General features: G+C 42.8%; 1 protein-coding gene and 1 pseudogene across 1 annotated transcript; both read left to right on the top strand.

Moving 5' to 3' along the window:
* Positions 1–1307, top strand: part of LOC133020966 (uncharacterized) — a 3790-nt pseudogene extending 2483 nt beyond the window's left edge.
* A 33333-nt stretch (positions 1308–34640) lies between these two features.
* On the top strand, positions 34641–66779 carry cdh5 (cadherin 5). The gene is made up of 15 exons (XM_061087272.1): positions 34641–35199; positions 45404–45622; positions 45836–46115; positions 46806–46928; positions 47062–47229; positions 47355–47536; positions 49573–49686; positions 50391–50533; positions 50620–50753; positions 51846–51955; positions 52190–52292; positions 56293–56423; positions 56527–56641; positions 61427–61559; positions 62390–66779. Exons 2-15 carry the CDS (start codon positions 45404–45406, stop codon positions 62763–62765), a joined length of 2331 nt encoding a protein of 776 aa, XP_060943255.1. The 5' UTR covers positions 34641–35199; the 3' UTR covers positions 62766–66779.
* Positions 66780–72089: the final 5310 nt, after the last annotated feature.

Here is a 72089-nt window from a genome sequence, read left to right as displayed (position 1 = left end):
GGGCATACGCGTGGCCACTTATCTGGACGACTGGCTGCTGCTGGCGCGCTCAGAGCAAGAGGCGGCGTTGCATACAGGCATTGTGCTGGCACACCTAGCCAATCTGGAGTTTGTGGTGAACAGGGAAAAGAGCGTGTTGACACCGAGGTAGGACATTGCCTTTCTGGGTCTCACGTTAAATTCACTGACCTACACGGCTCGCTTATCAGCCGAGACAGTAAACACTTTCAGGTCCACTCTCTCTCATTTTGCCGTAACACGTCGGGTCACGTACGGACTGTGTCTCCGGTTACTGGGACTGATGGCCTCTACCATATTGGTGGTGAGGCTGGGCAGGCTGTACATGAGAGATTTCCAGCGCTGGGTGGCTTCTCTCAGACTGGATCCCGTGCGCCACAGACGCCGCAGTGTCACGGTTTGCGTGTCCTGCGTCAGCGCGCTGCGACCATGGCAACGGCCGTCTCTGTTGACAGTGGGTGTGCGCATGGGCGCGGTATCTGACAGAAAGGTGGTGACGACAGTAGCCAGCCTGTCAGGCTGGGGCGGTGTGTTCGAGGGCAGATCCGCGAATGGGATGTGGAGCACAGATCTCAAACATGCCCATATCAATTATCTGGAGTTGATGGCAGTGTTTCTGACGCTGAAACATTTTCTGCCGTTCCTCCGGGGACATCATGTGTTAGTGAGGACGGACAATACGACCACAGTGGCGTATATCAATCGCCAGGGGGGGTCTACGTTCTCTACAGTTACACACTCTTGCACGCAGACTGATATTATGGGGCGAGGTGCATCTCCTCTCAGTGAGAGCGACCCACGTTCCCGGAATTCAGAATGTGGGTGCGGACCTCTTGTCCAGAGGAAATCCTCTCTACGCGGAGTGGAAGCTTCACCCGTCTGTAGTAGAGCAGATTTGGTCACTTTTCGGCCGCGCAACAGTGGATCTGTTTGCGTCGAGGGCGAACACACAGTGCCCACTGTTCTTCTCCCTGCACGACCGGAGCGCACCGCTGGGGCTGGATGCGTTCGCTCAAGAGTGGCCGCGCGTCCCGCTTTACGGGTTTCCGCCTCTGGCTTTGATTCCCCCGACACTGCTCAGGGTGCGGGAGAATCGTCTGTCACTGATTTTGATCGCTCCTCACTGGCCGTCCATGCACTGGCTGGCGGAAGTGAGGCAGCTACTCCATGGTCACCCGTGGCCTCTCCCGCTGCGCAGGGACCTGTTCTCCCAGGCGCGCGGGCAGATATTTCACCCTCATCCAGAGCGCCTTGCCCTGTGGGCTTGGCCCGTGAGTGGTTTAATCTGAGCCTGACTGGGTTATCACAGAGTGTTGTTAACACGATTCAGAATGCCAGAGCATCATCCACTAGGTCTCTCTATGACTGTAAGTGGAGATTGTTTGAGGATTGGTGAGCTTCGGCACAGGAAATCCCTTTTCAGTGTCCAGTTGGTACAATCCTGTCCTTCCTGCAGGACTTGATTGATCAAAAGAGGGCATTTTCTACTGTCAAAGTTTACTTGGCAGCTATTTCCGCTTGCCATGTTGGATTTGATGGAAAACCAGTGGGCCAACACCCCCTGGTTTGTCGTTTTATGAAGGGTGCACGGAGGTTGCTGCCCATCTCTAAAACTATGTCGCCATCTTGGGATCTAGCAGTGGTGCTTGGTGCCCTCTCTAGTCATCCTTTTGAACCACTGGATAACGTCGACATGAAGACGTTATCCCTGAAGGTGGCTCTGTTATTGGCTTTGGCTACAGCTAAACGAGTGAGTGATATTCACGCTTTATCTGTACATCCGGCATGTATGCGGTTCACCCCGGGGAACCTTGGGGTGACACTGAGGCCGAATCCTGCTTTTGTTCCTAAGGTTGTTAAACCATGCTCCCCAGTGGAACTGGCAGCTTTTCAGCCTCCTCCCTATGGTTCTGCGGAACAGCAGCGGTTACACATGCTGTGCCCTGTCCGTGCCTTACACACTTATGTGGAAAGGACAAGGAACTTTAGGAAAGGGGATCAGTTGTTTGTGTCCTGGGCTAAGCCCCACTGGGGCAAACCTATCTCCAAACAAAGACTTTCTCACTGGATAGTGGATGCCATTGCATTGGCCTACTCCAGCTCGGGCCTTCAGGTTCCGACTGGTTTACGGGCTCATTCCACTAGAGGTCTCGTGACCTCTTGGGCCCTGTTCAAGGGAGTCTCTATCCAAGACATCTGCGCTGCAGCTAGCTGGTCTTCTCCCCTCACATTTGCGAGGTACTACAGGTTGGATGTCACATCCCCTGGCCTGACCCACGCTGTCTTGAGCGTGGGCTCTAATGTGAATCTCACTCCTAAGTGAGGGGGGGGGGCTGGTGGTCAGTCACCGAGATAAGCTTGTCTGGCAAAAAGGGAGTCTCCATATCCCATAGTGAGACATCGAAACGAATGCTAAGAAAGAGAACTTTAGGTTACTTTCGTAACCCCGGTTCTCTGAGTAGCATGAGTGAGATGTCTCACCAGACCGCCCTTCTTGCTGCTGGGGTGAAGCGAGAAGAGGTGTTCTTGTTTTGAATGATGTGTGACGCCGCGTCCACCGTATTTAAGGTGCGGCACCTTGACGCGGACGTCACGACTGCCAGCCTATCAGGGCTGGCGAATTGTTATAAGTGCTTCTGTGAATACGCGCGAGGGGCGTGTCCCATAGTGAGACATCTCACTCATGCTACTCAGAGAACCGGGGTTACGAAAGTAACCTAAAGTTTCATGTGCATGAAGGGATTAAATTAAATTATTATCACATGTTTAAAGATAACAGCGTATTCCAGCTCTAAAGGTTTACATGACGAAGCATCACATACAGTTCATGTCACACTATAAGAATCGTACAGTAAAGAGCAAAGACTGTAAATCAAGATGAATGAAGACAAAATATTCAAATATACAAAGGTCATTTGGAGGCGGAGTCTGTAGAGTAATGATGGCGGTGTTGAGCCGTTTTTCACGTCATCAAATAACTAATTAAAATTAAATTTACCTAAAACCTGAACACTTAAACTGACATACATAAAATAACAGTAACCATCTTTGAGAAGATATTTAACAAGAACTTGACTTTTTAGTCAACATGTCAGGAGGCGGGGTCTATGGCATAAACTGCAGCCGGCCACTAGCGGGTGTTTGAGATTATTTAGCTTTTGACATTCTCCATTTGAAAAGTGAAGAAGCTGCACTTCCCATAAACAATTGCAAACCTTGTTGCAGTGATTTTTACCCTTTTGGCTAATTTTCCTCATCTCAATCTCTTTTCTTGGTTGTGGTAAAAAATGTCCATGGTAACAGCGAGCTCCACCAATCACAGCTCTATCTCCATTACACTTGAGGATTGTGGGTAGTGTAGTTCTTCCCCTTGACGTTGTGAATATAAAACACACTTGATCTAACGCAGACTTGTGGCTTCTACGGGATCACGTGACACTGTTTCACCAGCTTGTAGCTTGTGAGCCGTCTACCTCGGATGGTAAAAATATTATTATTGTTGTTAAAGTCAACACTGTTGAGTTTGACATGGTGGTGGGTTTGTTTGAGGATTCCCTGAGAGTGAGAGGATGTGTTTGTTCTCTCCAGCACATGGTTCATGTTGTCTTGTCATGATATATGAGTGGAGCGGATCTGGATGTTTCTGCAGCAGCGTCATGGCACCGAGCCCTGGATGAAATTAAGTTTTCTAGGGTGGGATGATTTTTGTCATTTAAAATTACAATCTCCCAAATTGTCTGGATGTGTGTAAAGCACACACACACACACACACACGCACACACACACACACACACACACACACACACACACACTGAAGAAAAGGGGTGGCAATCAGAAATTTGGGGTGGTCCCCTTTTCACATTTAAAATTTTTTCAAAGATTTAAAGAATGATTCAAAATAGGAAATTCAACCAAGACATCATGTAATATTAATAACAATATTAATTTAATTATTATTTTATACACGAGCCACGCACAGACTAATTAATTAATTTTAATGACACAGGAGTCGTCCATTAAAAATATGTAACAAAGCAAGTTCAACTCGCCTGGATGTTCCCCACAACTTCTTTTTGTTGTGAATCCAGCCAGACCCGACATCCTGCTGCGTCACACTGTCTAAATATCTGAATGTAAACGAAAGTGAAACACAAATTGAACGTTTATAGGGGCCGCTTCCTAAATGTTCTCAGAAAAACTCACACACTGTTCACTGACGGACACTCAGGTACGTGAACACTCACTTTGTTTCTCCTACAAATCTGTTTTTACTGTAAATATCTTGGGAAGGAAGGAAGGAAATCTGCATTATCTCCGAATTTGTTTTACAGCCAGCGGTAAAAGATGAAGATCTTCATCCGTGTTCGTCTGATGGAAAGTTTGTTCTGAAACCTTCAGTGGAAGAAACAGATTCATGTGTTCAGGCCTAAACCTGCAAAAATCTAAACTCTGTAAAAACCATGGACCTGTTTTATCAGCCGGTTAATAATCGAACCTACGTCATGTACCACGGGACCACCAGGGCGTGTTCCAGAGGCATCCTGATCTCCGGTTTCCGAAGGTCCTCGGGGGGGATGCTCGGCCGTGGTGTCTACCTCAGCAGAGACCTGCAGAAAGCTAGCCGTTATCCCATTGATTGCTCTGTGGGTAACAAGGTCGTCATTAAGGTCAAGGTACGGGTTGGAAAAGTGATCGCCATCAATCGCAAGAATCACCCGCTTCGGGAGACCTGGCACGACCAGGGGTATGACACCGCCTGGGTGCCCCCCAACTGTGGGATGGTGAAGAGCAATCTGGAGGAGGATTTTGTCTGGGATCCGGCTCTAATCCAGATCATTAAAATCATCAACCCGACTTGAACAGCTGAGCACAGCCAGATGTTACCAGTTTATTTTTAGTTTAAAAATATTTTCATACAATTATCAAATCTGCTATTGGATAAAAAATATTTTCATACAATTATCAAATCTGCTAAATAAACCTGAGAAGCTCATTGTTGAAAACCAAGTGTCCTGTTAATTTCATCTCTGAAACTCCGTCACAGTTTCTGTAGACCATGTTTTTATTTTTTCCAGACGAGGTCGAGCTGGAGCCGAATCCAGAAACGCTCCAACACATGAACCTCCAGAAATCATGATGCGTCACGTTTGGACTTTGGGTTAGAATAAATACATAAGATATGATATGTCAGTGATGTTAAAGAGGTCCTTGTTTCCATTATGCTAAGCTAACAGACGACGGACAGCAGCATTATATTTACACGTAGACTCCAGAAAGTTATGCCAATGTGCTGCCTGAAACCTGCATTCTCTGTCTGACCAGCAGAGGGCAACACAAAGAAGTCGGTTTCTAAAGAGGTCTACGAGGTTTCATATCAACTGATTTAGATTTTAAAAACACTGATTAATTATTCACATTTCTGATTTCTCTAGAAAAAGAAAGCACTTTAGTTCTCACCAGCTTTATGAGTATTTCTCCTTCAAGTACACACACAGGTCTGTGGAGTATACATGATGATATAGTTACATTTTAAATTGTGCGTTTTAATCAGTAAAAGTATTTGATCTTAAGAACCAGCTGCTTTCTCTTTTCTTCTCGGTCTATCCTCTTTCGGTTCAGAGGGTCGAGAAAGAACATGAAGAGCAGGTAACAGAAGTTCAGAGCAAAACCAGTCAGAGCGAAAGTAAAACAGCAGGCAAGACAAAAAAAGTGTATACATTGGCATGAGTCACACACACACACACACACACACACACACACACACACACACACACACACACACACACACACACACACCCTCAGCTAACCGAGACCATCCCTGTGCTTTGACACCTGAGAACTTTACACTGATCCTGTTTATGTGAATGAGATTAGAGATCAACTGGGTCACTGCAGCTGAGAAGACTTATTGAATTGTTTTTTTATCAAATTAAAAACATGTTCACCATATGTGCACCGGTCTGGATCACACACATACAGACACACACACACACACACACACACACACACACACACACACACACACACACACACACACACACACACACACACACACACACACACACACACACACACACACACACACACACACACACACACACACACTCTCACCATTCTCAGTCTCTCTCTGTCGCAGAAAGTCTTGATAACTCGTCATGACTCACTCCGATCATCAAGCTGTGTAATTATCAGCCTGCGGTGGTTTTTGTCTAATCTGACGCGTCGCATCACAGCACGTGCACAGATGCACATTCACACTTGTACACACTAAAACATACACATCACCCACCCCACCACACACATTCTCTCTTTCTCACACATTTAATCACACATGTATCTCTACCAGGGAAACTAGGACTTATGCTATAAGTCCTCGACACAACGTACACCCTAATAAGTTAGTGGCACTTGTTCCAAGACATGAACTCCAGATATTCTCCTGAAATGTCAGAGTCGGATGCTTTGGACGTTTTCCTGAGTTTTTTCCTGGCTACACCGTGGAAGAAACTCTAGAGAACACTCAAGCCCGTGTGAGAAGACAGCAGGACAATGTCCCGAGAATTCCCGATGAGCACGGAACTGGAAGAACACAAATATCTCAGGAGGAAGAGGGGACCCGACGCAGATGAAGATAACTCAGAAAAATCAATAAGATTCAAAAACCTCTGGTGATAAGGACACAGAGCTGGGGTCGATGTGGAGGTAAGACATTGTGTCCTCCATCCTTCTCCTCCTCCTCCTCCTCCTCCTCCTCCTCCTCCTCCTCCTCCTCCTCCTCCTCCTCCTCCTCCTCCTCCTCCTCCTCCTCCTCCTCCTCCTCCCACCCCGAACCCGAACCCGAACCCGGAGAATCTCCTGCTGTCTTCTTCATGTGTGGAAGACAAACTCCAGTAAATGTCCAGAAACAGTTGTCAGAATACGTGGATGCAGACATACAAGCAAAACCAGGACTACACAAAAAAGTCCTTACAGTTTTTTCCTATCGTTTTCGGTCATGTACCCATACTATGGTCACTTTTCCCTATCACTTAACACAGTGGGCTTTAGAGACACACACCTCTGCATATCTGTTAACCTTTGGTGCAAAATGCACTACAACAACCACACCACAAACAATGCTGCCATAACTTAACACATGTTTCCTCTCAGAACACTATGACCTAAAAAACAGTAACATCTTGAAGCATTGCCAATTGCATATATAAAATGTTGCTGTGTCCTCCAGTTTGGCATAGATTTCCTGTAGTGTTGCATTGAAAAAAAGAGAAAAAACACAGACAAACACTTCTTTGGACTACAGTTATAAAGTTTGTAATATTACAGTATGACAATCCAAGCCAAGTATCTGCTGACAGTGTTCATATGTCGGTTTACCTCCCACAAAAGATGTCACAATTGAGTGTGGTAAATGTACTGTAATTGTAAATACAGTAAATACTGTAAGTGTTTTATGAGAAACTGAGAATAACAATTTTCAGTTTTTGTAATGCAAATTACATACAGTAATTACGTAATATATGATCCAGAAACAAATCACAAACACAACAGTTTTTTTCACTGTGCTTTACTTGTTGGAGATTTTGTCACAGTGCAAGTGTTACACAAAACAGAAAATACATTACAAAGTCAAAAAATGTGTTCTAACAAAAAATGCAATGCACAAAACCTGCACATACTGTATATTACAGTAGCCCAACAGTGGCGCAGAATTGGGCTAATCCCTCCTATCCTCCGCATTTGGCAACAAATGCCAAAGAAGGCCCTTTTTCAACGAGGCACAAATTACATGTAAAACACCTGAGTAGGTCTTTAGCTGAGTAGGTCATTAGCTGAAATGACCACCAGGTGTTTTGCATTGCTTATCCTCTGTGTTTTGTACAGATCATTGTATGTAGTGTTGCTTTTACGTAAAAAAAGTAATTCAGTGCCAATTCACCAAGAACTATGGTGCACAGGGGGAAAAAAATCTAAATTACTGTAAAATAAAATAAATAAACTATAAACTCAATATTTTTTCTTATTCAAACATGTAACTTCATTTGTCTGTCCAAATGCAGCATCTTTCCATCTACAGTGATCTAAATTACTGATAAGTTAGGTTTTGAACAGAAAGTTCACTGTTTTGAACAGAGTATCTAAACATTGGTAAAATATGCTGTAGTTCCACAGCGTTTTGCCAGTAGTGAACATTGACTGGGGCAGGTATCGATGAAATTTGGAAGAAGGCGTCATTGCCAGCATTTGTATCTTAGCATAGGGGCAAGTAACCACAGTTTGGTTCACATGGTCTACTGGTATGCTCACTGTGTGAAGTGTTTAGGGAATGTGAACATGGTTTAGGTAAATTGCCTAAAACGATAGGAAAAAACTGTAATCCTAACAGAGTCACACTCGTTACTGAAAATTGTTTCTTGCAAGTCACACAACTTTGTGTAAACACAACACCACAACCACGAAGAACCACTTTAATTAAAATGAATGAAAGTGTGCTTATTGACTCTGGGTTTGAACTGAGGTGAAGACAGTCGCTCTGCGTCTCTGCAGCTCCTGTCTCAGCTCTGATCAGAGGCTGGAGACAGACGAGTGGATGTGGAGCTTGGAGGATTTGTGTGTGTGTGTTTGTGTGTGTGTGTGTTTGTGTCACTCTAAGTGTGTGAGGAAGTGTTTTTTATCTCTTTTTTTGATGTGGAATAATGAGATTAACTGTGTGTTGATAATCCTCTCCTCTTCTTCTTGATGTACACACACACACACACACACACACACACACACACACACACACACACACACACACACACACACACACACACACACAAACACCTAAAACTTGAAATCAGTATTTAAGAGAGATAAAAAAACAGAATAATTTGTGTCAGTGAGTATTTTACTCTATCAAACTTCTCTTACTTTCTTCTTGATTAACACTTTTACTCACTTCATGCTTTTGTCAAACTCTGTTGTAGGAGGCGACGTCCAGTTTAAATAAACACTGAGGTTCTCTGCTCCCACACAACTGACTTAAGATAGATCGGTGTAGGAAGGGTGTGTGTGTGTGTGTGTGTGTGTGTGTGTGTGTGTGTGTGTGTGTGTGTGTGTGTGTGTGTGTGTGTGTGTGTGTGTGTGTGTGTGTTTGTGTGTGTGTGCGTGTGTGTGTGTGTGTGTGTGTGTGTGTGTGTGTGAGGCCAGAGTCAGATCTTAATTGCCCCCTGGTGGCTTGCTGCAGGCCTTCACCTCCTCCACGCTAACAGGACGTGGGCAAAATTAAAAAGTCAAAATCCACATCATTTCATTTTAATGTAGTTATTCTACCACTGGTGTGTGTTTAAATGTTTCTGATAAGTTTGTGTTAAGGGTTTGGGCGAGTGTCTTTATCTACGTGAGTTTTTAGACTAAATAAACACAAAACAAACGCTGTCATCCTGCACCAGTGACTTCATTTGGAGCCTGTGCCAATCAAGGGAGTCTCAGACGTGGATAACGAGAGGAAGGGAAAACACAACGATCTCCTTCACACAGTAGATGACCCATTTTCTGAGGGAATCGAGCTGAAGGGCCTCGTTCCAAAACACTTCTAAAATCCACTTTGTACATAAACTGTTTTCAGATTTTTTTCAAATGTTCAAACAAAAACACAAAGTGAAGCGTTTCCCAGTCTGTCAGAAACTCCAGCGATGGTTTATGATGGGTGTTGTGGTCCGGGCGGTAATTAGGTTGGAATCTCTGTGTCATTTAGCATCAGTATGATCCACTTACATGTGTCTGTGTCTGGTTTACAGTATAATCAGGCACTGAGCCGCGACGTCATACATGTAAACTGAGATGAAAGCAGCGTATTTATTCGAATCTGGCCAAAACATACGAGTGTTTGGAACATAATGAGCGTGTATGGATGAGTGGCGGATAAGTGGATTATGTTGTATGAGTGGTTTTGATACTTTCTCCCCCATGACAGCTCGTCACCGGTGGAATCCAGTGTGACCACAGAGAACTGATCCCAGCCTCCAGTTCCAGAGGAGGAAGAAAAACCCACAAACTCCTTACATCCACCTTTGGGCATTCCAGAGGTTTCACATTTACAGTGGAGCATCATTTTTTAGATTCAGGGTTTTATTCCAACTTGTGTACATTTAGTTCAATCTACACGTCAGCAGTTACTGGTTAGACAACGCTGCTGATGATCGGATGGTTTATTTCTTTAATACGAGCTCAGAGGAAAAGATTAGAGTCAGATTACTTTGGTGGGAGTTGACTCGCTGACTCATTTTAGGTCGTTTCTCTTTAAAGCTGTCGTCTGATTCAGTCACAGAATAAAAGTCAAACTCTCCTCAGTTCAAAGGAAGAACAAAGTCACAGCGTGTTTTGAGTTCTGTTTTTTTTGTCAAGTGATTTTTAATCCGTGTCCCAGGCTGTAAAACGCTCAAAGAGCAGGATTGAATACAAAATGAGAAGAGGCTCCGATTTTAAAGTTTAAAGGTAGTATCAAAAACATTCTGAAGTTTAAAGTAGGCTAATGCACATTGCTTAACACTAAACTCAACTGAGCTGGGGACACTGACGAGTCATTAGATCAACAGATTGATTTTTTAACGTCTATGATTCACCACATTGTCTCTGTGACTCTTCAGAGAATTAACAACTTTAAATATTTTGAAATAAACTTTTCTAGAAAGAGGCCGTGCAGCCCCTTTGCAGGAAGTAGATTATAGTTTGTTTTTTACCATTTGTGAAAAATATCTCATCAGTGCATGAATGGATTTATGTCAAACCTTATAGATACTAGAAAGTACATATCCATATGATTAACTTGTGGAGCTCATAGGTTAAAGCTCAAAGTCACACTCAACAAAAATGGAAGATTAGAGACACCAGCAACCATTTGTCATCATATGGTATAAATAATCTCATGATGATGCATCTGATTCATTTCATCGTTGTGTTTAAAGAAACACAATCATGTGTCTAATAACCATTCATCAGAGTGAAGCAGCCAGGAGCACGAGGCCGTGCGCTCGGCAGCTTCTGCTTTAAGTGAGGACACGTTTCCTCTTCCAGGTTGAAGCTGTCGTCTGGAAGCGAGAGCAAAGACTGTGACTTTTAAAGGATTCTTTCCTGGCGGAGAAACGCCTGTTGTGATGGCGTCTGACTGTCAGCAAGCAAAGACTCACTTGATGCTTGTGTTCACATGAAAACAGAAACTTTTCAGTGATGGTTTACTTATATCTAAAAAAACTTGACTTTAATATTAAACAGCAGCAGATGGCGTCTCTTGTCTGCCGGGAAACGAGTCTTGATATCTCCGACTGCGCCGACACCAACAGGAGCGGCGTGGAAGGAGCAGGGAACGAGGAGATCTGCACGAGAGAGAGAAGTCCTGGGTGTTCTCTGTGTGACACTTTCACACTCTGCTGTTTGTGTTTAAAGCGAAGCAGCCGGGGAAGGAACGGTTTCAATCAGGAAACACGCACGGCTGTGAGAGAGCGGGCCGGTCGTGCACGGCCACATGTTTTCAATGTAAGCGAATGTTGTTTAGCTGTAATCTGAGGTGTGTTTAATTTCCTGGAGCTGTCACTCTTTCTGCGATGACCTCACCCTGACTGTATGTGTGTGTGTGTGTGTGTGTGTGTGTGTGTGTGTGTGTGTGTGTAGGCACCTCCATGACCATAGGGCTCAAGTGGCCTCAGAGACCCCAGCTCCATGAAATCACACACACATATGTGCCTTGAAATTGAATGATCATGTGAAACATAGAGTAGTGTGTGTGTGTGTGTGTGTGTGTGTGTGTGTGTGTGGGTGTGTGTGTGTGTGTGTGTGTGTGTGTGCGTACACACACATGCACGTACAAACACACAACTCTGATCCAGGCCCCGGCGGCAGAATGTATTCTCCTGGGCTGGAGAGAGTCAGGGTGTGAGCCTTGCATCGCACTTTATTTAAAAGGTCAATGACATTCTCCTCATATAGTTTTACAATTCAAACTGCACGTCTGTGTGTGTTTCACCAAAAGCTGATTGTGTTTGTTTTCTGTGCAAATCAAACACAATTTCACATCTTGACCATCATCAGCTTTATTTTCTCTATCTTCTCTCGTCTCTGCTAAATATGTGTAACACACGTTTATATCAATGTCCGTCAGTGGGATTATTCCACTTGGAGAGAAGGGTATGTGCACATGTGTGTGTTTTTCCTGATGCTATATTTTGTCTGGCTGTGTCTCAGCACAGCTGGAACAACAGTGAGAGTGTGTGAGTGTGTGAATGTGTGTGTGCAGGCAGAGAGGAATGTGTTTCTCATGTTCTTGTCAATGACGTGTGTGTGTGTGTTTTATTATTCCTCTTCTTTTTACTTCTTATCTGCTGCTCACTGCTCAATGTTTCACTTTAAGACAAGTTTTTTATCAGGGATTAAACATCCAAATGCATTTTTTCAAATGTTAGGTGATTATTAATTCAACCGATAACTGAGTTAATGTGAGAATTAACTTCAGTGGCGTTTAAAAGTTTTATTAAAGAGTCAAAACATAACTTTGATTAAATCTTTTGGTTTTCACTGAAAATGAAAGTGCACAGCAGTTTCTAGAGCTGCCATTAGTCAACTGAAGAATGAGTCAAGTCACTTCCTCCTCTTGAACAACGTGGCACAGTGCTACAGTGGCACAGTGGCACAAATCCCAGTCTTTCTGGGCAGAGTTTGTCTGTCTGGGTTTGGCCACAGTCTAGAGACGTGCAGGTTAACTGCAGACTCCAGATTGCCTGCAGCTCTTAATCAGAGTGTGAATGGTTCTTTGTCACTCCGCCTCTCGCCCAGGGTCAGCTGATCCAGGGTCAGCTGACCAGCAGCGGTGATGGACGGGTGAAGGGTTTGCTTGACATGTTCAGCTGATTAGGTCAATGGAACTTTCAACCCTCGCACCTTATTCTCAACTAATCGTCCAACATGACAGGTCTTTACTTTCACAGGACTTGATTTGGCCTGCTAACAACACACACACACACACACACACACACACACACACACACACACACACACACACACACACACACACACACACACACAACACACACAGTGGGCAGGGGTCCAGCAAAAGACTCAAATGGTGCTAACTACATCCAGATCCTCTTAATGATGCTAATGTCATTATTGCTATGGAAGATTAATGAGAACTATCTATAGCTCATTAATCCGTATTGAGTGGGACTGCAGATTAATTTCTTAATCATAATCAAATACGACTGCTGCCCCCGGGCCACTGACTAAAGCCTCATCCCTCTGGGTGTGTGTCTTTGTGTGTGTGTGTCTCTGTGTGTGTGTGTGTGTGTGTGTGTGTGTGTATCCCCCTCTTGCCTCTCGGCCTCTCACTTTTCTGTCTCCCCTCTCATCATGGCTGACTGATCATCTCCTGCGTGCGATTAGCTTTTAGCCTCTCGGCCAGAGACACCGGGCCGGGCGCTGGAATCTAGTCCTCTGCCAGAGTGACCCAGTAGGTGAACTGGTTGTCAGGGTTTAATAAACTCTGCCTTCTGGCCCGGCGGCTCTGATAGCTCTGTTTTATTTATCGCTAACCTGTATTTGATTGACTGATCAGCAGCAGCACGCCGGCTCTGATTCACCACCGTCTCCACCTCATAGTTTCCATCTCTCTGGATCCTGGAGCTGTTCGGTGTTGGATGAGCAGAGGCGTCCTCCTCTCTGATCTCGCTCCCTGGGCGTCACAAGGCATAAATTGTCGGTGCCTCTCCAAAGTTTTTACGAATCGATGTTGAAGTCAAATCGGTTTTATGACAGCTGTGGTCAAGGTTTGAGGAAGTTGGGTTTAGAGAATGTTGTAGATCAGGGTTTGGAGGTTTGGGAACTGACGACCCTCATTTACTGATATTTATTTTCATTACAGCGGATAAATAAATGAATTACGTGCTTTGAAACGTGAGTGTTAATAATCATCTGTTGTATAATTACACACGGATGTGAAGCGTCAGCATCATGAGATCTTTGCCTCACACATGGAAATATCCTCCAGATGTTTGGGTCCATTTGAGGAAAATCATATATTCATATTGCACAAGGTTGATATGGTAATGTTAATCCTTTAACTCTTTAAATAAAGCTGTTAAAATTAAACATTTAAACTTTGTTTACTGTGAAATGCTCTTCTTTGAAAACTCATTAGGGCCCGAGCATCGAATGGTGAGAGGCCCTATTGAATCTGTAAGGATTATTATTGTCACTATCCTAAATTTGCTTTTTGAGGGCTTTCCAATGCTCAAAAAGTTGCTAAACTTTGCAGTTTATTAGAACGTGGTGAAAATGACAGTATTCTGGAGTATTTGGAAATGGGCGTGGCAAAATGGCTCAACAGCGCCCCCTGGAACCCAGCCGCTAGGTTTCCACATAACCGATTTTCACCAAAATCGGGCGAGAGGTGTATCGTGACTAATGATGAAAAAAAGCCTCTTAGAGCATTATGAAAAACGCAACAGGAAGCCCGCCATTTTCTATTTAGTGGCCATTTTGACCATATTCACCATTTTTACTTTGACATACTTGTCCCAGGGCTTTCATCAGATCAACTTCAAATTCAGATGTGTGTCATCACAACAAGATGGAGATAAAAAATGATTTAGGGATTTGTCCTTCGTCACACCGTGTAACCGTGGCGTGGCGTCAAAGTTCATCAACTCGCCGCGAAACACGAAATTGCTGTAACTTCAGTGTTCATGGTTCCATCTCACTCAAACTACATGTGTGTGTTAACATCCCCCCCCTGAAGATATTCATATGGTTTTAAGAAATGGGCGTGGCAAAAAAACTGACTAGCGCCCCCTAAAGGGCAGCCCCGACACTACGATTGGCCGACATGTACAAAAATTGAGTATGGCATGTGTCTTTTCATAACAAACAAATAAGTCTCTTGGATCGATATGTTAGACCAAACAGGAAGCCCGCCATTTTGGATTCAGTGGCCATTTTGACCATATTCCACATTTTTACTTTGACATACTTGTCCCAGGGCTTTCATCAGTTCAACTTTAAATTCAGATGAGTGTCATCACAACAAGATGGAGATAAAAAATGATTTAGGGATTGTTTTTTCGTCACACCGTGTGACCGTGGCGTGGCGTCAAAGTTCATCAACTCGCCGTGAAACACGAAATGCTGTTACTTCAGTGTTCATGGTTCTATCTCACTCAAACTACATGTGTGTATCAACAGCCCCCCCCCTGAAGATATTCATATGGTTTTAAGGCCGTGTGACCGTGGCGTTGAAGTTTGATTTAACGCCATCAAAACACGAGGTTCTGTATCTCTGACATATATTGTCCAATCAAGTCCAAACTAGACATGTAAGACTAGAGTCCCGACCTGATGACATCTACACAGAAATCATGACTTTAAATCACAGCGCCCCCTGGTAGCTACAGGAAGTGAAGCGTTTATTGTCCAATTGAGTCCAAACTAGACATGTAAGACTAGAGTCCCAGCCTGATGACCTCTACACAGAAATTATGACTTTAAATCACAGCCCCCCCTGGTGGCTACAGGAAGTGAAGCTTTTATCCTTGCCACAGAGAGGAAAACGCATCCAACGCAGAGACGTGCGCCTGGTCATCGACCGCTCTCTCCCCCAACCGCAACAGGCTTCAACGTGCAGGTGCTCGGGCCCGCAAGTGCTACAACGTAGCCCTAGTTATTAATTGTTTTGCAGAAGTGGAAAATGCAAACTGGCGCAAAAAAAACCCACTGAGCACAATTGAACCTATTTCAATCAGTTTCAATTATTGTAAAATGTGCATATCGTGTGATAAAGACTCGATTTGAACAAAAATAAGATCTGGAAGTCGTGGCCACGCCCCCTGAAATTCCTCTCACTCTTGTAATTTTTTGAATCCCTCGTCTACAGATGATGAAAAACAGGAAGCAGGTCTTTTGTCTCATGCAGCACTTTATTTTAATCCCATTCGTTTAGATTTGTGTGTGTGTCTGTGTTTGTCTGTGTGTGTCTGTGTGTGTGTGTGTGTGTGTGTGTGTGCGTGTGTGTGTGTGTGCTTGTGTGTGTGTGTGTGGACAACAGCACTGGCTTAACCCTATCACAATCAATTTTCACTTGCTTCCTGGGAAACGATGCTTATGCTGGAGGGATGGGGGGGAGACAGATGAGGGGGTGAGGATGGAGTCCAAATCCAGAGAGAGAGGGGGGGGGGGGAGGATTTCCAGGCTCGCTCTAGAGAATCTGATTGGTGTTTGTATTAACAAGCTTAAACCAATCCCTCAACTCCCCCCCCCCTCCCCCCCTTCTCTTCTGGTGGCGAGGGCAGATCATCTTCTTGCGCTTTAAACACACACTTTGCTCAGATTAAATCACACACACACACACACACATACACACACACACCCTCCAGATGCTGTTGTCGCCCGGGGTAATGCTGCTGTCGGACCCCCTGTGGTTTCTTCTCAGCGACTGGACGTCACTGTTTTCTACCTGCAGGGTTTTCTGACTGGAATGGTGACACTCGATTATCACACAGAGACATTGATATCAAAACACAAAATAAACCTTTCAACTCTTTTCTGGGAGAATTAATAAACCAAATCCAGGAAGTACACAAGGTCATCTGAGGCCAACAAGCGTTAAAACTGTTCTTACTAAACCACAAACGAGGAAAGGATCTATTTTCATCTTCTAAACACATAAAGTGCACAAATGCTTTTAGTGCAAGAACAAATCTACTTTGTTTGACTGCAGGAAATAAAAATATTGCTGCACCAGGCAAATTTTTTCTCAAGGCTCGGTTTCCTCATCAATCACGGTTGTGTTTTTGTGCTCTCCTGCTTTTCCTCTAAGAGCTACATGCCCCCGGTGGATTTGTATTGTAACTACACTTCACCTGCTTATGTTTATGCACATCTTTCTTTGCAACACAGGATTAAAACAACAGTGAAAAGCTGCAGCATCAAGGTCTGACCACGCTTTTGTTGTTTAAAGCCGTATATCCATTAATGTATTCGTGTCAAAGCTGCTAACATGGAGGAGGCGGGGATTATGGCCAATACTGCAGCGATCGAGGAGCTTCACTTTTGTGTCGTCCATCTTTATTCACAGTCTTTGCTTATTAATCACTTTCTGCTGCTGCAAGATATCGATGCACAACTGACCACACCTGGTTTTATGACCTCACGCCCATGTGTGGCTCTGATGGGTGTGAGGTCATTTCCTGTTTCTTTCTAAATCTTCTCTAAATCTGGCAAAGACAGTTGTTTTGCACTTGGTGCCGCGTTGAGCTGTTTTCCCAAGAACCCTGAGTCATGCTGGCAGCGCTGCACAATCTTCCTGTCAGTAGTTGTGAGCACTTTATGGATTTAACGACTCTCTATGTTTCTATTTGCTGTGGGAAAGTGAAACATGAGTGGGGATGGGTGCTGCAGCGGTGACCTTTGACCTGTGCCAATCACTCGCTAAATGTCCTCAGGGAGACATGAAGCTCCTCCCCGGCCCAAACGTCAAAACAACACCAAAAAGAAAGAAAATGAAATATGCAGCAGTAAAGTTTACAGCTCTGTTTTCATTTTCACTTTGCCTGGAATTCTTATGAATCATATAAACGGAAGAATACATTTATTAAAACACCAAAAATACACAAACAATACAAACTAATGTTTATATGAGTAAAAGTCAGAACTGTTAAAATTGAGTTCCATTTTGAAAACAGATCTTTTCCATCTTCACGTGAACCTTTCATCTTCCACTTCTGGAATCCATCAAGTTATGACGAGCACACGTGAACACAAGTCGACCTTTCACTTCTCACACCTCCAGCTCTTTGGACTTCGCCTTTTGAAGCAGATTGCACGCCGCCCGTTTGGCCACTGTTGTGTTGTCATGACAAACGCCTGCTGCCGGTGAAGTGAATCCCTGGTTCTTGTTTCTGTTGTGCAGATGTTGTGAGGAGGAGTAGGAGGAGGAAGAGGAGGAGAAGGAAGGAGGAGGAAGGATTGCTCTGGAACTTTAGTGACCTCTTTTCAATGGTTGTGCAACAGGGAGATTTTATGCATTTCTCTTGAGCTATTTTCAGTCATGAATTCCAAAGTATTTTTACAGTTTGGACTTTCTCAGATGTTGTTTTTCACACATGAACACGGCAGCAGGAGATTCTCCACCGTGGACAACCTCCTGCTGGGTTCCCGAATCGGCTGCTTCGGACTCTCTGTGGAGCTTTTGTGGGATTTGCTGGACAAACTCCGGAGGCTCTCACTCAGACATTAGGGATCCAAAGCCTCTCCAGACAAAGTCCGCAGGTTCTCAGGAGTTTAGTGCCTGAAAGCAGCTTTATTTTCTCTGTCAGAAAGAATAAGTCCCGTATTCTACCCTGGATAACGATTCTTAAAACCCTTCACTCTCTCGATTGTGTATCACGACAGATTAAGAATGTAAACTGGCCCGAACACACAAAAAGCCAACTCAACCAACTTTTACCAACAACAGCTACAACCCCGTGTTTAATTTGTTTTTGTGCATCGACCTCACCAGTGGATTGTTTTGGTGGCTAAAAGGCAAAGCCTCCATAAAGTTACAAGTATTAACGGTGGGCGAGAGAGTAAAAATAACAGGGAGATGGAGGTGAGGATTTGTGTAAATGGGGAGAGAGAGAAAGAGGATTTGTAGCATGTCAGAGCTGCGTGACCCCTCTCAGAAGAATTCCACATAATGGAGTCTCCACCCTGAGCATCAGGAGAGAGGAGAGGAGCCTCCTCTGTGTGGGCTGCATGATTTATTATCATTTTTGGTGAATCACTGAAATACTTATCTATGTTTGCAACGAGATGATCTTCTGATATCAGTGCAGCTGACCTGCAAACCACAGAGGAATAAAGAGAACACGGGCTTATAAATACAACTGAAAGAACAAACCTCAGTAACACAGTCAGACGCTGTTTCGGCTGTAAAGTATCAGGACGTGTGCCAGAAGAGTTGATTAAGAAAATGTCATTTTATTTAATTTTCTTGGCTTTTGACAGCGAGAAAAAGGTGCAGCACCGTGGTGCAGCTAATCATATCATTAAATGGCTCGGTTCCATTACTCTGTGCCAGGGAGTCGTGCACAGTGAGAAGTGAAGAACGAGAGCCGGCACCAAAATGAGCCGCCATTAATGTTATTAGTCACAGCTGTGTTTGAAAGTTTAAACGCCTGCTGTGAGGAAAAAGGTCCATTTATGACACAAACTCATGTGGTAACTCTGACAGTAATTATGAAGGAAAATAAATCATAAAAATGTGGAAAAAAACCTGGTGAACAGAGACTTTTCTTTCTGCCAGAATGTTAAAATAAAAAGCAGGATTGTTCTCTGGATCATTTCTCACTCAGACACATAAAGAGTCTGACTCTGCAGAACATTTACCATTACCTTCCTTCTTAACACTCTGATGTAAATTTCACATCATCTTGTTGTCAAAACACTACACACAATGTTCAGTTGTTGCACACACTTCTCAAGTAAAATCTCAAAGCATCAACCTACAACACACAAATACTCAAATCTCTAAACATCCAGGTCTGTTGAGCAATTTGCAATCAGGACTGCAGCATAAAAGTGCCTTCAGCCTCTGTTTTGTTTGATGAACAATGGAATAGAATAGAATACAGTGTACTCACAGTATTTATATTTTGCAGGACTGAAAGAGAACCACACCGTGGAGGAAGAACACGCATTTTCACAGGCGAACAGGAGACTGAAATTGTAGATATGGTTCATGAGAACAACGCTATCACACTCAGACAAATAAAATTCTTCATAGGAATGCCATGCGGATGAAACAAGTGAACAGGGTCCCATTCAAACGGAACACAGACCGAATCAAGGAGTTACGGCGAGAGTTTGTGCTTGTTAGTACCAAACATTCAGCACTGACACATGCATGTATTTTACCTGTAATCCAATATTTTTCTACAGTGTCTCACTGTAGCCCACTGTGTTGACCTCTCTGTGTCCATACTGTAACTTGCATTCTCATGCTGTCTGTGTCAGTACTGTACTGTTCTCTGTGTGTACTGAAATAAACCTTTTTTTTCTGCATATTTGTGTGCTGTTTTATGTTTGACTATGAAAAAAGTAGGCCTACACTAAGACAGTTTACAAAAGGAGAAATGGCTAATTCTCCAGGGTCATGTCATTCATATGGTGTGTTCCATTTCGATGATTGTGTTTTCAATTTTGCACTTCAGTGTGCTGTAAATGCTTGGAAGTGTGCAAGCAAATGCTTAGTTGTGTGTACTCAATAAATGGTATGTGTGTGTCATTTGAAAATATGGCTGTGTGTACCAAATGAAAACACGAGTTCTATTTTGTGAACAGTGAAGAGATTTGATGGCAAAGAGCCATCTTGCAAAGGGAGTGTCAGGTTTAACATTTTGTGTGTGAGGTTTTGAGTTTTCTGTGTGCATTTTTGAGAAAGCCGTTATTGTTTTGAAAAACGTGTGTTAACAATTGTGAAAAACTTTAATAAGAATCCCACTTATTCTTAAATTATAGTCTCCTTTTTTTTAATTCTGTTTCATTCAGTTGTATTAAATTCCTTGTTCTCAGTTCTTTCCGCTGATTATTGTGTGGGAACACAGGGACTGGAAGGAAAACTCAGCGTTTCGGGTTAGTTTTCTCTGAGGTTCACTGAATAAAGAAGAGAAACTGCAAGTGATGGGAATCAGAGAGTGAGAGAGACAGAGAGAGAGAGAGAGAGAGAGAGAGAGAGAGAGAGAGAGAGAGAGAGAGAGAGAGAGAGAGAGAGAGAGAGAGAGAGAGAGAGAGAGAGAGTGAGAGTAACGAGGGGGGAAATAAAAGTCACAAGGGCACTCACTGAAAGAGAAGGAGAAAGATAGAGAAAGTATCAGAGATAAGAAATTAGCTTTTTTTATTCAGCCAGCACATTTCAATTTTTTTTTTTTTTTTTTTTAATCTTAACTCAATTTCAGTTTTAGGGGCATTTTTTAAATGGTAATTTTAATTTAATCATCAAATTATTATACGACTGAATCATATCTCGGTAATTCAATTCTAAATTTATAATAATAAGGCTAAGTTAATATTTTTTCTTGATTTAAATTATAATTCCGTGCTACTTTCCCCACTAATGGAAAATAGCAGCGGCTCCTACACACTGTAAAGATTCAGATTTCTGGCCGAACAGGTGAAGTGAGGATGAACACGAGACTTCTCACTGATGAAGACTGTGATGAAACGATGAAGGTAGATCGCCCAGACAACCTGGACGTGCATAGACAGGAAGGGGACGGGAAACACGAGGAGAACAGCTCCAGTAAATGTGATCATGTGACACCTCAGCAATGTGACGTGAGTCGCACGCAAAGAAGAGTTCAGATCACAGACTGTCGGTGGAGTTGTATGCAGCTGTGAGGAATTCTGCTGCTGTCGAGGTTCAGGCCGACTTCCTCCTATTGAAACAGTAGCAGTTTCACACACACACAGACAAACACACACACATAAAGACACACACACAGATCTAAACCTTGTAACCTCTCTCTTCCTGTTGAGGATGGAAACCTCTGACCAGTCCGCAGCTGGATGAGAGTCATTTAAACCTCGTTATAAAAACTGTGCAGTGATGCAGCTGCTTCACTACAGATCAGAGGACGTTCGGCTTCACTTCTTTTTTAATCACCTGCATCAGGAAAGTTATGTTTCCATCTGTTTGTCAGCAGGATTGTGCGAAAAACTACAGAAAAGATTTCCACGATATTTGGTGGAAGGATGGAAGAACCCTTTTTTCAGATTCTTTCACATTGTGAGATTCTTTGGACATTTGCACTGATTTCCAAGAGATGAATTAATGGAAATAAAAACATATTTAGGGGAATGATATCGATGAGAGTTTGCAGTTTGCTATTCTGGTGACGTGTTTAGATTAAGACAAAGTTAAAGACATATAAGAGTTGCACTGGGTTGATTTTTGGTGTCTATTCATTGACCGATTTAAACACTTCTTAGTAAAATTGTAAACGCTTTCCTCCAAAAATATATCAAAATCCAATTCCACATTCCCCTGAACACATGTGATCCTCAGGGAATGAACCCCTTGAAAACGGGGAGCTGGACAATGGGAATGCAAACTCACTAAAACATGCACATGTCGACAAACACACACACATACACACGCGTACACAGATTAGAGGAAACTTGAAGGAAGTGAAGGATGGTTGCCAGGGAAACCAGGGGAAAGACTGGAGAGAGCTGATTAAGGATTGGCTAGACTACACAAACACACACACACACACACACACACACACACACACACAGTAGAGGAAATGCTTTAATGGATGTGACTTTTGATGTCATTTCCCTCCATGGAAATCTCACGTCATGTGTTAAAGATAGCCGACAGTGTGAGCGCTGTGTGGCTCAACATGCAGTGAAGTGTTCAGGTCTGCGTCAGCTCAGTGACCAGCTTCCTTCAGAGCGAGCAACAACAATCAAGTTACCTCACTCCTGTGTGTGTGTGTGTGTGTGTGTGTGTGTGTGTGTGTGTGTGTGTGTGTGTGTGTGTGTGTGTGTGTGTGTGTGTGTGTGTGTGTGTGTGTGTGTGTGTGTGTGTGTGTGTGTGTGTTGATGATGAGCTATTTCAAAAATTCCCCAAACTGGTGATTAAGCACATTAAATAAACTTTCACCTCAATCTTGTTTGGTTCGGACCTTCAGATTTTCAGTTTCAGAACCAAAATATCAGTTGTGAAAGGTTCCTCAGACCAACAGACCAAATATAGTCACACCAAAAGAGGAGGTCTGTGTCCGGATCAAACTGAACCATGGTTCCGATCATTTGCACTCTAGATGTTTTGGGAATTTCTGACCCATTGCAGGAAGTTGAGACATCACTGAATAATAGAAGATGAGAGGGGCACTGACGAGATAACGTTTGAATGATGAGGAAATTCAAAGGGCAGATTGCCTTGATACTACTCGATGCTTTTAAGCTTCCCAGAGGATGAACCATTTCAGTTTTGTTGAGTTTTTTTGTTAATACTACCCCCAGGTCAAAACATCAGATATGAAAACGTATGTTCTGAGGAGGCAGAATACCATGCAATTTGAAGTTGAGGCCGGACAACCAGTTTCAGTGCAGTTTGCAATTAGACTGATGCTTAATTTTCTATTCAACAAAAAATGGTATCAAGAAAATACTAAATACTTTACATAAAAAAAGAAATATTGCCACACCACCATAAATAAGTGTAAGTTACAATCTGACAATACCTGGCTGCATAGAAAACTGTAAGATGAATAATCAGAACGGTGCTGGAAGGTGAATCCTGTCCCCCTTCGACCTCCAGCATTAATTTGAGGTGGAGCAGTATTTAGTCGTTACACCTGCATTTCAATTGGGTTTATATATATGCATGTTTGTGTAGAAAGTGGTTCACTGCAGCCGGAGGGAGAGAAACACATTTACATGTTGTGTTCCAGCCATTCTTATCTCTCTCTTTAGCTCCGTGTGCTTTTGTTGATTCGTGTGCGGCAGGCACTTCAATAAATATTTCTTTTCCGCTCTTTGCAAACACAAAACTTCCACATTTCTTTGTTTTCTTCCGAGCTTCCTCCCTCACATGGATTTGTCGATAGTCACCCTGAAATGAGGATTGTGGTTGCATGTTAGGATGAGCCTGTGTGTGCACTTGCATGTGGTTGTGTGTTTGGCAGAAGGCAACAGGGGCAGTAAGAGCAGAGTGGGCTTTTATGATGAAACTCAGTGGCAATTTGAAGTCTCCCATCCTTGAACTATAGAGAAAGAGGGGGAAAAAGGAGAGAAGGAAAGGGGGGAATAGGTGAACTGAGAGAAGGAGAGGTAAACAAGAGGAAAGAGGTAAAGAAAGATAAAGTAACGAGAGAGCAAGGTGGAAAACGAGAGAGACAATTAACGGCTTTCGTGATACAGTAAACGGAGAAAACATGAAAGCATCGCCTCGGTCTATTTATTAAAAAACGCAGTGTGTGTGTGTTTGTGTCTCTGATTGCACTGTTGCATTTCTTGCACGCGTTTCATGTGTGTTTGTGTCTGTCAGTCTGTGTAATTACTCTCATTCCTCCCCACACAACAGCCATAGCTGCGGGTTTTGCCAAGTTGACATTCGAGCGCGTCTGATAAACAACCCCCGTCAGACTTGTTTGGCTTTGGCTGCTTCCAGGGAGGGCGTTCGAATCCCGAGCAGGAGGAGAGAGAAACACCAGTGGAGAAGAAAAGAAAGAGGAGGAGAAGACACCGGGGAGATGGTCCTGCTCGGAGTCTGGGCGCCGGTTAGCACCGCCTGGCAAGGAGTGAGGAGACGTTGCATCATCAGAGCCGAGAGAGAGAGAGAGAGAGAGAGAGAGAGAGAGAGAGAGAGAGAGAGAGAGAGAGAGAGAGAGAGAGAGAGAGAGAGAGAGAGAGAGAGAGAGAGAGAGAGAGAGAGAGACATCACCTACTGGAAACATCAAACCAGTTTAACCTTGATGCTCGCTCCATCATTGCCGTACGAGCGGGTGTCAACGGGAATCACACGGTGCCGTGGCCTTGGAAGTGAAATCATTTATATTTTTTTTTACCTTTCAACACATTCAGCAGGTATTTGAATCTGGGGGGGGGGGGGGGGGGGAGCCGGCGATGCCAAGAACATCTTATGGTTCCTAGACAAACAATGTTCCTGGGCCTTAAAACAACCTACACATATAAAAAAAATAACAATGCTGGCAAATCAAGCAGAGATACATTGAAGAAAATAACAAGAATAAATATATATAGACGCACAATGAATGTAGCATGAAGCATTCCTGTAAAGATGCTCCACTTCCAAACCAGAAGAATTGTGTATGTGTGGCGGGAATAACAAAAGCAAGAGAGTGCGGCGCATGTTTATTTCTCCCTTTGAGCCCGAGGCTGTTTAAACTGAACACATTTTCTCTTGCGCTGCGAGTTCATTTGAATTCAGTCATTTGAAAAGATAAAGTCTTTCTCTGTCACTTTTTCCTATTTTTTTTCTTCTTCTGCTTGAAATCTGGAGCTCATTCTTTTCACCTTGTTTGCTGAGCGTTGCCCCAAAAATTCAAACAAGGGCAGGGGGGGGGGGGGGGGAGCAGTTTCACGCTCCTGCATTTTAATGCTCGCTGCTGCAGTGTGAGTTGGTTTTCTATTGCCTCATGTTAGAAGTCGAGCGTCGCTCCCTCTGCCTGTAAACAAAGAGTTGAGCTGCTCTGATAACTGCGCCTGTGAGATGCTGTGCTACATAAAATATAAGATATCTGTATTTTCCTACGATTTAAACAATAAACAGATAAACTTATTGTTAAGAAATGTGAACATCATGGATGGACAGGATTGGAGTTGTTAATAAACAACCCTAACCTAATAAACGAGCATTTCATATCATTTCTTTAGGTATACAGATATCAATTTAACAAGTTGTTCACGTCAATATTAATTTCAGTAAATGTTCAGATAACATATTTCTTTTCATCTTGCAAATATCCACTTGCGTTGGTGATGTTTTGAAATCAGAACTTAACTCAGAACTTCATCAAACCTCAACCTTCATGTAGTATGAACCGATGTGTCTTTGTTGTCTAACACTGAGCACAGGCTCACTGGTGGTGAACTCTTATTGTCTCTGGTGTCGATTTGCAAACTGGTTTACTAGAAGTTTGAAGGAATTTCTGGGAGTCTTGGTTCCATGAAGTCATCGGGCAGTTTCCTCCCAGTATCTAATCTGCTGGCTGAGCTCAGTGGTTGGAGGGAAGTGAGCGATCGCACGCTGGTCACTGCTCGCTCCACTCGGACAAACACCAACACCGAGCAACAACATGGCTTCCTGGTGAAGCTCCTCATTGGCAGGTAAAGACTGACGACATTGTGCGTACATCAGCAGGAAGCACATGTTTGTCTACTTCCTGTTTGGAAGCCTCGTAAGAAGAAGGACGCAACTGCTCAGAGAAAAGATAAACTGGACCTTCCGGGACACAGTCTCTTCTTACCTCCCTGGTAAGAGGGACAATTACAGATTGGGTTCAATAGGTTATTTATTTTTCTCACAAAAATCACGTTGCATTAAGATATTTTTGAATATATCTCTCTGTGTCGCTTTGTGAACTGGACCCAAAATGCAAACAGAGACAAAACGGTTTAATTTATAAAAGGTTTTAATCTAATTTGTGATAGAGACAAATCAACCAACCAACCAACAAACAAACAAACAAACAAACAAACAAACAAACAAACAAACAAACAAACCAATCAACCAACCATCCAACCAACCAACCAACCAACCAACCAACAAACAAACCAACAAATCAACAAACATAAACATAACTGAAACAACTAGAAAGAAAGGCTGAAGATCATTTGATTAAACCCACGAATGAATAATAAACATGAAACGCCGTTCTCCTCTCGACCTCTTTCCTAAGCAGCTGTTTGTGGCCTACATGTTGTCGGTCCCTATGTTTCTGTGAGTATCTTATCTTGTCCCTGTCTCTCTGTGCACGTTCTGTGGTTTGGTAAAACCAATGTCCATTCGGATTTGCCTCCGTGTGCGAGAGCCTCTCCAGCCCGGCTCTCTCCTCCAGTTTGATGTGAATGAGCAGTGACTGTGTTAAAAGCATTAACATTTTCAAACCCCGAATTGCTAATCAGGATGTTGTTGGGGAGGAGAGGCATTCGGGAGAACGCTGCATTATTAAGCTTCCACTAGTTAGCTGCCTCACAGACACACACACACACACACACACACACACACGCACACACACACACACACACTCACACACACAGACACACACACACACACACACACAAACACACACACACACTAGTAAATGTGTTTTCACACTTTCGGATTCATGAAATACAGAGATGAGATTCCGGCAGAGGACATTAAATCACAAAATTTCTCCATAATGAGGGAGAAAGACACACACACACACACACACACACACACACACACACACACACACACACACACACACACTCACACATTTCTTTTTTTACAATGTGCAAGAGCAAACACTTCTCTGGCTAAGATCTAAGATGCGCACACATCCACGCCCAAAGACACACAGAGACACCCTCAGACGTCTCGTCATTGATTCAACCTCTGATAGGTTTTTCGGCCACAGAGCGGGGGGGCTGATGAAAGACAGACGCAATAAGAGACAGACAGACAGGCAGGTGGGGGGAGAGACAAGGCCGTGGAACAGGACAAGAGGGAGGAGAGTCCGCTTGGGAGAAATTTGTAGGGTCGTTATCTTCGTATTTTAATGGGGGTGTTGCATATAAATCGTCTGTAAATGTGTCTGTGTGTGTCTGTGTGTGAAGGAGAGATTTTACTCTCTCCTCTAAGCACCCATCCCTCCCTTCTTTACCTCCATGTTTCTCTCAAGCGCTCGACACCTACTCCACTCCTCTCTTATCACCTGCCACTTAAATAGCATTCATCTGTCAAACTGAAAGAGAAGCAGCTTTTTGGATGAATGATACATGGTGAAGAAATGCGAGGAGTTGCGGTGACGGGTGGCGTCTTGCATCAGGTATGGGAGAGATGGTTGATGTGTTCCAGTATCGCTTTAAGAAGACATCCATGAGTATTTATCAGAAGGTTCAACAGAAATCAAAACCCTTCACCGCAGCTTTTAATCTGATAAAACAGAGGTTTACTATTCTGGAAAGTTATCAATTATCAGAGGTAAACAGGGAAAATTATCAAAGACTGGGTCACAGGGGCAGCAGGGTTATTCCAGACGTCCACAGTTTCCAGCCCCTCCTGGGAGATCCTGAGTTCTGGGTCTTTGTCTAGGTCCAGGACGAACTATCCATCCATCCATCTATCTATCCCTCCATTATCTACACTGCCTCTTCCTTTGAGGGTCGCAGTTTGAGCAGGAGTCCGTCCCTGTTCACATTGGGTGAAAGGTGGGGTTCATCCTCAGGCCTCCAGGTCACCAGTCCATACCAGGACCAAGCCACAGAGATTCTAACCACGTACTAACCACCACAAAATGTCTACTACGATAAGAATATGACGTTGTGACATTTTACATCCAAAAAGTGAAAGTTCAGCTTAACCTGCAGAAAACTCTTCTCAGGTCATTATTCTACAGTCGGGAGCACAAGGGGAGATTGGAACCACATTTGTTTACTGGTTGTCGGTGACATGATCTGTTTTTTTAAATGCTGGCTTACTTTCCCACCTTCACAATATCTGTCAAAGACCCTCATTCTGACATGGATAAGGTTTTCACTGATAGACACTGATCTTTAGTGTTGAACATCTGGACACATCTGTGGGACCGACACCACATGCAGGGCTAAATGCTGGTTAACAAGACGACCCTGTCACATGGGTTAAGGAGGTGGTGACTACATGTTCATCCAGTTGGTAAAACAAGCAGTGAAGTGGTCCTTTGTTTGCCTGCTGCATTTCAGAGAATCCTGGTGGAACAATGGAAAAATGGGCCGAGAAAGAACCCATAACATTCCGGTGTGGATCCAGACAAAAGGAACAGATTTCCCTGAGAATAATTCATGCATCCTCAACGTGTAGCTGAGGAATGTAATGTGGCTCTGTTGCTAAAAGGCTTATTTAGATTTAAAGGGCTCTTTCAAATAAACATGATTATTAAGGAAGTAAAATCAATTACATATTTCATACTGTAAATGCAAACACTAATATTATTAGTATTAAATCTGCTGCTCCTTTGTCTCCTCTCTCTCCTCTCGCTCCTCCTCTTCATCCCCTCAACCCTTTATCTGTCTCTCTTTCTCTTTCTCTCTGTCTGTGTCACCCTCAGGCGGTATTTCACATTACCATTTACATCACTCACAGCAGCTCCAGTTACATGCACCTCATACCTTTCTGCAGACACACACACACACACACACACGTTTATCACAGCACGCACGCACGCACACACACACACACACACACACACAGACACACACACAGACACAGACACACACACAGGGACACAGGGCATGTAGCGCTCAGTCATGCATGATGACAGATTCTAATAGCTGTTGCTTGTCGACGCACACAGTCAGACAAATACAGTGAAGCAGCGCATGTGGTCGCATACACACAGTAACGCACACATAGATCATGGTGGCATGCAGCAGTTCGTACACACACACACACACACACACACACACACACAGACACACACAAGCTCATCCAGAGCCAAGTAATGTTGACAGCGACCCTGCTATTTTTAAAGGGCACACTTCACAAGATATCATCTCCTCGTCATTTGTCCTCCGGGATCTTTGTCGATTTACCCCCCCACCCCACCCCCCCCACACACACACACACACACAAAATGATAGTACACACACATGTAGAGAAGCATTGTGTTGTCATAGAAGGTACTGACACACACACACACACACATGCACACAGTGGGGAATAACGTCCCATCTCCAGATCTGTGTTTTATAACAAATTCAAGCTGATGAAACTAAAAATGACGTTTTCCAACCGAGGTCACGGGAAAGTTTTCCCTTTGTTTGCCGTGACTCAATTTTCACAACATTTTCCCAGCATAAAGTTTCTCTGCTCTGAATGTGTCAAAAAATCCAACTTCTAAAATCAAACAGGATTGTTGGAAGAAGACAAAACGACGACCACTGCGCCACATCAGCCACCAGCGGAAACAGCGGGTTTGTGTGAGGAGCCACGTGGGGACCAGCGCCACACATCCTGGAAAGCCACTGCTAATTATTCTAACTTCCATTTCCCAAGTGAAACACAAATTAAACACCAAAACCAGTCCTCCCATTATGCTTGAACAAAAAAAAACCCTGGTGTATTCAGTTATAAATGGAACGCTGAGTCAGTCGCTTCCTTTAAATCAAAGCTTAAAAACCTATTTGTATCATTTTGCATTTGCCCTGATTTCACCAATTAATTCTAGTTTTTATCATTGTAATTCTTTCATGACTAACTTGTTGTGATGTAGTTTTACTGGTTTGTTTTTTTATGTGTGAAGCACTTTTTTTCAACTTTGTTCTGAGGAGTGCTGTATAAATAAAAACGATCATTATTATATTATTCTCTTTTAATTAAATAAAATGAAAAATATGCAGAGCACAAAAAAAGCGAGGAGAGTTACAGAATCACAGGACGGCCTCTAATTACACGCGTGACGCTGCATATTCCAGTGAAGTTTATTTAATGATCCCAGAATGCTTGACCCAGATGCAACAGCTGCTGCGACTGACGGTGAAACTAAACAAATACAGATTCTCCCTGGAGACCAACAGAGCTTCTGATGCAGCAACAGCAGCAGAGAGAGGAAAGTCTGTAAAAATCCACTCTGATCACGATGCTGAAAGTCACTGACTGACATTTACATAAAGCCTGACTAAATGGCCTTTACGCGGCGGTTAGGCGATAAACAAACGTGTTGTAGTGCGACTAACGAGTCGTGACTGAACGCGAGCGCTGCATTTATTTAGCGATCGGCTCTCGCGGTAATAAGCATTGATTTCCCGGGCATGAGATGGGCGTGCGGCATTTTAATGTAAAACCGCTTTTATCCATTTATCTAAGATTTTAGCACAGCGAGAGCAATTTGTGACAAAACACTTTTAATTCGGATGAAATGTTTTTTTAAATCTTTGCAGCTTCAAGGTGAAATCGAGCACAAACCCTTTTATCAAGCTCGTAATATCAGGACAAACCTGCAACCTTCATCTTTTCAAATAAAAATATATCTTTTGCATTTATCTCTTTTCATTTAAACGCTATTAAACTGTTAAACTTTCCCTTTCATAACTTTATTAGGGATTCATTCCGGTTCCCTTTCATGCGTGAAGTGGTGTCGACATGTTGCTTTGTGTGACTTTGTATCAAGGACACGAGGAGGATTCTGGAGCCGCTTCTCATCATTTGAGGAGAAACCTCTCGGTCCTTCAGCCTCTCACACTTCACTGGTCTCTTGTTCTTGTGGGCCAGCTCTGTTCACCACTCAGAATCCAACACCTCATGATGCAAGCACGGCTGCAACCTGCAATCACGCACTCGAACAGATGAGACTGAGGGTTTGATCAAATCCAGCTAAAGCAGCATTTCAATACAAGGAAAACTGGATAAAGCCTGTAAAGAACTTTGAGAGGAAACAGGGTTTTAGTATCTTCAGTGCTAGTTTTCATTTCTCAGCTGTTTCCGTCTTTAGTCCTAAACCTTTGCAGGGCTTCCAGTGGTGAACTGGTTCCTTCTATTAGTTAATCTACCCTGTCAAAAATAGAAACGGGCGAAAGTATTGTAGCTGTAAATGATGAAAGTGAATCCTTTAGGCAGATATATAAATCATAAAAAAGAAATCTGTCATGTTAGACGTTTGCCTCTCTCCCTCTCTCTCGCTCTTCCTCTCCGTCTCTCTCTGTCTCTGTCCTCCTCTTCTTGATGTTGCACTCCCGGCGGCCGTCTTCCAGTCAAACCACCAGTGGGGGAATATCACCCGTTTCCCCAGCATGTCATGTCTGGAGCGAAGATGCAATTTTTAGTGCCAAAGTGTCTTTTAGGAAAGTAGGCCAAGAGCGTCAAGATCTTTTTATTTTTATTTTTTGGGGAAGACAGGATGACAGAGAGACGCAGAGGGGTAAAGAAAGAGAGACGTGCAAACAAGAGAGTTTCCATCACATTTGTGACGATGCGTTTGTTTGTTCGACCATCACTCGCGAACAAGACAGCCGACATGATGAAAAACGTTCTATTTTTATTCCCAATATCTTCTTCCTCTGTTTTAAAAACACACAAACTTCACTGTCTCTGCTCAATTCAACAATAATTTATTCATTTTAAGATTTATAGACAAACCGTTAATAATATCCACGAAGCAGTTTACGTTAGGTGACACCAAATATACAGCCCAGTTATTTATAAAATACTAAAGAGTTACAACACCTAGAGAAGTTCTCTTCACTGGTGGGAAATAAAACAAAGGGTAAAAAAGAAAGTTTAGCATGATGTTGTTAAAATATGACAACCAATAATTCACACGAGACAATAAAACAGAATCCGAATCTAAATCTGTGAGATTGACAGATCCTGTGAGATGTTAAAAGACCTCTGAGTAGAAGTTTCCAGCAGCAGGAGAGTAAATCACGACACGTTGATCGTTCTTCTTCCATCTTTTCCGGAGATGGTTGTCAGGTGGACTTGAAGTCGTGTTACATGTGCTCGCTCTGGTTTTTTATTTGCCAGCTGGAGCGCTGTCTGCTACCCCCCCGCTGCGCTGGGCACGGTGCTAACGTCACTGAGGCTCTGGAGGGGGTCAAAGTGGGCGACTGGGTGAACACAGCATGGGACATGGGAGAGTCCAGTTTCCTCCCTAAAGTCAACACTGGTTTCTTTTTACCATGAAACACTTCTTTCCCTCTAACTTGACGAGTTTTCTTTTAAACAAACAGAACGTTACTCACCCGAGATCAACCTGCACATTCCTGAGGTCTTAGAAACGTGTGTGAATTCCTTATATGAAGCCGTGTTGTCTACATCCATGTTCTCCAGTGGTTTTCCTTGTCATTGTTTTTATTTACTTGCACCCTGTGATGTTTGTTGGTGTCACCGCTGCCAACTGTTGATGGGTCGACTCTGCAGGATGTGAATTGTGCCGCCAGCATGAATGTGCATCCAAAAACAAACAGGGACCAAACCTGTAAACTACGTCACGTAAGTTATGGACCCATCTCGCCATCTTGCGGCGCTGGGATTTCAAAACTTTATCAGTTTCATATTGATGTCAAGCTGAAGTGTATTTATAGCCTGTACTTGAAAGATGGACGTCATGACAGCTCCCCAAAAGTGAATCCATATCACGTTGAGCACCCCCTGGTGGCTGGATGCATTATACGTCATAACCCTGTCCATACGTGTAGTTTTAGGAAGTTCTAATAGTTCTGATGAATGAGATTTTAATTAGTTGGGTTATGAAAATGGCCTAACCCTGAATCGAGATTGGTCGAGAGCGCGTCTCAGTGGCTCCTCCCACAATCACATCGACTCTGGTTTCTAGTGACGTCACCAGCAGATGTACAATCGTGTCAATCCGCTCCTCCTCCCTTTCGGGCTTTGAATGTGTCTGCCTAAATAACTCCAGTATCACAACATGTGTAGCGTTCGGAACAGGAAACAATTACATGTTTGTGTGTTTGTTGAGCAAACTCGAAGCAGCAAGGAGGTTTATCTACAAACACATAGAGACTAAACGAGGTAAAGGTCTAGAGTTACATTCAAGTCACTTTAAAGACCAAAGTGACTTTGTTGACTAAGTTTTTAAGGGTTCTGATCAAACCAGGAGAGAGAAAGCTGTGGTTCTGACAAATCACTGCACTGGGAGAGAAAGAGAGAGAGAGAGAGAGAGAGAGAGAGAGAGAGAGAGAGAGAGAGAGAGAGAGAGAGAGAGAGAGAGAGAGAGAGAGAGAGAGAGAGAGAGAGAGAGAGAGAGAGAGAGAGAGAGAGAGAGAGAGAGAGAGAGAGATATTATAGCTTCCATACACTGCTACTAGGGGACTTAAAGTAAATGTTGATTTTTATATTTTTATATTTTCAAGCCAAATTTATGACAATATCGCTCCGAGCCTTAATGAAAATACTGAATGTAGAGCTGAGCTGAAACTGCAAATAACAAGAGAGCGAGTAAATAGAGGAGAGTGAGAAGAGAGAGAGAGAGAGAGAACGAGGGAGGGAGAGAGGGAGTGGTGGAAGTGTAAAAAAGAGGGAGAGAGGGAGAGAGGACTGCTGTTGCCACAGGAGAGGTTTTCATGTAAAAACACACAAGTCGGCTTTCCTGTCCAATCCAGCAAATTACCAATGACCGACTCCCCCCTGGAGGAGGGGGGTGAGATAGAGTGTGTGTGTGTGTGTGTGTGTGTGTGTGTGTGTGTGTGTGTGTGTGTGTGTGTGTGTGTGTGTGTGTGTGTGTGTGTGTGTGCAAGGCGCCCCCTCTCATCTCATTTACCGGCTTAGACAAGATCTTTCTGTCAGATACACACACACACACACACACACACACACACACACACACACACACACACACACACACACACACACTTGCCAAAGTCAGCCCCCTGAAATATTTACTCGCCTCATGTGGGGAAATCTCTGAGGATTATCCCCAATAACCTGTTTAACTTAATCCTTATCTCACACACATGAATAATAAATCTCTCCCCCTACTCTCTCTGTCGCTGTTCCCTCTCTCTCTCCGAGAAGGACGGAGAAGTAACGCCTCTCTCACCTCACTCTCCATCACCCTCCCTCCCTTCTTCCCCTCTCTCACACACTCATTCCATCTGCTTCATGAACATGAGCCGGCTGCTTTCTCTGCCTCTCCGAGCGTCTTTGAGCTGTTGTGACATATGTGCTCCCTCCCTGCTTCCCTCTCTCTCTCTCCCTCTCCGGTCTCTCTCCACCGAACCCCACCACACCTCCTCATACACCGTCTCTCTCTCTTCTGTGTTTCATTCGGCCGGGGCAGGAAAAGGAGCGGTAGCAGGAGAGCAAAGACGGCTGATATCGATAACAGGAAGGGGAAGTGGGCAGTGACCTGAGTGAGAGAGGGCTGTGGTCACGCAGCTGCGGCTCAACACTTGTTGTCCAACCACTGGATGAGTCAAAACATCGGAGGTGAGAGTACGAAGAGCAAGAGAGACTCGGAAAAAACCTGTTGGACTCTCTCACCTGAGGGAAAAACCTCGACCGCCCGAGGAGGGATACAGACATTTCTGGGTAAAACTCAACAGTTGAAAGGATTAGAGTTTAACCTCTATACTGAAGGATTAGAGCACTACCTGCTTCTGTTCCCACGTTTCATCGACTCCAAGAGTCTGTCGTTCTGGGATATTCAAGAGGCAACATCTGATTCCCACCTCATCTCCGACTTTATCACCTGAACAAAGGATTTTCTACAGAAACCTTAGCGGAGAGAGAACTCCCTGCTCGTTCACCTGCTGTGGTCAAATCAACATCTGAGGAAGAGAAGAGGGAAGTACGGGCGTCAGTCGGTGGTTTGACCCCCTGCTGTGGTCACCACCACAAGCCACTAATTCACCCCTGAGCCTGCCAAGTACAGTTTGACTGAGCGAGGGAACACCTGCTGGGATTCGGGCTTCGTACCAAAGCAAAGGTCCGATTCCTCTGCTGGGTTCGGACTCTTCTCCGTGGTAAGTTTTCTGTTTCTCTTTGCCGTAGAGACACCGAGTGCACAGGTGTTTTATGGGTAGATAACGAGGATGTTCAGCCACACGTATCACATCGTTCCTGCTGACTGCCAAAGACGTAACCCAGATCTGTTTAGAAACCCCCCAGGCCGGTCTCCCAGTCCCTCCGGGGCTGAGACGCTCATGAGAACCGGTCAAACCGTCTCGGAGAAATAACCTGAGATGATGGTGAAAAACCCTTAAAGGACAAGCTGTCACTTTTCACATATGTTATGCCGATGATGTCGGACAGCTCGGTGTAGATTTGACTGCTGTAATTGAGAGCTGCTGCCCCCCCCCAGAGGCCGGACTGTCATTCCTGAAGACAGACGGCTGCGGCCAGTAGGACGATACGGTTTGATCTCTGGACAGGAGTGGGAGAAAAAAAAATTAAGGGGTTTTCAGCCGTCTATTTCAAGAGGTTTCCATATTATTGTGGTTGTCAAATAGATGTCAAGTTGAACCTTTTTATTACTGATGATGCCCATTTAATATTTCCTGAGTGATTTACAATTTAGAATAAGATTCTTTCCGAGGCTTTTCCGCTTGTGCTCGTGTTTGTCATGATGTCGAGCGCGCGCATTTCAGAACAGTCTTCTCAGCGGAGGTGGATTTTCTCTGTGGATCTTGATCCGTGGCCCCGAGGGACAGAGGTGATTTGATTTGGTTGTTACGTCGAAAAGCCGTTGATGCAACTAAACCCAGTGGTCTAATTCCTGGAGAGGGAACTGTCAGGGAAAATCCTCTGGGTGCCATCTGGGAGACTTCACCCTCCCCCTTCCTCCCTCCCTCCCTCCCTCTCTCCCTCCTTGTCTCACACACACACGCACACACACACACACACACGCACAGACACACACACACGATAACAGCCGCTCGTTCATTCAGATACATGTCAGAGTGGTTGACAAGCTGTCCAGCTGGGGCGATGGTAGCTCGGCTGAAGTCGCTGATTACTACTGAAAGACCCAGTTACCATTGTATTTTCACTGGGTGACCTGTATTCTGCTTTTCTACCACAACTTTAACTCAATATATATTTGACCAAATTTACATTTTTCCACATCTGTCTGTTAAAAATCAGTTTTCACAATCAGATCTCTGGGGATCTCTGGATCAACAAAGCTGAATGAGATGATACATTAAATGACGAAGATGAAACACTTAAGGGGGAATGTATTGATTGCTGTAAACCAGTCAATTGGACAATCTGAACGTTTATTCATTAACGAGAAACAATCAGCACGTCCTGCAGTTGCAGTGTGTCTCTGTAAAAGGAGGCCTCAACAAAGGAGGCTGGATTTTCAAGTTATTTTAACAGTACGTCCATGTGATCAGTCATTTTTATAGAGGAAATAAAATGTATGTTTACCATATTTAGGTCTTTTTTCTTTTACAATTTGAAGCCATTTAGTTGGAAATTTTGCCTTTTGCACAGATGGGCTCTGTCAGCTGAGCCAAAACCAAAACCAATGAGGATAACAAGCTTTAAATGATTTTCAGATGACTGTGGATCATTACTGTCGCTTCCAGAGCAGCCCGACATCATTCATACCCGGCTCGCTGTAATAAAATCTGATTTGTCTGATTGTGAAGGAAAATAGAATAAACTGAAAAGCGCTTGATCACCAATCAGAGCGTGATCTCACTCTGGGACATGACAGAGTGTCAGCGAGGACACCGAGTGTGTGTCTGTGTGTGAGTGTGTGTGTGTGTGTGTGTGTGAGTGTGTGTGTGACAGATTGTTAGAAGCTGCTCTGTGATTAAACCTGTTTTAATCTCGACCATGCTATTCGGCCGCCTCACGACTCTGAGGCCGTGGAATCACTTCCTACGTACACAAATAAAACAAACTGTGAATTGAGGGTAAGTAGAGTTAAAAAGTAAAGTCTGCTAAATTGTTTCAGAGACACCATGTCGGGAGAGATTTAAAGATCGTGCCAGGCTCACAGGGGCTGATCACCAGAGTCATGATCCTGCTCCTGTTGCACGTCGTGAAAGTTACGAGGACAAATTACACATCTGAACCTGGGATTGGTTCGATCCACAGAATCCTCTCATTTAAACAGGTTCCGCCTCAGGGGACATCTGAGCAAATGTCACGTCAGTCAGGCTGTTCCATTATGCAGAAGGCTTGTGCTCAAAATTATCGGAGAGGAAAAAGGTCATGTTATCATGAAGTTTAACAGGGTTCTTCCTCAGGGGACCTTAACTTCACACCCGTCCAGCTCGTTGGGATCTCCAAACAAAGTTGACAGTGTTTGAGACTTGACATTTGACATTTTCGTCTGAGAGTGGAGGAGTTTTAGTTGAAAGAAAGAAGAGAGAGTCCAAAGAGTTCATCCTCCGGGGAGCATGCATGAGTTGGGATTTTAGATTTGGATGATTTTAGGATATTTTAGCCTCATCATCGTGTGCTTTGTTTTTAACATAACCAACAAGACCTGTAAGGATTGTCCTCTGTAAAAAGTGAATATGAAGATCAGTTATCTGCACGTTTTCACCCATGTCCGTTTATCTGTTGATTGGTTTGTTTTTAAGCAAAACTGCAAAAGAAAACTATTGTGCGGATTATAACGAAAATTAGCACAAGGATGAACCCATTGCATTTTGTGCGGATCCAGATAAAAGTGGATCAAGTACTTGTCTTCCTTTCTTTAACATTATTCCCATGTTATTTCCCATGGAAAATCAGGCATATTAAGTGAAGTGATTTCTATAAATTGGTGCAGCTTATTGGATCTATGCTTTCTACTCGCTGTCATTCTAGTTCCAATTAAGATAATCTTCTTCCAACCACAGTCTCACCAACTGACACATCATCTTTGAGTTTGTGCTAAAAGAAAGTAAAAGTACACCTTGTCATCAAGATATAAGACCAAGGAGTTGCCATGTTACTCCCTGTGAGGCTGATCTACCGCCACAGTTTATATCACTTTCTTTCTAAAGAATATTTTCATCAGTCAGTTAATGATTGAAGCCATTTCTTTGGCTCTGACACATAAAGACGACGTCTCTTATCTTTATTTAGTTTGTTATTACTATTTTAATCACTGAAACACTGGAGGTGTCGTTCTGGAACTAGATTCATCCTGTAATCACGAATTCACTTTATTCCGTTGCTGGGGACGAGATGTGAGTCACGGTCCGACCCTCATTGGGATCTCGTTATTGAAATAAATAGTCCTGTCCTTTGTTTAAATAATTAAAGAAAGAAGAGGACGCGTTCACCATGAGACGTCAGGATGTGATGCACGACATCCAGACACTCGGACACAGAGGGAATGAAGGAGAGACGGATTTCGTCACAGGGGGAATTTTCACTGATGTCTTTACAACTCGCAACAAAGACTTTTTGGGCAAACTTCACTGACCCTTCAGCAACTGCCAGGATTATGAAGTCTTGTTGACTTCGTTTCTGTGCTTTAGCCTTTGGAACATCGCAAACTAGGTCAGACCTGTCTGCCAGTCTCAAAACATCCCGGAGAATGACAACTGTATCTCCGTGTCTGCTTCTGCTCCTCGATTTCTCTTTGCCCGTGGACAACGTACAGATGTAATTACAGATATTCCCTGCCTGTTATTTATTTCTTCCCACCTCGGAAAGATTCATTTGATATATTATGTCGTTAATAACTCGGTATTATCCTGTGTGTGAGATTTGAATGCATGATGCTCTTAAAGCAACTTTCAGTACAAACAAAAATGATATATAAATTTATTTAAAACAAAATTCAAGTTAATTTAGTTATTATCCTCCTTATCCTGTCACTTCCCATACATCATTTGATGACCTATACTAATTAAAAGGATTTAAAAAGTACAGAAGTTAAAGTGAACAGGGTTTTATTAGCGTGTTTGTCCTTCTCACCTTCTTACAAGGTGTTAAATCCGCTTTTAAAGGTGAAGTGGAGAGAGTGACAGGGGGATGAAAAAGAAGAGAAGGTGAGAAAAGGAAAAAAGCCGTTCTGATCCACAGAAATAGAGTTTGTGGAAAAAAAACAAGACGCAGTTTTCACCTTGAGAGATTCAACGAGGGAGAAAGTGGAGTTTTAAGTTGATCTGAAATGACGGAGAGGACGGACAGGAGACAAAGTCGAGAAGGAGCAAGTGGACAAAGAGAGGGAGAGAGAGAGAGAGAGAGAGAGAGAGAGAGAGAGAGAGAGAGAGAGAGAGAGAGAGAGAGAGAGAGAGAGAGAGAGAGAGAGAGAGACAGACAGCGTGACGCAGGCTCACATCAGAACGTGAGACTTGGGGACAGAAGCAGCAGCGGGACTGAATACCAGGAAGGGTGTGTCCTCTCGCTAATGATGCGTCCTCATTAACTGACCCCAGAAGACATTGTGTACACACTTCCTGTTGTTGATAAAAGGGGGGGGGGGACGCTGGACCTTGAAGGAGGAAACGCCGTTTTAAAAAATTCCCTTTTTGGGAAAATGTCTCCCCCCCATGGGTTTGTCATCAAAGACTCTTGAGTGACGAATCAAGATGATGATAAGTGTGAGCAACACGTTACTGTACCGGACACGTACAGACACGCAACAGGTGGCATGTGACAGGTGACACCATTGTTATATCACAATTAAAAACATCCCATAACTCTGAAATACATTATAGCGACTGTAATATCCAACATGAATACATATAAAATACAACTACATCTGAGGCTTTTTATAGATTTCTCTTAATCCAGGCTTGTTTTCACATCATGTACTTCGTGAGATATTGATGATTGTATATTAATAAGCGTCCATAGATTGGAATGAAAATAGTTAAACTAAATCCATATTTCTCGCCAAAACATAAAATTTTCCACCAGGAATAAAGGGATCTCCACCATTTTGCTTGAGAATATCGCTGCACAGGTTTTTGCACTGACTGCTCGTATTGCTGTACATTTTAGTAGGAATTTCATAGATTTCATATAAACCATTGTAATACTTTTTACAATATAATGAGTACACTCTATTAAATAAAACTCACGTTTAACACTCGGACAACTCAAAATGGAACTTTCTAGTATTGGAATATGTTTAGTGAGTTCAGTGAAAGCTTTTGGACACAGCCATTGTTAATGTTATCAGTGCTTCTCCTGTGAAGTCTTAATGTGAAAAAGCGCTCGCGAAGAAAAGTCTTGTTGGATTCTGAGTCAAGCTGTCACATCTTTTTCAATGTTCTTAAAAAATAGTTTTCCTGTAATATCCCATGATGGATAAAAGCCCCAAAAACATGAAACAGCCATTACAAAGTTTAAAAGCTCTGGGTTAAACATGTTATTTAACATAAATCAATGTTATTGAGGCAATCTTGAATTTTAGTACAAAGGGGAACTTCTAATTCCCCAAAATCTAATCTCATCTTGCCACAGACCAGTTTTTAATTAAGTTGGAATGATTCATACGCTTGTGTGTTGCAGAGCAGAGGTTCAACAGAACATGTCCGACTAAAGAGAGCAAACCAATTACAGTGATCGACTCGTTTAATTTAACGTATTGATGAACTAAGTGACTGGTTCACCACCAGTAGCACTGGTTAACTTGATAATAACACTAAGTCTCAGTCTGTTAAACAGCTTCAGTTGTGATGAAGTATTTTCCTGCGCCAGTTTTGTGTAATAATCCAGATTGGTTCCATTCTTGCGTAAACATTTTTTAGAGTTTGAAACCATAACTCAAAGCTCATTTAAAATGTGACAATTCATCTTAACCCTTTGATACACAAGCTATGCAAACCCCCTCTAAGGCACAACATGGGTCAAAAATGACCCGTATTGACTTACAATGTTATTTCATGTACGGCTGAGTGTTTCTTTACTATATTTTTGGAAATCTAATTATTTCATCATTTAATATTCAAAGTATTCATTAAATATCTTGTTTTTGATTACCACAAATCATTATTTTCATTTTATCTTTCATAATTTTTGAACTAAAATAGTTTTTGTATTACTTCATCACGTTTACCCACATGGGTCAAAAATGACCCTTGTATGCAAGTGTGAATTTGATAGGAACCTTTGATTTGTAAATGTTTGTAGTTAGGAACATGTTTACTGTGGACAACTTTTCACATGCCACACTTGTCAAAACTACTTGTCAGAACTAAATTATGTTGACCTAGCTATCGTTAGCTAGAATTTACCTAGCTTACATAAGCTAACATTAGCTAGCTAAAAGAGAATATGTTAACAGCTAGCTAATAATATTTGACATATTTATCTTTCCCACCAGTAGAAGAGTAATGTTCAAATGTTATGTGCAGTTATCTTTTCACAAGATATCAAATATTTTCTTAGGTAAAACAATTGTAAAATAAGACTTACATGAAACAGATGTGCAAAAGCAGCCCATTTAGTTCTGTCAAGTAGTTCTGACAAGTGTGGCATTTGAAAATGTGACAGAGAAAATGAAAATAATGATTTGTGGTAATCAAAAACAAGATATTTCAATTAATACTTTGTAATATTAAATGATTAAATAAATAGATTTTAAAAGATATAGCAAAGAAGCACAGCCATGCATGAAATAACATGTGAAATGAATACGGGTCATTTTTGACCCATGTTGTGCCTTACAGGGGTAGTGATACAAAAATGATTTTTATTAAAAAAGTAAATAAGGACAAATAAAAATAAGAATGTGTAATGATCAAAATCAAGTTAATTGAGGAATTCCTGGAATTCTGAATGATGAAATACATTTATTGCAAAGATATTTACAATTAAAACTCCATCGGGTCACTTTTGACCCATGTTGTGTATCAAAGGGTTAAAACAAAACAGACTCTGTTGAGTTTTTTTCCTTGTGAGTCTTTGAGTGTTAACGTCTTCTATAGTTTTCTGAAGCTGCTGCTGCGTGAGAACGTTCGTGTTCAGCTCGGATAGAGATAACTCTGTTTGTCTAGAACTTGTTGAGAGGAAGGATACGACTGACCCTGAAACAGGGTGATGAGAAGGACACAGTCAGGACACAGTCAGGACACAGTCAGGACACAGTCAGGAAATATGACTGGTGTCAAACAGAAGCTGTGTTTCACTGTGAAGTACGCGAGAGGGAAAAAACTGTCGCAGTCACTTTCAGGGGCGGATCTAGGGGGAAACCTGACTGGCGCCTGAGGTGCTGCTGTCCAGTGTTTTCACATGACAAACAACTGGTACCACAAATTAGAGAAATAAATATTGGAGTGAGTCTACTATGGGAGACCAGAGACAATTTTATTTCAATGAAATTAATAGTATTGACAACTATTAGGTAACACTTTATAGGGGATGCATGGAGGATGGGAAATAAAACAAGTCCCATTCATCTTTGCTGAAATTAAGTCAAATATTAACACACACTAACACACAATAGGACCTCCTCCTGTAATCTGTGTGAGTCAAACTTCACAATGTCGTCAATTGCAAGTAAAATGTCCACAAACAGGATTTAAAAGAGGAAAAATAAACTTCTTGTGGATTCATAGTCACAATTCAGGCCTTTTCTTCAGCAACAAACATAATCCAGTCAAAGAATTTGGGGCAAGTGATTGAATCAGAGCTCTGACGCTGCAACGCAAACATAAAATTACATCAATGCATCAAGTCAAATCAATGAATACTTCAAGTGTTGCTTGAAACTAATAAAACTCTAAAACACGGAAGATAGCGAGAGAAGATTCAGAAAACAATTTCTCTTCGGTATTAAATTTTTTTTTAGTCATTGTGATTTGCTTTTGTTTACTTCCAGTTTGATGGGAACCAGAGCAGCAGATGTTTATTGGCTATAGCATAGTAGTAAATTTCAATAAAAGGCGATGTACTTGCGTTTAATTAATTTACCCCTGAAAGGAAATTAAGCAAAACAAAAAAAAACACACAAGAGGGAAAAATCAAACCACAAAACAAAGGATGTGAACTAAAGGATCGAAAATCCCAGCTGAGTGTTTGTTGGAGCTGATTTGTGGGGAGCTGTGTGAAGAGGTCAGCGCAGGGCAGCACAATACCAGATTAGGCCATTAGAGGGGGACGATTTTGTGTCGGTATAATCCCTTCATCATAATCTCTCTTTCTCCCTCCCTGCTGCTAATGGCTGCGAGACAATAAGATGCAGTAATCTGTCCACTGGGACGGCACAGGGCCGCGCCGAGATATCTGCCGGAGTACAGAGCACATATAGACTCAAATGTTTTGAAGATTAGTTCCCTGGTATTTCTGCTTTATTAGATAGAGCCCGGTGGGGGGAGACAGGGACAGGGAGGGAGGAGGGGGGGAGATGGAAGGAAAGAGCCGGCTCCAAGTTTACTAAAGAGCTGGTGTTTGTGTCTTTTATACATTTTTATTTTTGGTTAAATGTTAAAATGGCTTTGAGGCAGAAAGAGCTGATGCAACACAGAGAAACTTTCAGATCAGAACAAACCAAAAATCAGATTCCACCAAAAATCACACTTTGAGATTAAGTGTTTGTTAGTGAAGATTGATAATCAGGATTTGCTTTCATAGATAAGATATAAAGATGGACGTCTCAAATTGAAATACAAAAAATCCTGCTGGTTTTGTGATATGATTGTTGTGATATGTATTAGATATTAAGCTCCAGTCAATCGAGGCGCATACTTTAATCCAAACTGTAATATTTCAACCACAGGATTGAGTAACATGACATTTTGTAAAGATATTAATTTCCCCCAGAATCCCACATGTTCTCCATAGCATCACCAGCAGGTCAGACTTTACTACAGTTTAACATTTCTAAGCTAAAAAATATGGATTGGCTCAAACATAGAACACACATGATGTTCCCCAGAGGAGGACTTCCTGTTACTCTCATGAGATGTGTCGTGTTTTGGGAACTGGTGTAAAATCACTATGGAATGTCTTCCTGATAGTCGTGTGCCTGGGGAACTCGGTTCTAGAGAATTGTCCTCTTGCACACTCATTTAGTCAAACTTTAATCTGTAGTAGTTTGGCTTTGTTTATGATCAACGTTTCATCATCACAGAGCAAATAGAATGTTCCACTTCTCCCCCCCTCGTTCTCCACATGATGGAGAACAGCGCTGCCTTAGAAGAGAAATGTCTGTGCTGCAGTACAATCCACACTTTGGGAATAAATCCACAAGGTTTTACACTGATCTGATGCCAAAACACAGAAAGTGGTTTTACAACTCGTGTTCTACAAATCGTTGTGTCCTACATTTCAATGATCTCGAGCTGAAACAGTGGAAAATCGCTTTGTTCATCTTATGAAGCAATTTAGCAGGAATGTGTACTCTCGTTGGTGCTTCTCTGTTTTTTAAGCAGAGGCCGTTGCGTAACGTCACGACAAAAAGTCGATCCAGATTCTGGTGTTTGTTGTGGAGCGAGTTCAGTGTGTTCCCGCCCTTGTTGTGCAAATGCGGCGGCTTTAATGAAACACTGAGGAGGCTGTGTTCCCTTTCATGTATTCTGTCAGAGCACGAACGTATTTAAGTATAAAATTCATGGTAAAACAATCAACTGACCCATTATCCCTTTTCCACAATTTGTACCAAAACAAAATACTGATCATCAAATATTCAAAATGTCAAACAGTCCCCGTGTGGAGCCTGACCTTCCTGGTGTCTGATGAAGACGGACATCCTAAGTGCTTTTAATGTCAGCTCCTCTCTCCGTCTGTCTCCCGCCTTCCGTCTCTCTCTCTCTCTCTCTCTCTCTCTCTCTCTCTCTCTCTCTCTCTCTCTCTCTCTCTCTCTCTCTCTCTCTCTCTCTATCTCTCTCTCTCATGCAGCAGCAGTGGGTCAGGACCTGAACTGGGTCACCGGCCTATGTTTAATAGATCCCCATACGACCACAGTGGCGATACGCTTTCAGCACAGGCCCCATGATGAGAGGCTAAATGTTTCATTTGGGTCCCAGGCTGAAAAGGTTTAAGAGCCCTGGTCCTCAATGATAGCTAGACCTCGAGCTCCTCGGCAGACTGGGGGGGGGTGGGGGGAGTCCTTGGCCTTCACTCTGAGTCTCACCCTGGCACCGAGAAGGAGGTCTGTCCACAGCTGATAAGTGGTTTTAATGTGATCTTCTCTCTCTCTCCTCTCCCTCCATTTTCCTCACTACACCCCCACATCTCTTATTCCCGTCTTGCCTCTTCCTCCTACCGCCCTCATTCACTCCTTCCCCCCCCCCCCCCCCCCCACTCGTTTCCCTGCCGCAGATGATGGCTTGGCTCCAGCTGTGGACCATGGGGCTCATGGCCACGATGGCCTTATCCGTCCCTGACCTTCCCGTGGCGGAAACAGAGAAACGCGGCCTCGTCGGAATCGTGAAGAAGGAGACGCATCCCGTCCTGTTCCGGCAGAAGAGAGCCTGGATCTGGAACTCTCTCTACGTGGAAGAGGAAAAACCTGCACCCGCCCCCTACAAGATAGGACAAGTAAGTTCACGTTTGACTTCTTGACCTCGCTGTGGGAAGCTGTGTCGGAGTCTGCTCCACTTCCTCGACCCAGATCGATCTTTAAACTTTCACTTCTCTCCTTCCCTCGGCTGATTACTCATATTTATCTGTAGAAGTAGCTGAAAGCATGAAACAGCTAAATGCTGTTAACTACCAGACAAATCAACTCAACTCTTTTTTCCCCTTTCACAGCTGAAGTCCACCCAGAAAGTGGAGGTGAAGAGATTTAGGATCGAGGGTGAAGGAGCGAACACCATCTTCACTGTGGATCCCAAAGGAGACCTGTACGTCACCAGGCTCCTGGACCGAGAGGAGAAGAGCTCCTACCATCTGGTCGCCAAGATGTTTGACGGGAACAACAAGCTCATAGAGGACACTGGAGAGTTTATTGTCCAGGTCAATGACATCAACGACAACATCCCCGTGTTCCCCAGATCATACAGTGGGTCCATTATGGAGAGGTCCACCATAGGTGAGTAAGGGAACCGTGAAACAAGTGCTTATTTGGAAAGATCAGTGGGTGATACCAGGTGGAAAAGAAGTTTCCACCTGATATACCAACCAGCCCACGCGCTGTGAGTGATGGAAACCGAGCCTGACCCAAATCTGACAGGCTCTTTGTTTTTGTCCAAACCCAGCTTTTGCATATTCAGTGTGGAAATTGAAGGAGATAGCCCAGCCTATGTGAATATCACTTAATATTTAAATACTTTAAATCACTTACACGCGCAGCCGGAATTCCAACAGGTTTACCACTCTAACTCATAGACATCAGTCACCTAATATGCCTGAATTATTCCACAGTAATAGGTGAAAAATAAACTCTCACAAGGTCAAAGATGATCGTGTGTATTTGCAGCTTTGTCTCGATCCGAGTTTCATGGAAATCCTTTTTAGTAGTTTTTGCGTAATCCAGCCAAAAAAACAAACCGTCCAACAGATGGACAGGAAGTAATAAAATAAGTTTCTATTGCTTCAGATAAACATCTGACGTTTGTTATCCAGAGATATCCTGGGAACTTGTGTCGCAATCATTACCACACACACACACGCACCACAATGAAGCAATCAAACAAATATGAGATCATAATCAGCTTCTTGAAGACATTAACACTATGAGCTGCAGCCTGTTGATTCAAATCTATCTCTCCATTGTCTCCAGGAACCAAAGTTGTTGAGGTGAAGGCGACTGATGCCGACGACCCGACCAGCGCCAACGCAGAGCTCAAGTATTCTCTGACCCACGATGGAGACACTTCTGCTTTCACTATCGACAGCGCCACAGGTCGGTTCAACATGATCCTAACGCCAACATCGGCTTTTTCTCAATTTCAAATTTTTACTTGAATGTGAGTCGGAGCTGAATCCAAAGATGACTCCCTGAATCACTGCCTCTCTCTCTCTCTCTCTCTCTTCAGGTGTGATCAGCTGCAACGTGAACACTCTGGACCGGGAGAGTAAGAGTCAGTATGTGGTGGTGGTCAAAGCTCAGGACCTGAGAGGACTCGCCGCCGGCAACACGGCCACCACCTCTGTCACCATCACCATCACAGACACCAACGACAACATCGCCTCTTTTGCCCAAAGTAAGAAACAAAAAGGGGCCAGAGTAATATTCAAAATCCAATAACCTGCCTATTAAATATTCAAGATACTTTGCTCTAATTTCTTTCATGAGCAGATTCTTTAAACTCGTACTTTCTCTCTGCAGAGGTCTACTGGCTGGAGGTTCCAGAGGACCACAAGCTGAATGAAAAGATCGGGACTCTAGAGGTGGTGGACAGAGATCAGATCCAGAACAAAGAACCTATCTTTACCATTCTAAGTGAAAACAGCAAGGTGTTTAACGTTGAGCTCAGCCCCAGCAAGGACGGAAACCTCATGCTTAAGCAGGTAATGATGGATTAAATACGTTTTGAAGTCCTTTTCATTGCTCAATTTATAAATCTGCAAAGTTAAATCATTTTCTTGTGGAAAGCCTCATCCTACATCCTCACAAATCAAGATAGAGGGAAGGAGAATAATCAATTTCTTCATAGGATAAGTTTTAAAATCCCCAAATATCTTGTTGCATGAGGTGGTGGAGAATCAGGCAAAGTGTCGGTAAAAGTCTTTAATGGCATCAACATGTTCAGATACCCCCGTCCCTCAGTTTGGTACGGTCCACATAAAAATAGAGCAAATAGTTCAATAACCAAATTATAAACTTTAGGAGTAGAGAGCAGAGGATTACGACACATTGCATTATCAAAGAGTTGTGTTTGGTTCTGGTTTCCTCCCTCACTTTCTGAAACCACCACTTTCTCCACCAATTACACCGGGAAATTAAACTTGAGGTAAAATGGACGACAATGATCCATTTTACCTGATTCAAGCCCAAAAGCTGCGGCCTCCTGGCTGGGAGAGATATTCTAATTTACAGGAGCTGCAGCGGGTCGATTCTCACTAGTCGCTGCTCTTCACATATAAAGTATTAAGGACATCAGAGAGTTGGAAACGTATTCTAATGAAACGAGCTCGGTAATAGCTTGCATCCACGCTGGCCTGGAATCACACAACTCGCCCCTCAGCTACGCAGCCCTTCTCATCTTCCTCACCGGCTGTGTTTACATGTAGAAAGTAAGCCGGCTATCGGCCACACTGCGGTGAAGGTCTTATTCTCGTTAAGCTGTTTACACGTGTCTTTGATACCCTGCGACTATCCGTGGGGCCGTGAATAATCCAGTTAACAGAATATTCCTGTCTACCTGTCGTGTCCCATTCACAGATAAAACAGCAAAAGGCACATTTAAGCGAACAGTAAGCTATTTCTAATACAGGGTTAATAAATAATCCCGGCTGAAATATGACAGTAAGGGCCGCTCGCTGTCACGTATTTGTTGACATGAAAGTGTTTCCACAAACACGTCACAGTGTGCAAGGCTCAATTTGGGCAGATGTTGAAAAAAAGACAAATGAAAGGAAGGAGGAATTTCCATGCTTCGGTAAAATATTTAACACGGAGCGGAAAAAAATCTGGCATTTAAGTGCTTCTGTTAAATCCAGTGTTTGAGCTGAAGCAGGTTGTTTCAGCCCAGTTGGAGAATTTAGAATTTTTTTTACACCTGGAATCCAGCAGCTGTGCTGAGTGCACAGACGCAGGTGTGATGCACTCAGGAGGACGATCAGAATAACATGAGAAACAAAGTGCTAGTGCAAGGTGTTCCTGAGCCAACAGCAGGAGGACAAGTGGGCCATGTGCACAGGTCTTCAGGAAATATGAATTTTAAGGAAACATATAGAAAAACATCATAGTCAGGCCTCAAGGACATTATTTCTGCATCAGATTTAAACAGCAGGTGCATGTTACTGAGATGTGGGATCAAGTTTATAAGGCCTTTATGAAATATCTCAGAAATGCACCTAATGATTTATTTAAACACACAATAGAACACACTGAAGAATGAAGTTCAAGGGAGATTTATAGCAAGACTGAAACGCAGATGACGGACTTGGAAGGAAGATTAACAAAGAAAAACATTCTGTAAAATAAACAAGCTTTTGGTCCCTGGAAGGCAGGAAAGTAAGAACATACAAAACTCACTAATGGAACCAGAAGCAAAGCGAATCATGAATAAGCAAAAACAGGGAACATGAATAAACATAACTCAAGATGCAAATCAACAAGGAGGAGTGAGGAGCACGAGACTAAACACAATCGAACACAGGTGAAACAAATCAGGGCGGAGCAGGCGATCGCTGAGGAGGGAAACCAGACAAAGACAGGAAGTAAAGCGAGACACGCGAGGAAAGACACGTCAAAGTAAAACAGGAACTAACAAATTCCAAAAATCCCCAAATCCCCAATGAAAACAGGTCCTAATTGATTGTGTTAATTTTAACATGGTTGTATTCTAACGTGCTGATGACCCTTCACCCCCCCCCCCCAGGCTCTGGACTACGAGACCACGAACAGCTACACCATCAACGTCCAAGTGGGGGAGAACCTGAGGAACCTGCGTTTTCCTGCCGACAACGCGAACAGCGCCCTCCCCGCAGCTCAGGTGAATCTCACACAGGACATCAGTCGTCTTTAAGCTTTCCTCCATGACACCTCATCACCCTGCCACTCTTTAACATTCCAATAAAGATGTGAAAGAGGGGAAACGCTGCACCACAGACACACGTGAATTCAGCTGATTATGAGGGAAGAAATATTCAGCACGTTACATATTCGGTTTTATGATCAGGAGATAATGTTACTCATGAGGTTTGATGGTAAGGTCACGTTCAAATTTACATATTTCAAGTAATGGCGACTCCGAGGTGGTAAATGTCACTTTAACTCTGTCGCAGTCCGGATCTGTAGAGCTGCTCAATCATTACAATCAGTGCCACGATGAGCCTGACTCACAAAATGAATTCAGTCCAACAGTCATCGTGGAGTTTAACTTCCACCTGCAACATTCGCCACGTCCATGTGAATGTGACCGAGCCCTAAACGTCTTCAAAGGAGCTTTTTCAGTTTTTTATTAACACAATTGAACCAATTTCCACGACACCTGGCGTCAGGATGTGGAATGGGTTGTGGAAGAAGCCATTACAATTTTTTTATTAACATTTTATTAGTCTCCAAAGGAATATCTTCTGGATCCCGATGAAAAGAATCAAACATATTCAGTGTTTCCTGTTCAACAGAGCATGACTTGTTCCTTTAACATGCTCAGAAGTCAAAGCTGTCTTTCAATGAGTGATTTGAATTTGACAGGTAAACATCAAGGTGTTGGACGTGGACGAGCCTCCAGTCTTCTCTCAGCCCATCTACACCTTCACTGTGGTAGAAGAACGGATGGTGAACAGCATCGGGATGATCGCTGCCCGGGATCCTGACAAAGCCAAGTTGACCATACGGTACAGTGCGGTGCAAAGCATCACAACAACGTGTGTAGCTCATTACTCTGCAGAGTGAGTCTCAACCATCCTCTCTTTGTGTTTAGGTACTCCATCTTAGACAAAGACTGTCCTATCAGCATCAACCCCCTCACTGGACAGCTGTCCACCCTGAGGACATTAGACAGGGAACTGGAGGCCACACACATGTTTCAAGTCAAGGCGCAGGAGGAGCCCAGTGGTACGTCTCACACAGATGGGTTTATTAATCCTGTTTCCGTTAAACAATAGATGCTCACTTATGAAACGAGAACCATGTGTTTCCTCTAACGACAGCGATGTGCAGGGAGGGAGTGAGAAAAGGCCGAATGAAGACAGTCTGTTCTTCTCACTCACTGAGCAGCTCCTCTGAATCTCACTGAGGGACGCGAGTGTGAGACATTAACAGGGATTTTTATAGATTTAACACGTTGCCAAAACACCTGGTCGACCCACACGGGGGAGAGAGAGTGAGCAGGAAAATCACATTAGTGTCTCTCTTTGTTCGCTCGCAGCTCCCAAACCAAACCCTGTATTTTTAGACCAGCCATGAATGAAATCCAAAGATCTATTTCGGTGGCTTGTCACGATGTTTAAGGAACACAATGGTCCCCAGAGCGTGACAAGGTCCTCGACATACACTGCATGTACTGTACTAAAGATAGTTTCCAAAAAAAGAGGCAGGAAACATGTTTATCAAAAGATGAATATTCAACTAAACTGAATGTAAAAGCTGCTTTTATGTGTCAACAACCTGACAAACAGAGAGAAGAGGATTTGAGTCGGTCGACCTGAATCAGATCAATCAGCTGATCTTCATCACCGGGCCCGATCAGACCTGCTATCAGTTTAACATACGTCCTGAGTGATCGGTTCAGAAGGGCTTTAATATCATAATGAGCAAATTACACATGGACGAGTGATGATCACTCTTCAAAACAATGACTTTCATTCTTACCAAGTCTGAATGGGGTCTCAATGATGTTTAACATAAACTAACACAAATTGTCTGAAATGATTCAACAAAAGTGCTGCAGAATTTGGAGCCAAAATGTAGATTTGTTACTTTTGGTGTCACCAGGATGGTTTAATCATTTGAATTGAATCCTGCAAAGTGGGAAAAACAAACGATCTCCGTCAGAAAAACTGATGATTTCCTGTTCAGCTGTTTTTCCTGTTTGCCAACTCAAGTGCTTCAGTACAAAATGTAACAAAAACAACATCACCTGCATCAAACATCTCCATCATTACAACTCACTGCAGTGAATCATCTGTTGCTGCCTCTTGTCTGCAGGTTTGGAAGCATTCGTGAAAGTGAACATCATCGTTCAGGACATTAACGACAACAAGCCCGAGCTGGCCGTGGATGAGATCTTTGTGTGTGAGAACGACGTCACTAATACGGTAAGACAGAGCTGGAAGTGTATCTCTCTATTTGTTATTTAATTTAATTAATATGTGATGTTTTTACATGTTTGTACCTACCTAGACCAACCTGGTGTCACCAAATTGTGTACAGTTAATTTCCTTATCCCATTTAATATGTTATCAATATGCTTTTTATCATTTTTTATAAACTGGGTATGTAATGTTGGCCTCGCTGATTTGGTTTATAACATTTCTCTTGTGTTTCCTCAGGTGATCGGAACTCTGAGAGCTACAGATAAAGACGACCAGCCGGCGTCTTTCAGCTTCGGCCTCAGCAGTAAGAGCTCCAACTTCTCCATCAGAGACTACGGCAGTAAGTCTCTTCTCCTGAGTCTTTATTTACCTTCCTTGTCTTTTCTCATTCCTCTAAATGGTGCTCGAAGAAAGGACCGGCCTCTGCACTTGTTGCTATGCAACGACTGAACCTCCTTCTTGAAGCACAGTGCTCTGCTGCTGAGATTTGGAATTATTTTAACTTAGGCTGTCTGGGACCGTGAGTGTTGTCTAGAATGCGTAACAGCAGATATTGAATATAATGAGACCAAGTTGCTCTGTGTGTCCATCATGTGATCTGGAGGATGTTAAAGAAACATGTCACACAGTGCTGCTGGTGGGAGGCATTCTCAAATAAAATCATACATGCAAAACTAGGGAACATCAGGATATGCATGAGAGCAGTTCCAGGATGTGAAGTAAAAAGCTCCAGACAAACTTTCATAATTCATGTACTGTGGTTTTTAAAAAAGGATGAATAATCTTCTGATAGACAACCTGATATATTTATGTATAATTTAACATTTAAATACACTTTTTTTTTGATGCAACAGTACCAGGTATTATATCTTGAATATTAAACCTACATTAAAAGAGAGTGTTCTGAAACCAAGAGATTAAAGCAGCATCTATTTTCAGCCGATCTGAATCTATTAAAACCTAAAAATCTGTAGATATAAATGTACAATTTGAAAAGCAATCAACTAGACAAACAGGCTGTGACACAGATGACAGTAAAATACACGTTCTTTGATCCAGACACTGATATTTAGGCAAAGGTTGGCGCTCTGTTACGTCAGATTTCCAAAAGTACATTTGGCTTTGACAGTTACGGACACAAAGCGGCACAAGGAAAAACAGTTTTCATCTTTTTTGATCATCGCTGTCACACATGAAAGCCCGAGGAGACGTGTTACCGACTGTTACAGTCAAATATTAAAAGTTTGAATCGAAGAGAGCCCGAGGTTTCGTCAGATGAAAGATTTAGGTGAAGTGTTACTATTTCATTCAAGATAAACAGAGGGGGGGGGGGGGGAGGGGGAGAAAAGGAAGGCATGAACTTGCCTCATCTATTTCCTCCCTGCTCCCGCCTGGAGGGGCTGACATGGGGAGCCGGTGGAAAGCAGGAATCGGAAAAGACGGGAGCAGAGAAAGAAGGAAAAGAGAGATGGAGGTGGAAGAAAAGATGAAAGGAGGCGAGAAGAAGAGATTTAGATTAAAGGAGACGGGTTGTGTTAAAGTGAGACCGTGTTAAAGTGAGGAGAGGCGGTAAACATTAAGGAGAATAATAACGAGGGATGAACAGAAAAAAATGTGAATGAATGAAGACTGGAGAAAAAGTAAGAAGAGAAGTTACAATATAGCACAAGTAAATGAGAGAAAGAGGGGAGAAGAAAGAGAGAATACATAAAGAGGATAAGGAGAGAATGAGATAAGAAAGAGAAGATGGATGGATGAGGAGAAAGAGAATAAGACGAGGAGAGAAATAACCAAGAGGAAAAAGTGAGAGGACAAAGGAATCGAAGATCAGGACTCAGACGAAAAAGAGAAAGGTTGACAGGACAGGAGATGACAGATAAAAAGAGGAGAGAAGAGGATGAGAGAAAGTACGAGGAAGAAACGAGGACAGTGGTATAGTGGAAAGACGGGGGGGGTGAGATGAGGACACGATGAAAGAGGAGACGGTGACTTCAAAAACACGAAATGTTTAAATAGAAGGTTTGAAAGAAGAGACGAAGAAAGAGGGGATGGATGAGGGGGGGAGTGAAGTCAGAAGGACGAGTGGAAAAGGTGAGGGGGAGACAAAGAGGAGGAGAGGAAGAGGAGGAGAGGAAGAGGAGGAAAGGAAGAGGAGGTGGTTTGATAAGTGCTGGTTGTCAGTGAGAACCTTCGTCGTCCCCTGTGGCTCATGAGGGTGGCCTCGGAAGAATTATCTGACAGCACCTCACACACACACACACACATACACACACACACACACACACACACACACACACACACACACACACACACACACACACACACACACACACACACACACACACACTCACACACATTCAACAAGAGCTGCAAAGTGAAGGCTTTTAAAATATTTGTCAACTACCAGCTCTTTAAAACTTGCAAAAAAAACAACCTTGCTTTCATTATGGGATCCAAACACACACACACACACACACACACACACACACACACACACACACACACACACACACACACACACACACACACACACAGACACACACACAGAGACAATATGCACACACAATACTGTGCAGTGTGAAGTGACAGGACTCGGTGTTCAGGCCAGGCGGCTACAAGAAGACACGAGAGAGGAGGAGGAGGAGGAGGAGGAGGAGGAAGAAGAAGGAAAACAAAGAGACGAAGAGGGAGAGAAGGGGCTAATGAGAAGTGTGAGCAGAGAGATGGAAGGAACAAAAGAAGTGTGGAAAGGACAGGGAGACGAATTCGGGAAAATCCAGGCAGACGGGAAAGAGGTGAATTCAAAGCAAGAAGCAACGGGAGACGAGAGGAAGAGGAGGGATGAGACGGAGAGGAGGGATGAGACGAAGAGGGGACACAAACTGCTTTCATCATTTATTCAGTTAGTTAAGGCCTCGTCGTGTCGTCCCACTCACCACTCACACACACCTTCACGTTGTCATGTAGACAATAACGAGGTGATACAGTGGAGGACGTTAAACCCTGACTCCTCCATTAAGAGGTCAGATTCACCAGTTTAGGGGAAAATAGGTGTGGTGCTGTCCGACCAATCAAAAAGCTGGATTTATACCTGAATTGAGACATTTTTGTCCTGTTAACAAACAAGCTAACGAGCTCACTCGCTGTCACCAACTTGTCCCGTTCTTACCGCTGTCGCCTAGCAACACAGCTGGAGGTGGACTCAATGAAAACGTTTGCATCATTGGCTACTATTAGCTTTTCACTTGATTTGAAGCCTGATACTTTCATTTTAAAGTGTAAGGATCTGACATTATGGTCTCTTCACTAGCTACTGACGCCATTATCTCTTTAAAAGTTCATCACCAAAGCACAATGCATCCTGGGAAACATTAACCCTGAGAGGGATGAATCCAATGGAGCCTTCATTGCGAATGCACCAAAATCGAATGAGTTCTTTCTTGGCCCATGTCCCATGATTCAAGTTGTGTGGAAATCTGTTGTGTAGTTTTTGCGTTAACCTGCTGACAAACAAAAAAAAAGGTAGAGGTAGAAACACAACCCCCCCCGGGTGGAGGTAGAGTTGTAAAGGTGCAAAGTGAAGTGCAGACTTAGGTGCAAAGTGGAAATCCAACTCATCAGGCAGGTGAGAAACTGGAGCTGAAGTAAAGTTTCAACTGGGATTTGGGTCAAACTAAAGCTGCGTTTTCAATCAGCACCGACGTCAAACTCTAACCAATGCATCTCCTGAATGCAAAGTCCAGTCTGTGCAAATGTCAAATACCTACATTTCTGTTTATATTTAAACTTTGACCAGGGTTTACTGTTTCTTTGTCTGAGAGTTTCTCGGTGTCTCAGTAACTCTAAGTGTTCTGAGGGGTCTTTTCCTGCCATTGTGTTCTGCAAAATTCCTCCGGCGGTGGGATAATGTGGAGTCCTTCGTCTCAGCAGGAAACGTCTTCCTGCCGGGGATCTGAGCGATGGCTGTATTGTTGGTCAGGTTTCTCCGCTCGACGTGTTTCTCCTTCTCTTTACGTTCCTGCTCTCGCTTTGATCAACTGTTGCAGGTTTTTTAAGCTGCTGCCATTATCTATAATCCTAAATTATTCAAATCCTAAAGGCACCGAACTGACAGATAATCACAGACGATCTGAGTCTTTATGCAACGACTCTGTCTCGTATCTTGTTTCATCTGTGGAGCACGGTGCTGTATAAATAGACTTTAGAGCAGGTGAGCTTTAGACACGCTTTCGAAACCGAGTTGATGAGTCACAAAAAATCACAGCGATTTCTCCCGAGGGAGAGGTACATTTGCGATGTGATATTTTGTACACTCACGAGGGTATTTATATGTCTTACAGATAACACAGCAGACATCATGGTGAGACAAGGCCCGTTCAGCCTGGACGACCCCAAGGATTACAACGTGGACGTGCGGCTCAGCGACGGAGGACGACCCATCCAGACCAGCATCACCACACTAGCCATCAAGGTGTGAAACATTCAAATCACGTCATCAATGGATTCAAAAAGTTGTATTCCTGTAAAACTCAAGTCTTGATTGATCGATTGATTGCTCGTGTTCCCCGGTGCAGTCGTGCCGATGTGACGCCAGACGGATTCCCACGCAGTGCAAAGCCAGCGCCCGCCGGATGTCAGTGAGCGTCCACGCCCTCATCGCCATCCTGCTCTGCATACTCACCATCCTGGGTACGTGCACAATTCTACTTCTTCCTCTTCTACCTTCCCTTTTTTCTTCATCGTCTTCTATTTCTGTGAAGTATGTTTTTCCGCTGAACAGTTTTGAACAGGTTTAACCATTAAATAATTGAAGGTGTGGTGTTAGAGAGACGATGAAGAGAAGACGGCAGAAGATTGTGGATACGAACGCTTTGATATGAATCCTGTGCATTTAGGGCAGAAGCAGTTGCATCAAGTATGAATGTATCAAGGGCTGAAAGATACACAGGAGCATTAGTGAGTCTGTCTCAACCGTCAATCATATCTCAACCCGTTTTCACATCATTAAAAAACTAAATAAAACCAAACTTATCAGAAACATCTTGAACACAGCTGAGTGTGATACGTGTATTCTGACTTTTTTGTTTTGCCACCAGGGGGCAATCAAGAGGCTTTGGCTTCACTTTTGTGTTGCTGGCTTGTCGTCCATCTTTGTATAAAGTCAGAGTTAGTTGTTGAGTTGCATTGTGGGTAATGAAAAAGGGTTATTATCATTTCTTTTGTACACTAAATAACGTGTCTTTGGGACTGTGCTTTCAGTGTTATTTTAATATTCTTGAAACATGTGATTCAGGTTTAGAAAACTACCATTAACAGATTATTCTGCTCATGAATACATAATTCATGAAATCAGATGACATGTAGCAACAAGTATAGTCGTGCAGATAAGAATCTTTTAAGGTTCTTTGTTGCCTTATAGAGAAAAATGTCTTTTGTCAGTGTTCACAGAAAGAAATGTGCCCATAAAAATAATTTTTAAACATTATCTCCTGTTTATTGCAGCTGGAAGAAGGAAATCCGTTGGAAGTAAACACGTCTGATTCACAAACAAACACGTGGGCGTAAATAAAATGCCGAGCTTCCTGTGTGGCTCCTGGTTTGTTTAGGGTTTTCCAAACATTAATGTATGGGCACTCGAGAAATGTCTGTACTCTGAATCAGAGCTCAGAAGAAAAATCTTGAGAAGAAGCTGATTGCAGATGATTTTCGTTCGTTCGCTCTTGACTGTTGACAAAAAGGTGCAGAAGACTGTTCTTGAACCAACAGAGTTTTCATCCTCCGAGGTGAATTCCTGCCGGCGCTGGCGCTGAGTGATTAGGACGTGCGCTCGCTTGCTTTGCGGGGAACTTCTCTGCTCCTGTGTTGTTGGTTGTATGAATAATGCAGCGGCGGATGTGGAAATAATGCCTGCAGTTGTGCGCTCAATATTCTCTTTGATACCATTGCCCCCCCCCGATCGCTCCTCTTTTTTCTTCTTCTTCTTTTTCTGGGGGGAAAAAGAGACACTTGTCGTTGGATGAGCAGCACACGCTGGAGATAGTTGGCTAAACAAGAGGGATCTGGGATGAGAAGTGCAGCAGGAAGAGAAGAAGAAGAAGACGAAGAAGAAGTCAAAGATAAAGAAGGACTTGACAAAGATGGGGGAGGTGGGTACGGGGTGAAGCAGGCAGACAGACGAGGGGGGGGGCAGAAGGAGGTTAGAGGGAGAGGAGGATTGTGGGAAAGGCAGCAGAAGAATGGGAGTGGTAATGAGGAGCGTTTATCAGCTCTTTAGGTGCCGTCTGCTTATCAAACACCAGCAAACACTCAACCTATTAACTATTAATACACTCCTTCACTATCGCTCCTCCGCTCTTTCCTCCTCCTCCATCTCTCTCCCTCTGGGTCTCCCACTTCCTCTCTCTCTCCACCTCCCCTCTCTCTGTCTCTCCTTCTCCTTATCAAACGCCAGATTAACTATTTAATGCACTTGTCATTATCTGCTGCCGGGGCCCGAAGCGATTCACAGCGCTGCCCGTTCACAAACGCATTTTCTCACAAGGCGTCGAAAGACGTCCTTTTTCTCAGTCGTTTTTCTACAAAGAAAATGGAGCTTCTTCGTCCCCCCCCCCCCTTGCCCCTTCGCTCCGCCATAAGTCTGATATCTCCAGAGCTTATTAAACTGCAGAGCATGTGTTGTAAAAGATTAATCTGTTGGTTTCCCATGCAAACTTAAATTAGTCCGGCTCGCCCTCAACTAAAAGGCATGGCTAATGCTGCCCGTCCACTGAGAGAGAGAGAGAGAGAGAGAGAGAGAGAGAGAGAGAGAGAGAGAGAGAGAGAGAGAGAGAGAGAGAGAGAGAGAGAGAGAGAGAGAGAGAGAGAGAGAGAGAGAGAGAGGTTCATATTGGGACTGAGGCTCGGGGCTTCATCTAATGTCAAACGTGTCCTCCGTCTCTTTCCTCCTCTCCTCCTCCATCCCTTTCCTTCTCTCCTCCTCAGTCTCTTTCCTCCTCTCCTCCTCCCTCTCTTTCCTCCTCGCCTCCTCCGTCTTCTTTTTAGATTTCTTCAGCTCTTCTGCTCCCCTTATTTGTTTCTCCTTTTTCTCTTCCTTCCAAAGCTCAAATGCAGGACGCAAGCAGGACGAACTTAAGTTGATCTAACCTATTTTCTTATCTACAAAGTTTAAGATGAAATATGTTCATTCCCAAATGACAACCTGAACCAGGTTTAACGTCTATATTTTGTATCTCGTTAGCTCTTTTCTGGCTGTAATTTCCCAGTTTCACCTTGAAACACACTTTAATATTTCTGGCCCAGATGCAGTTGAGCAGTAAAACGGCCGAGTCAGTTTCAGTTAACTGGGAATCATATAATCTGGAGTTGAAGGGAAACTCTCCGTTATTCCAATAAGTATTATTTTAAACATTTTAAAAGCAGTCACACGCTTCTCTCCACTTGTGATTTTCCTTCTTTTCTTTCCCTTTCCTGCACAAATTTTCTCATAAAACAAACTATTCATGGGTTGGAAAGCGCTGCGGCTCTAATCCAAGTCTATAGCTGTGGCCCATATTTTCACTTTATGAACTCAGTACTTTCAATATGTGTTGCATTCTGAAAGTCCAAAAATCATCTTTGGTGAAGTCGCTGTAATAACTTCAACAAGTCCGGACTCTTTCTCCTGATCTGCTGCTTTTATTAACAATAAGGAAATACAACATATACGTATTTAAATAGTTTAAAGTGCAGCTTGAACACAATTAGTAGAAAGTTTCTGGCTACATTTGAAATATGTGGTAAAAGATATTAAACATATATACAAATCAAGCACAAGGTTGAATTGTGAGAAAAATTAGATTGAATCACATTTTCTTTCTTCTCTTATTTCCCTCCCTATGAGTTAAGAATATCTGTATTGCATGAAATCCAGAAACGTTGATATAACCTTTGCCATATTGCCCAGCCCTTTACTTTGAGGATCATCATCACATATAATATAACATAATTAAACTGCTTTCTGATCTGATGCCACAGTCGTGAAGGTTCAGTTGTGTTTTCACTGCTGTCTGTGTCTTGGTCTGCGTCTTATCAGCATTACTCAAAAACTACGGAACCGATTTGATTGAAACTTTGTGGAAGGGTGAGTTATGAGCAAAGGAAGAACCCAGTAGCTTCCCTCTGTTGTGGGTTAAAGACCAAGTGGACTGTTGGTAGGAAGCGACAGAAGCTTCTGACCCTTCATCCTCATCTGCTTCCTTCTTCTGTGAACTTTGTGCTACTCCTTCCATCTTCGCTCCCGTTGAGTCGTAAATCCTTCAACGTGTTGGACGTTTTTGTCGTCTGTTTAATCGCTGTCTTTACTCTCTTACTTCCTCTCCTCTGTTTCCCTTCCTCCTGTCTTCATCCCATTTTCTCTCTCTCTCTCTCTCCCTCTCTCTGTTTATGTCTTTGTCAGCTGCCAGGTGCGACCTTCCTTTCATTCTTTCTGTCTCAGCCACCTCCACCTTGTTTTCTCATTTCCACTTCCCCTCCAGTATTTACTGAATCTTTCTTCCTCTCTCTCTCTCTCGCTCTCTCATGCTCCCCTCTCTCTCTCCCTCTATCTCCCTCTCTCTCTCTTTGTCTGTCTTCTGGCTGAGTAGATTCATTTGTGGGTTTGACGCTACGGGCGAAACGTCTCAAACACCTTAAACCATCCGTTTCTCATTTTCCCCACAATCCTCGCTGTGTTCTCTCGTCTCTTGTTGCTGCTCCAGTTTCCTCCCTCGTTTCCTGCCCCCATCCTTATTCTGGTTCTGGTTTTTCTGGCCTAATTTTCTCTCATGTTTTTCTAAATTCGTGGAACTGTTGCTGTGTGTTTGTGTTCTTCTGGGGATCTCCTCAATTTTTAACAATTCGTTTTTAATTTCTCCAGCAGATGAGGCCTGTTTGCAGGGGGGATTTCACATATTTTATATATGGCCTGAATCCATGAGTTGCTTTTCTCCGTCTTCTTGTTTCTAAGGTTGTGGTTTTCCTAGAAGGCCTTTTGCAAACGTCACTGTCTTTTCCAGAGGATTACGAATTGGCTGCACTGGCTTGTCAATCACTGCCTCATACTCGAATAATTTCTGTAGGAAATAAGTAAATATATTCAACTCCATATCAACATAAAGGCCTGTTTCCCATCTCGGAGCCCAGAGCACAAGTCACAGCGTGGCTTGGTTAAACTTTGGTTAAATTTTGCATTGCGTTTGTGTTTCAATCACCAATATTTTGGGACTTCTGGTGGAGACGGTTGATATCAGAGTCAAACAGGGATCGATTTTGTTGATTTTAAGGTCCAGATGTAACCACAGCCTACTCAATCATCCCTTGCCTACATATTCTGTACATTTCATAGAGATTATCACTGTTTCTGACGCTAACGAATGTGCCGTCAAAGAGTACCCCCACTTATATATACTTATATATTTGAATAACATCGTATTATATTTCCTGTCCTGTGTTTTTCAGTTATCGTGATCCTGTTTGGGATGAGGAAACGCTACCAGAAGGATTCTCTGGCCAATATTAAGAACTGCGGCGAGATCCACGAGCAGCTGGTCACGTACGACGAGGAGGGAGGAGGCGAGATGGACACCAATGGGTAAGTCCACGGAAAACCAACACTGCTGCTTCTCTGTCGTTGTAACGTGTAAAACTTTCTTGACATCAGCGAGAACTAAAGGAAGAATCATAAAACACACAACAAACCAAGAAACTGTCAGAGCTGTAAATACGACTCATGAATATTTCCGATTGTGTTGCATTTATCTGTGTAGTCATATTTCAAGTTGGAATACTACAAATATATTCATTTCTTATTTATTTTCATTCCTTTCTTGTGACATTTCCTCTCTGTTTATGTGTTCAGCTTTGACACTTAACTAGAAAGTCATTCACTGTATTAATTCTCCCCATTTGCAATATTTATCCTCTTTTCTGTATCCTTCAATTTGCTGACCCAGTTTACCCAACAGAAATCATTAAACTTTAATCTAATCTGAATCTAATCCATCTATTTTTAAATACTGTGAAAACCATTCATAATCCTATAGACGTTCCATATGAGCAGCACCATATGCTGTGTGAAGGACGAGCTGACGACTTGAGTGAAAGATGAAAACACTTTGCAGAGGAAAGAGCAGTGAATGAATTTCTATTGATATTTGGAGACTGACGTTTTTTCTATGTGTTTTAGAAAAACATCTTCCTTTCTGTTAGTGAAATAAAACTAAATATGATGTTGTTTAATCCTATTTTGTATTTTTACTCCCTCTTATAACTGCTTTTCAGGGTTTAACATCCTATTTTGTTTTATGGATTCAAATTTTAAAACAGTCCCATTAAATTCAATCTTCACGACTTCACAAACTTACAAACAAACAGACCTCCAGCTCTCACTTGGTTAACGTGTATAATTCTCTTTTCTTTCAGATACGACGTCTCCATCCTCAGCTCCGCTTGCCAGGACGGCTCGCTGCTCCGCCACGCCGAGCGCCACCCCCACCCCTCCCTCTACGCCATGGTGCAGAAGGCCCCCCACCCCACCGCGTGCAAGGGCGACATGGCGGCGATGATCGAGGTGAAGAAAGGCGATGCGGACCACGACCGCGACGGCTTCCCGTTCGACACGCTGCACATCTACGGCTACGAGGGACCCGAGTCTCTGGCCGGAAGCCTCAGCTCCCTGCAGAGCTCCTCCACCGGATCCAACCTGGAATACGACTTCCTGAACGACTGGGGGCCGAGGTTCAGGACCCTGGCCGAGCTGTACGGAGTGGACGAGCCCGACTATTACCACCAGTACTGATGGACCATGTCTGCTAACAAGCGTCCACGATGCCAAAACACACACATGTGCAAGACGACCATAAAAACACACACACACACACACACAGAACCACACTTTCATGCTGTCCACATTGTTCCTGGGGGAGGAGCTTCGGTCTGCAGACGTCCGTGTTCCTCTGGATCCTAGAATCCGGGCGCTCTCGTTTCCAGAGTAACTTCAACTAACTTTTGTCGTCGAGTGTAATTCACTGAATCCGTTAGTCAAGGAAGCTGAACCAACATTTTTGGGAATGTCTCATTTTTCTCTTTTTTGTGAAGAGATGTTGGAAGGAGGCGTCAGGAAAGATTCATAAATTTGCACCAAGACAAGAAGCTGTAGGAGAAAGTGACATCGAATCATCTCCACAGATTATCAAAGAGGATCCGTTGTTCAGAAACATGAAGCTGTGTTTTATTTGATTGTGGGTGATTCATGTTCTCATCAGGTCAGCAATGTTATTCATATTCAGAGCACCATTTTGCATCCCCCCTTTTCTCATCTCTACTACTATCTAAATTTTTTTTTTAAAAAGATAGTTTTCAAACGATAAGAATAGAAAACAAAAAAAGACAAATGCTCAAAACAGCTCTCTTTAAAAATGGGCCACGAACAAAGTGAGAGCAAGGTGAATTTATTTTTGATCTGAGATGGGGAGTTTGATTTGTAAATATTGTCGCTTGAGTTTTGTTTTATTTTGTGGTGATGTTTGATCACAGCGAGACGCCGGATGTGTTTTGTTTGTTCTAGAATCTGTACGGGAGGTTTAACTGTGAAAAGCTTTCACTGTTCATAAGCCTATGATGTGCAGAAGGTTGTTTTTCTGAATTTCTCAGGCGTTGATCTGCAACATGTCCTGAAATCCAATCATCTCAAAGGAGACATGTGTGACGCTTTTTCAGTTTTTCTTTCCTTGAGTGCGATATATAAGTTTTTATTGTAAATGTCAAAGTTCTGGAAAGTTAAAAAGCTTATCTGATACGCCCCCTAACAAAGCTAGGTAATATCCTGGAAGCGATGGACCAATCAAAGAAAAGTGAGCCAGCTGGCCAATCAGAGCAGACTTAAAGAGACAGGAGCTAAAACTTAGTGTTTCAGACAGAGGCTGAAAAGAGGAGCTGCAGCGATGGACAGTTTCTAAACCTTTTACAGGAATAATACAAATTAAAATATAAACCTAAATACGTCTCCTTTAACATGACACCAGCTGTTTGGCAAGAAACGTTGCAACCTTACAAAATCTCTTTCCCTTTTTGTGATTTTTAAAACCCAACGTCTGATATAACCGAGGAGTCATTATCTGCACTGAGAAGAGAACAATGCACAGACAGGGAGGAAATGACAGGATCGCTGCTCGGACAGAATTACAGCGCGTTCCCAGCTTTTATTTGACAGAACCCATCATCACAGTTATTGTTGAGATGAAAGCTCCAAATCTCTGAGGCCAACGAGAACAAAAACTCATTCAGACAACTCCGGAAACGCCGAGTGGCAGAAGCAGCTAGTTGGGCAGCTGAGGTGGCTCCAATAACTTTAACCTCTCATCCCTTTTGGCTACTGACTGGTCTCAGATCCAAAATTACTGTTTTACATGCGAATCTGGATCAAAAATCTGTGGACTGGTTCTGCATAAACCAGACTTGAATCCTTTTACTTGCACAGAGCTATTTATTCTCTGTATTTGGTGTTTTCAATACGGCAAATTAAAGTATTCATGTTTTATCATATTGGGCTGATTAGTGAGTTTTACATTCTGAATTTACGCAGGAAGGCGACAGCTTTTAGACTATGATTATTTTTCCATCTGGAAGAGCTAATTACTCCTTGAGGCGATTCTGATATCCCCATTATGAATAACTTCTCAAAAACACAATAACTTAATAGGACCTTGAGATTATTGATGGTTCCAGGAGCAGTTACACAGAAAACAACTTTAAGTCAGTTTGCCTTATTTTTCAAGTTGTGCCCATTAAGATCTGATTGTCAAAGCAATATCTGAATTCCTTCTCGTGTCCTCTGGTGAAAACTCCATCACCACATGTCTTTATGACAGTTTTTGTTGATTTTACTCAAAGTTTATTTGTTTTCCTGTTTATTCTGTTGTGCTTGGACTGGAACTTGTTTCATTAAAACTCCGGCCTGCTTGGAATGCCGTCTGATAAACATTACACACAATAGCTGGAAGCCCGTCAATGCTTTCCTGTTGGGTTCACATATATATTTACTGAGAGCAGCCCGATTCCTCCGCCTCGCTCCTTCTCCTGCTCTCACTCGTTGTTTGCATCACCGACCCCCCCTCCCCCACCTTTAATCAGCTAAACCAAACCGTGGTCTCAGCTTCCTGTCCATCTGGGGGTGGGCTGTGCCCGCCCCTTCCTGTGCGCGTTATCTCTCTCCTGAGGCGACACATTGTTCTCACTTCCTGTTTGGGAAACAGCCTCAGCCTCGGAGCGGAAGAAGGAGAAACCTGGGATGAGGTCGAGGAAGACAAGGAGAACAATGTCGAGCGGCGATGAGTTTTCCAGCTGAGCAGAAAAACTCCTCGGCGACATTCTGTTACCTCGGCAAAATCAATATCCATTATTCAGTTGAGATTTCAGATTAACTGAAAAGTGGCATCAAAAGAAATGTATTGTTTTAAACTCCAAAGAACTTTTACTCTTTGTTATGTTTCTATAAAGTTTCTTTTAAGAACGATGTATTTACAGCTCTTATTGCTTTGGAGGACTTTTTCCTGAATAACATCTAAAATATTGATGTTTTTTTGTTTTTAAGGGTTTTAAAAGTCACGTCTCCGTTTACTGAACAAACAGCGATTTACTTTTCTGGCTTCTGCCTTTGAATCAAAGAACAAAAGAATAGACTCAGAATTTGAGGAAAATACTTTTCATTTCAAACTCGAGGTTCTCGAGGAGATAGTATTAATTTTGCTTTTTGTGTCTGTGTATTATCACTCTTTCTTTTTAAAAAAAATAAAATAATGGATATGTGAAGACACAATCATCCGCCTGCAGCAGACAGCGAAGCCCAATTATCTTCTCTCCGAGCAGCAATAAGTGTGAGGTGAGCTGAGGGTGAATCAATCTGAGACTGAGGTGTCATTTGCCCACGTTTTCCTCTTTCATACTTATTATTAGGTGCAATCATCGAACACTAATTACACATTTCCACATCCTCTGAAGTACTTTATATTTTCCTCTGTGTTTTGTATTAATGTGAAACACACCAATCTTTTCAACAGTTTTGAAGGTCGGTTACAAAACTGTAAAGAACTCACAATAATCTGTTTCTGAGTCATTTTAATAGGATTCAAAAGGTTCATGTTTGTTATTGTGGCTCAAAATTACAGCAACATAACAAAATAAACATATTGTCTGGAAATGTTCAATAAAACATTTTCATTACAATTAAAAATAAATCTCAGGTTGAGGCTCCAGGACAAAAAAAAGTAAAAAGTTCACCATGTCAAGAAAAGAAATATACTGGTAAAATACAGATCTTAGTTAATTGTACCATCATCTCTGTGTTAAGGAAGCATATACTTTGAGTGAAATGTATATATCTATATATGAAAACTGTGCCTGGTCTCACCTTGTTTCTTTGATTTCATCTAGAAGAAGTTAAACTTTATTGCTGTAAAAAGTTTTTAAAAAAAAGGTAAATTTTCTGAACCACAGAGGGAATAGTGTGTGATGGACAATGTGATATTCTGTTTGTGTCCACTTGTGTGTGTGTGTGTGTCTGTGTGCTTGCAGTTGAACCCATGTACAAACACACAAATAAGCATCAAACCAATAAAAATAAGACCCACATAGATTTTTCTTGTGTAAATAGACTGAGGAGCAACATGTGCCTTTATTCCTTCAAAAAATACTGTATTTCCTTTTTTTTGACGGTGAACACAATGTTTTTATATTGTTTTTATGGTGTATAACAACTACTTTTTATTACCTGACATTTTTGTAAGTGAAGAATAAAAATAATCACTTGAATATGTTTCTTCGTCCTGTGATTGGTGTTTCAAGTTCTGTGACCTTCCAATAAAATAATAAATATATACGACTCATTTCACAAGGTTTAAAATGATGAGCAACAGGTTTGTTTCCCCTTTTACTTCCGAATGTAAACTGATTATTTATCAATATCAAATTTTATTTTTGTGTTAAACAAACTTAGACATACTTCTCTAAGTGATGCAAACTTTTTTAGTTCTAGCAAGTGAAATAAAATCACATGCACACATTCATACAACTCTTGAGACACAGTTAACTTAATAAAGTATTATTTATAAGAAAATTATAGATGTGTAAAACTTCTTTTGTAAAGTGTGTGAGACTAAATGAAAACACTGCACAGATATTATTATACAAAAACATATATATGTCAGAGTTATGGATCCACTTTGGGGAAGTTGGGTTTTTAATTTGTTGGAGGAAAAACTGACATCATGTGTTTTTAATGACAAAATCCTCCCTCAGGCCGATTTGGAAAGAAAAAAAAACGAGAAGGTGGAATTTCCTGATAAAACCAAACCCAGCTCAGGTCAGGATATGATTTGTAGCAGATTTTCACTAACAGACCATAAATGTAAAGTTTGAGTGTTGACAGTTATCTGAGAAACAAAAGAGCGTGCACGTCACCTGTCACTTTTTATACAGTCACTGTCTCTGCAGATCAGATTCCATGTGGTGCAGATCAGCTCTGGTTCTCTGTGTAAAACAATCCGACGTGTCCAATGGAGCGGCCGCGTGCCGACAGCTCTGATCTCCAGCACCTTGATCTCTGACATCACATGGGATCTCCACTGGGTCTGAGCCCAAGTGTAAATCCACCGCAGGGCGCGTGCAGTTTTATTATTGTGAGGGGCCGGGGGGTCGAGGGGTCAGATCTCTGAACGTGTGATTGTGTCCATATGAGAAACGTGAGCGAGGCGACGTGATCACAGGGGAAAGAAAACAAAGGAGTAGAAACATGTAGAGAGATGTAGAGAGAGAGAGAGAAACGACAGAGTCAGTTTTTCGCCTGGACGACACTAACGGATTTTGTGATTTTGACCTGGTTCACAAATGAGGCTTTAACACCGGAGCAGGCGACTCAAACAGCTTCAGGCTGAACTGAGTTTCCTCTCGGTCCTGAGGCCTGACAGATAAAATCACATCATCGGAGACTCAAAGTGGTTTCAAGCTTATGAACCATAGATTGTAAATAAAGTCAAAGCGTAGTTTACAATCATGATACATGTCAAAAAAACACAGGTTAACAAACAAAGGTAAAGGACATCGAGATAAAGGTTGAGGAGCTAAAATAAAGAGCAATAACAAAACTACAATAAGATAAAAAATAGACATTTGTTACATGTAAAAGAGTTTAGTAGCCTGATCACAGAATTAATGACATTTGAATCGGGGGGTTCTCCTCTGAGGTTCAAAATAACGGCCTGAAGGCTTCACGAAACAAAACACATGATCAGGTCGGCAGATTTATGAAATGGAAACTTCGATGGGACGTGAGAAGTCTAAACATTCTGTCACGATTCATTTCAGTCCAACAGGTCACTTCTAATGGAGCCAGAGGAACTGCACTCCTCATCCAGATGTTAACGTCCATTTCCTCCAGACCAGCATGACCGCAGGACTCAGTGATGTGGTTCATCACGTCCTCTCATTTCTTATGTGACAGCTCTCTCTCTCTCTCTCTCTCTCTCCCTCTCTCTCTCTCTCTCTCTAACCACCTAATAAGAAATAAGGACGATTTTAAAAAGCTCTCAGTGAGCTGTGCAGTCACCGAATCAACTATCATCACTTATTAAGGAGACGAGGATGACTGCAAGATGTGACGGACGTCTGCAGAAAGGACAGAGACTGAAAGGATCGGAAAAAAGAGGAAATGAGGAACGAGAGGAGACGAGAGGAGAGCTTCCATCTCGTGTAAATCCTCCTTTCTACTCCTCCCTCCGCCTCAACTCCACTTTGGTCTGCTTTGGTCCACTTTGGTCCGGAGGACGGGACGGGACCGGCTGGCGGCAACATGCAAAACCTCGCGTTACGGTCAAACTACAAAACCAGACTATCGGAGCGAGGCGTGCTTTATCCTTGAATACAATTACATGGGCACCGCGGCTGGATAATCCTTTGAAGCCTGATCAAAGGACAGTCTGAATGTTGAAGTGGGGCTCCTGCGTGTGTTTACATGTAAAGAGGAGTGGATCTGAGGAGCTGTTTACATGACGGCAGCATGTAATCCACTTAGAGAATATTCTGCGTCCTGTCACAAGCAGTTAGCGTGAAGAATGGCACCGAAACGTGAGAGCGAGCGGCTGAGCAGCAACACACAGTTAAACACACATCACACAATTTCACGCACAAATATTTGATACGTGCAGGTTTTTTACACGAGGGAATTCTTATTTGCTGCCTCATTACCTGGTGCGAACGGGACTTTCTGCAGAAATGTGCCCTCGGTAGCGTTGTGTCGTCCAATGAAAACCACCTCATATCGTTATACATCACCAATTTATACTCTTTCTTTTATTGTAATGGCTCAAAATGTGTGATAAATTCATGCTCTGTGTGTTGAAGGAACGTGAATGTGTCGCTGTGAAACGTTGCATTTAACAGATGCGCTTCAACCCTGGTAACCTTGGAAGACAGAAACACGTTAAAACATGAGAGAGAAGAAATCAAATCATGCACCTTCATCGTTTGTGACCTCACAGAAGCACGATGTTCGAAAACATCTCAAATATTTAGACAAAAAGACATTTTACCCAGATTTCAAAGGATTCTGTGAGATATAATAGAAAAGAGTTCATCACCCTGAACTTTACCATTTATAACAACACTATGCAACTCTCAGGTGAAAACAACACATTCAAAATGAGTCTGACGGTTCTTTGAATTGAGAACAGAGAGAAAGTTTAAAAACCAGAGATTATCTCCAATATTCAGCAGGAAACTGTGGAAATGTAATATTACAGCTGCTGGTTCATCAGAATGATGCACCATGTTTGACTGCAGGGGGCGCTATTGCTCAGTATAAGTTACATAGTGCTGCTTTAAGGAGGAAATGAGACACAAAGAGGGTGAACTATAAAACCTACAGATGTTTTATGGACATTTCATAACGAGACGAATATGAACAGTGGAAGAGGAGTGACGTGTTTTCCTTCCATCACACGTCATTTCCCCTGGAAGTTAGAGCAGAGACGGGTACAATGGATTTGAAAACCGACCGTTATGAAACTTCCCGTTAACTGGAATAAAACTGTGTATTTCTTTGTGTTTGATTATTGTTGGAATCATTTTGTATTCTGTAAGTTCACGAGTCAGCAAAGTATCGTTAGCTTTTATATCTTTAAATGGTTTGTATTTTAAAAAGCTAACTTCACTTACATCCGTCTCTTTCCTTTTCTTTCCCACACGAGCAATGTTCCTCCGTCGTTTAAACTCCTGTTTTTATGTGAAACATCTGGCGACGTGTAATCTCATGAATAAAAAGTCTGTCCCCATTGTTGTTGCAGGAGGAGAAAACTGTTTTCTTTGGGTTGTCTCGACCAATATTTCACTGCGGTGCAACACAATCATGAAGCGACTGAACACAGAGGACTCACACAGCCTCCGGCCTCAGGACACACACACGGTGCTCGGGATGTGTGTCGGGATTTTGTGTCTTTTGTTTCCGTGTCCTCTGTTGGTGTGTGAAGCAGATGAGCTTGTGTCTTTGTCTGTGGCAGGAATAAAGCTGTGGCGTGTAGCTAAGTGGGCAGAATGGGGCATTGCCAGATGCTGGGGTTCGATTCCTCGACTTGTGAGGCACAGCGGAGCAGGATGACTCAGATGTGCCAGGACCCCTCCCGTTTGGACGGCTCTACTGGAAACAGGCCCCGCGCTCATTCCTGGTTCGAAAGGCACGGCAAGTCAACCATCAAAAAACGTGAAGCTGCATCAAACACACAACCGACACAGACAAACTAGTTAAAAACGACCACTGCAGAAGCAGCAGCAGCAGCAGGAGGAGCCGCGGCCTCGGCCCTGTGTCTCACTGAGCATCGGCCTGAACGAGACCCAGGAGAGAGATGGAGAGAGAGGGAAAGAGGGAGAGAGGGAGAGAGGGAGAGAGAGGGAACCACATCATGTCTGGGACAGAAAACCAAACAGGGACCAGGAATATTCTGCAACTAATCAGCTCAGAGACGAGGTTTGTGTTCTGAATTATCCTCTGGGTGAAAAACTACAGTGAAATATAAACACAAAGGAGGATTCTAACAATGGCTGCCAGTGTGAGGAGGAGGATATCCCCTCTCCCCATCCTCTCATTCCCAGTGTTTGCCCCTGTTCGCTTTGTGCAGCAAAGGAAAAGAGTTGAATGCATGTTCACATTGTCCAGTTAAAGAGCCTCGATCCGTCTGGGACGTTCGTGGATTTCAATTAAAATCTGTTCTGTAAAAATCATGTATTTACACTCACGACTCTGCAAATCAGTTCCTTCCTCTATTGTTCGATCTGTGGGGCGTTTTTACAGATTGGCTCCTTTAAACAAGGCAAAATTAACATGCATTTAAACATAAAGAGGATTATATATGTTAAATATACCTGCATTTGTTTAAATTGTTAATTAATTGATTATTCAAACAAACAGAAAATAAAGAAATGTCGCTGCTGAACAGACATTTTGCCGGTTTGTGTTTTTTTTCCCACCTGCATCAGATTCATGTGCATCACTTTTGAGACGATGGATCATTTGTGAACCAACAAAGAAGAAAACATCTCAACCTCGAGGCAAAAACCCAACTGACACCAGGCGGTGCTCTGTCGCCACCCTGTGGTTCAGAGCAGAAAATACACACTGCATTAATAAACATGTATCTGACTGTAGGAATTATTTTAAATGAACTCTGCTTTGTGCATTTTTGACTGTAAAAACAATAATATGTGAATAATATGTAATTAAAGACATGTTGGTTAAAGGCAGGTTACCTGGTTTCCAATCAGACATGTCTGAAGAGGAAATAAAGTGGTTTCTCAGGATTTCTTTGGAACGGAGGGATTTTTTATATATTATTTATTTAATTTCAAAGTTTATATTTTCATTTCTGATGATTAAAATTCTGCTCAGAATAAACTTTGACCTTAATAAGCTGCTGTAAGAGCCTCCAGCTTGAAGGGAAACTTGAGATTTGGATTTTCTCTGGAGGTCAGTGCTTTCAAGTTCTCTCCATCAATATCTCTTACATGGACCTTTTCATTGCTCCAAATGTTGACATAAAGTTTGAAGAAATACAGAAAGACAAAATTGAAACACGAGGAT

Source organism: Limanda limanda, chromosome 15 (genome assembly GCF_963576545.1).
Source record: "Limanda limanda chromosome 15, fLimLim1.1, whole genome shotgun sequence".
Classification (NCBI taxonomy): domain Eukaryota; kingdom Metazoa; phylum Chordata; class Actinopteri; order Pleuronectiformes; family Pleuronectidae; genus Limanda; species Limanda limanda.
The sequence above is the reverse complement of the archived record's forward strand: the minus strand, read 5'-3'. Positions and strand labels throughout refer to the sequence as shown.

Bases quoted from the DNA above. Each gene is read 5' to 3' on its own strand.
- cdh5 (XM_061087272.1), top strand. From the start codon at position 45,404: ATGATGGCTTGGCTCCAGCTGTGGACCATGGGGCTCATGGCCACGATG. The intron at 52,293-56,292 runs GTAAGTCTCTTC...TATGTCTTACAG, and splicing joins CTCCATCAGAGACTACGGCA to ATAACACAGCAGACATCATG. The intron at 61,560-62,389 runs GTAAGTCCACGG...CTTTTCTTTCAG, and splicing joins GGCGAGATGGACACCAATGG to ATACGACGTCTCCATCCTCA.